Source organism: Tenrec ecaudatus, chromosome 6, assembly GCF_050624435.1.
Source record: "Tenrec ecaudatus isolate mTenEca1 chromosome 6, mTenEca1.hap1, whole genome shotgun sequence".
NCBI lineage: Eukaryota > Metazoa > Chordata > Mammalia > Afrosoricida > Tenrecidae > Tenrec > Tenrec ecaudatus.
In genome coordinates, this window is record NC_134535.1 from 31,055,679 (window position 1) to 31,125,493 (window position 69,815).

The 69,815-nt window shown below is 44.8% G+C and overlaps 2 protein-coding genes across 2 annotated transcripts in view; both read left to right on the forward strand.

Moving 5' to 3' along the window:
* Positions 1–29,179: 29,179 nt before the first annotated feature.
* On the forward strand, positions 29,180–56,164 carry LTA4H (leukotriene A4 hydrolase). The gene is made up of 19 exons (XM_075551148.1): positions 29,180–29,409; positions 33,794–33,924; positions 35,423–35,543; positions 36,456–36,524; positions 36,994–37,098; positions 38,719–38,771; positions 41,799–41,871; positions 44,066–44,206; positions 45,811–45,834; positions 46,613–46,683; positions 47,263–47,374; positions 47,873–48,017; positions 49,182–49,285; positions 49,711–49,781; positions 50,303–50,357; positions 51,632–51,727; positions 54,214–54,296; positions 54,986–55,090; positions 55,851–56,164. Exons 1-19 carry the CDS (start codon positions 29,251–29,253, stop codon positions 55,966–55,968), a joined length of 1,836 nt encoding a protein of 611 aa, XP_075407263.1. The 5' UTR covers positions 29,180–29,250; the 3' UTR covers positions 55,969–56,164.
* Positions 56,165–66,522: 10,358 nt separating this feature from the next.
* The window catches only part of HAL (histidine ammonia-lyase), a 29,047-nt gene continuing 25,754 nt past the window's right edge, over positions 66,523–69,815 (forward strand). The window contains exons 1-8 of the mRNA XM_075552719.1: positions 66,523–66,769; positions 67,379–67,439; positions 67,553–67,580; positions 67,962–68,036; positions 68,128–68,200; positions 68,307–68,373; positions 68,763–68,800; positions 69,599–69,724. Of these exons, the coding sequence (XP_075408834.1) occupies positions 66,523–66,769; positions 67,379–67,439; positions 67,553–67,580; positions 67,962–68,036; positions 68,128–68,200; positions 68,307–68,373; positions 68,763–68,800; positions 69,599–69,724 (715 nt within the window). The remainder of the gene's footprint in view (positions 66,770–67,378; positions 67,440–67,552; positions 67,581–67,961; positions 68,037–68,127; positions 68,201–68,306; positions 68,374–68,762; positions 68,801–69,598; positions 69,725–69,815) is intronic.

The following is a 69,815-nucleotide window of genomic DNA, read 5'->3' on the forward strand; positions in this document are numbered from 1 at the left end:
ACTTGAATAATAGTTGTATTGATTCACTTTTCTTGAATGTGGATAGATATAATTCTATCACAGACAGCACTGTCCTTCAAGATTGATCTTGAAATGTCCATTTTGACAGTGCATGCAATGCCATTCCCCTGAATTGTGTCATTGCCAGCAGAGTAAATCAAGTGATTTTCTGATCCAATGCCAGTCATTTCAGTTCACAAGCACCCAGGATATCGAATCTTTATTTGCTCCATTTCATTTTTAATGCCTTCCAATTTTCCTAGATTCATACTTAGTACATTCCAAATTCTGATTCTTAGTAGACTTTTTGCAGCTGTGTCTTGTTATTTTGAGTCATGCCCCCTTAGCAAATGAAAGTCCCGGTGGCTTTCCTCCATTCCTGTCATGGTAGACTCTTCTTTAAGATGGCAGTCGTTCTCATTCATATTCTTAGTGCCTTCTGATTGTATTCTGAAGAACTCATCTGATGGTACTGTTTCTGAAAATGTGCTTCTATTCATTAGGTCTTCTCTCACCGGGTCATGGAGTCCATGCTGATTCATAATGACCCCCTGTGGGTTTCTGAGACTGTAACCGAATAGGGGAGTAGAAAACCCAGTCCTTCTTCTACAGAGCTGCTGGTGGTTTCGAACTGCCAACCACAAGGATTGTATCCCAACATGTATTCAGGGCCCATGCACCACATGTACACCCAACATGTACCACACCACCAGGGCCCATCTGAAAGTGTTTTGATATTATCCATAATGGTTTCAATGGCTTATTTCTTCTTCATAGTCTGTTTTTAATCTGACAGCTGAAACGTTCACTTGGGTGACCCTGCTGGCATTTGAAATACCGCTGACATAGCTTCCAGCATCATAGAAACACACACGCCAAGAGTGAGCCCTTAAAATCGAATAATTGCCAAGTGATGTCTTCTTCAAAGAGCAGAATAGAGACACAAACAAATACACGCAGGGAGACCGATACCATATCGTATGGGAGACGGTGGATCAGGCACCATGGGAGACGGTGGATCAGGCACCCTAGTGAGCAGCTTCTGAGAGCCAAGGCAGGGCTGTCTCCTCCAGCCACCCCCTTATTCAGACGACTAAAGTATTTTTTGTTTTCTAAAATCACCCATGTGTGGCATTTCTTATAATGGCAGCTCTGGGTAATTAAAAGTAGGACCAGGCAGACACAAGACTTTGAGGTCTACATGTTTCATGATTCCAGCTAGATGCCATCTGGAAACGACAAAACCCCGGGGGGCAAAATGTGTAGAGAAACCCACTCTGCCACGTGTTTGTCTGTAAGGGTCAATCCTGCAACTGGGTCGGTGACCTTGTTCTTCTTAGTTCCGGTGTTACATTCCTGAAGTGTGTCTCTTCAGAGATACAGACCAGATGTTCTCATTCTATTTCATTCTTTCGAAATCCTCCCATTTCGAAAGAACGTGAGTAGCAACCGCTTTAGAACTCGTTGGAGCAAAGGAAATGTATCTCTTTTGCAATGTTTCAAATGGAGGGGGGAGAAAAGGTGGCGGGGTGGAGGGGGAAGGAAGTTTAAAAAACAAAACCAGGTAGTGGGGGTGGAGGGAAAGGAAGTTTCAAAAACAAAACCCTTCCTAGAGGGAAGTGCTTGAAAAAGGTGAAGGCTGGGGTACACTCCCTGGGTTTGAATCCCTGGTCCGCTGGCTCTTAGCTGAGCAACTTGAGTACATTACGTTTACCTGAATCTCAGTTTCCAACTCTATACAATAGGGCTGCGAATTAAAAGACAGTAGGAGTTTTCCACAAACACACATGGGAGCAATTAAACTCAACGGCAGCTAACAACACATGTGCTGGCTGCCATGTCCCCCACTCTAAGATACCAGGGTCTGTTGAATGGATCCTGATTCCTGGTGACCTCATGTGTGTAATAGAACTGTGTTAACTGGGCTCCATAGGGCTTTCAGTGGCTCATTTGGGGGAAGAGGTTCACCAGGCCTTTCTTCTTAGGCACCCACGGGTAGATTTGTTGGATCTCTCGGCTGGGAAATACCTCAGTTCTTGGCTTTGCACAAGAAGGAACTTCACGCAGAAGCCAGGTTTGTGATCCAGGTGGGTTTTTTATAAAGGACAGAAAAGGTTTCAGGTTTTACAGTCACTGAACATGGTATTTCACCCCCACACGTGGCCACCTGAGGCCTGAGAGAGACCGCAGCACGGCCAAGTGGAAGGCCAAAGAGCAGCCGGCAAAAGAGAGTGGGGGTCTCCAGGTTCTGGCTTTTCAAGACCTTCCACTGGGAGGCGTGGTGGATGATACTGGTTAACCCCATTGTTGGCTGAATTAAACCCACCTGGCCTAGATTGGGTCTGTAGACACCTCTGGTCCCTGTGCTGCTACTTAACAAATTCAAACTTCCAATTATTCAGTTAGTAGCTGAAGTCAGTCACGGACACCATTCAGGGACCCCTAGTGGATAGTAAACCTCAGTGAATCCCTATCCTGATTAGCAGGCCAGATGCACTGAAGAGTTCCCTGTGCACATACCCAAAACACCCCACAGCCGTGAGTCAAATCTGATTCCTGGTGGCCCTTTAAGAGTAGGGCTGGTTACTAGAGTTTCCAAGACTAAATCGTTATGGGGGTAACTATTCAAATCTGTCTCCAACCACCGAAACCAACCCAGACTTGCTGCCATCGAGTCATAGCAATTCCAAAGGACAGGGTAGAACTGCCTCTCTCGTTAAGGGAGTAGAAAGCCTCATCTTTCCCCCACGCTCCTGCAAAGCAGCTGGTCTGTTTGAAGCCTGCAATTAGCAGCCCGATGTTTACCCCACTGAAACACCCGTGCTCCTCCTCCTTTGTACGTGTGTCAGACACGATTGAGTCCTTTTCCCCTGGGAGCATACCCGGGACTCAGAGGTGTAAAGTGTTACTGAATTTCCATTTTTCACTTCCATGTCGTTGAAAGGCCGGACTAGGAAGGGACAGGAAGGGGTGAGAGACTGATTTTTGAAGGGGGAGGAAGACAGAGGGTGAGGAGAAAAGCACACGTAAGGAGGGTTTAACAGGATGTTGTTGTTGATTTATTTCCTGTGCTGGGAGGTAGAAATGTACTTTGTATATTTCCTTAAAAGGAGCAGGAGCAAAAAATATGCCATGGCCAGGGAACAACGATTCAAAGTAATGAGGAGGAGGACATAGAGATGCTGATGGTGCTGGAGTAATAGCGATCTAGCTGAGAGGAATTACTAAGAGGCAGAAAAGAGGCAAGCATGATGGTGGGGCAGGAGGAAGGTAGAAGGAAACAGAGGAGAGATTTAGGAATTAAAGCTATGGCTGGAGGTATAAACATAGGTGTGCACTTATGTTAATATATTAATTCATAAAAGTAGAGGTATTGCCCTAGGTACATATATTTACATGGCAATGGACTAAGGAATCAGATGGAGTTTGGGCCTCTGCGCAAGCCCTCCCTCAATGCAAGAACACGTTGCTCTAATAACCTGGCATTCTGCCATGCTCACCCTCCTGGCAGGATCACTGAAGACAAAATGGGCACATAAACCCATGTGAAGAAAGCTGATGGTGTCCACCTATAAAAAAATATAGTGTCTGGGGTCTTAAAGGCTTGAAGGTGAACAAGTGGCCATCTAGCTGAGAAGCAACAAAGCCCACATGGAAGAAGCACACCAGCCTGTGTGAGCACGAGGTGTGCATGGAATCAGGTAACAGGCACCAGAAAACTCTAAATAAAGAACAGCAACAAAAATATATTGTTGATAACAAGGGGGGTCGGAGTAGAGACCCAAAACCTATCTGTAGACAACAGGACACTGACTCACAGAAGGGTCACAAGAAAGGGATGAGTTAACCAGGGTACCTTATAGCACCAATGAAACACACAATATCCCTCTTGTTCTTTGAGGCTTCCCCACCCCCCACTATCATGACCCCAGTCCTGCCTTTCAGTTCTGGCTAGACCAGAGCATGTGCACTGGTACAGATAAGAGCTCACGACACACAGAATCCAGGTCAGATAAACCCCTCAGGAACAGAAATGGGAGTAACGATACCAGGAGCGTAGATGAAAGGTGGGGGGGGGGGAAAGGAGGAAGAGGGAACCGATCACATAATCACACACCCCACGCGGGGGGCGAACCCACAGAAACCTTGGGAGAAGGAAGAAGACAGTGGTCAGTGTAAGATATGAATATAATAATTGATCATTTATCAAGGGGTCACGAGGGTTGGGGGAAGATAGGGAGTGGGAAAAAAAGAGGAGCTGATACCAAGGGCTCACATAGAATGTAAATGATGATGGTAACATATGTACAAATATGCTTGATACTTGTATTGATGTATGGAATGTTTTATGAGCTATAAGAGCCTCCAAGAAAATGATTTTTTAAAAACCAAACCTCCAAATACCTTATCCCTCATACCTAAATAGTCGTCTGAGTGGCTTAAAAAAAAGAAAACGAGAAAGAAAAGTAAAATTGAAATGGACTTGGAGTCTTTAATGACAAACAAATTTGTCTCAAAAACAAAAAAGAGAGCGTCCCTTTCCAATTGCCCATTCGCACACTCTTTCCGAAGGAGTTTCCAAAGTGGACAGTCACTTGCATACACAGACATTTGGGTGCAGGCAGACAATGTTCACTCTGCAATTTTGGTTATGTAAAGGAAATAAGTTCTAGTATAATGAAAGGTGTAAAGACCATAAGTTAGAAAACCAAAAAGGAAGAACATCTCCAGCAGATGAGGGGTACCCCCACCAAAAACAGATTTTTTTTCAAAGCTATGGAGTTAAATTTTTTTTGACAGACCAACCTTATGGCCTTCAAAGTGCTCACCATTACGCTTATTACATTTGTCAAAGCTGTGGTTCCATTCTTGGAAACATTTCTCCAGCATCTGTTTGGATGGTTAACAGCACCTCATTTTGTCATCACCTCGTTTATGTCATCAAATCACTGGCCTTTCATGTCCCTCTTCATTTGTGGAAAGTAAGTAAGGTACGTGGCGCAAGAGAGGCATGTTGTTTTTTGTCAAAAACTGGCTCACTGAGCTGACTGCATGAGCACGTGCATTGTCGTGGTGGCAAAATCAGTCTTCTGTCTGGCACAAATCAGGCCTTTTTTGTCACACACCATTAAGTATCTTTTCAGAACTTCTAAATAGTAAACCTGATTAGCAATCTGACCTGGTAGAACAAACTCCAAATACACTACAAGTCAATATTTTTATCCATATGGGAAGAAGACGGATGCCCAGAAAAAGTTTTGTCATTAATTGACATTTCACCCATTTTGAAATGAGAAAACCACTTGCTGAAAAGACCAGGAATTCCAAAACCCTTAACGGTGCTCATGTAAAACCTGTACATGGGCCGAGAGGTAGTTGTCCAGAGAGGACACGGGAAAACTGTATGGTTTAAGATCAGGAAAGTTGTGTGTCGGGGTTGTAGCCTTTCATTATATTTATTCCATTTCTATGCAGAACAAATATCTAAGAAGCTTGCTTGTATGAAGAAGAACACGGTGGCACGATTGGAGAAAAGCTTACTAACAGCCTGTGAAAAGCAACCTTGCTTAATGAAAGCAGAATGTTTGATGTACTTGCTGCTGAAGATCTCGGACTGCAGCCTTCCGAACAGATTCCAACTCAATGTGTAACGAAATCCCAAATCCTGACAACTGGACCAACAGCAGGCAAGAACGTGCCTCTGAGGTATTAACGAACACTTTAGTGGATAGCAAGCAGCCTGGATACCTGCTTGCCAATGGGAAGTTCATAAACTTATTGGGGAAATGCAGACCCTAAAATGAAACAGCTAAAAACCAGTATGTGAAACTGAATAATTAAGGAGTAGGTAACCGTATAGACCACTCTGCAAATGCTGTAGGATTTCATGGAGAGGCCAAGGGCATCTTCCTGGAAGTAGTGAGGCGTGCAATAAAATATAAAGAAAGCAGAGCATTCTTTTCATCTCTGGCTGCTTGAGCATCCGCCACCATTATAAATGACACAGTAACTATCCAGAGCAGGAAGTTCATGACCAACCAACTACTTCGATGAAAACACGTGGTCATTGATGTCCTTCATCCTGGGGCAGCATGAGACAAGGCCCGAGACAGAAGTTCAAGGAAAACTAGCCAAAATGTTCCAGGCCACACCAGATGTCATATTTGTATTTCACACCCATTTGGGTCGTGGCAAGACTACTGGCTTTGGCGTGCTGGGTGATTCTTTGGATTCTGTGAAGGAAGATGAACCTAAGCACAGCCTTGCAAGACATGGGCCGGATGAGAAGGAAAGGGCCTCAAGAAACAGCACAAGAATGAAGACAGTCAGTGGCTGCAGCAAAAAGTGAACTGGAGAGTGGATCACAGGAAGAATAGTCTGCAGTGACTTGGTCTGCAATGTCTATGTGGGTGTTCCACCAGAGAATTACGATACTCTGAAATCTTTCCCCGAGTCTCTGATATACTTTTTTAAAGCGTGGTTCCCCATCACAAGCTCGGCTATATAGCGCCCCACCCGTGCCCGAAGGGGATGGGTAGTAGCAGTGTGGGTGAAGGGAGACAATGGACAGTCTAAGATATCAGATAGGAATAACAATATATAGTTGATCATGGATTCATGAGGGTGGGAGGGTAGGAAGGTTGGGGTGGGAGGGGAAAGAGGAGCTTTATACCAAGGGCTCAAGTAGAAAATATTTTGGAAATGGTGATGGCAACATATGTACAAATATGCTTGATACAATTGATATATGAAATGTTATAAGAGCTGTGAGAGCCCCCAATAAAATGATTTTTTAAGTGAGGTTCACCATTATCAGAAAAGCATTGGGGGAATTCCTCTAATAAATATTCATAAAATTCTCTGTCTGCAATATGCAGATGGCACCACTTGCTGAAGGTGAGGACGACTGTAACTTGCTAATGAAAACCGTCCCGTCTTCCGTATGGATATCAACTCAATGAAGTAAAGCCCAAGCCCTCCCAACGGCACCAATAGGCAGCATCAGGCCTATTTGTGAGAAAAGAGTGACGCGCTCAAAGATTGGTCTTGGCTTGGATTCACAATCAGTGCGTGTGCAAGCAGCCATCAAGAAGTCAAAGGACGTATTGCACTGGGCAAACCTGCTGCACGAGACCGCTTGGAAGTGTTGAAGAACAAGAATGGCCGTTTGAGAACTCACGTGGACCCGACACAAGCCGTGGTATTTCCAGTTGCCTTCTGTGCATGTGAAAGTTGAGCCACGAGTAAAGAAGACCAAAGAAGAACTGATGTGTTTGAATTCTGTTGTTGGTGAAAGGAGAATGAACTGATAGAAGAACAAACAAACAAAACCAAAAAAGCACAAATAAACATGCCTTGGAAGTAGTACAGCCAGAAGGCTCAAGGATGGTGAGACTTATTTTGATGTACTCACATACACACTTACGAGGAAAGATCAGTCCCTGGGAAAAGATATTAGGCTTCGTAAAGTAGGAAGTGAGTGAAAAAAGAGGAAGGCCCTCAGTGAAATGGATTAACACGGTGTCTGCTACAACAGGCTCAGACCTAACAAGAATTGTGAGGATGATACAGGACTGGCCAGTGTTTCGTTCTGTTGGACTTAGGATCCCTGCCATGACTTGATAGCACCTAGTACCACGGCCTCTTTAACTCTTCTCCTACCCACTGCCACTGAGCAGATTCTGGCTGTAAGGAGTCAAGTTTCTGAGACTGTAAGTGTAGGGAGCAGATAGTCTCCTCTTTTTCCCTTGTGGTGGCTGATGGGTTTGAACTGCAGACCTTGTGGTTTGCAGTCTGCTGAACCTTGACACCAGAGCTCTTTGCCTCACTGTACAGGTTTTTGACTTTTCTAGACACTCGGGTGATTCAAATGTCTCTGGTCACTTTTCACCCATGGTAGCCTAAATCCAGAAGTTAGAATGTTTGACTCTTCAGGAAAATCAATATGTCAATCTCCATTCAAAGGGAGACTTCCTAGCCAGGAAATCTCTCCTGGGGTGTTCTTAACAGGTGGTGGATGGTTCTGAATTCTTCCACCATCCCTAGGGATCCAGCCGTGTTCTTAACTGCTTTCTGCTGAAGTGGATCACCCTATTCAAGTGACCCTACTGCACAAGACTTCCAATAACACTACCTTGACTCCCTCTCATTTTTAATATGCATCTGAACCCTGAAGAAATGTCCACACATCCATTTCCTGAGTAAAATCTGGGCAAGCAGGCCGCCAACAAAATCAGGACTTATTCATTTCAGTTCTCCAAGTTGACTCTTTAAAAACAAAAACCAGGCTAACTGGGATTGGGTCAAATGCAACTCAGAGACTCCAACCACGTGTTTCGTAGCTCAACAGCCACCCACAGGGCTTGCATGGCTGCGACTTTCCAGGAGCAGACAGCCATAGGCAGAGTTTTTTCAGAGACCCCTTTTCAGTTACTAGCCCAGGACTGAGTCCCAGTAGTGTAGTGTGTTACCCATGGGGCTGCTACCTACAAGCTCAGCAGTTTAAAACCACCAGCTGCTTTGCAGAAAGATGAGGCTTTCTACTTCTGTAAAGATGGATGGCTAAGGAACCCCCAGCGCCAGTTCTACTCTGTGCGTAGGTGCCATGTCTAGGTCCTACAGCCTTGGAAACCCCAGGGACAATTCTACTCTGTCTCCTGGGGTCCCTGTGTGTAGGGATTGACTCAATGGCAGTGGCTCCAGTAGTTAATCATCTGGGCTCCCCACGATCTCCTGCTTTAACCTAAAAAATAGTTATTTTAATTATAGGTAGTTATTTCTTACTCATATATTTACACGTTTCATAGGTGATGTATTTTGCAATGTGTATCAAGCATGATTATTATTGTATTTCATGTCAAAGAATTCTAGTATACCTAGAAGTATTTCTTTATTTTTTATACATACAAAGGAACATTATAGATTATATATACTAAGACAAACATTTCACTATCTGAAGTTAGATGTAAACCACACCTAACTGTTCTGACTTACATACAAATGTAACTTTAAGATAGTTTTAGGAACAGAATTCACTTGTAATCTCAGGAGTATATACATATGAACCTTTGGTGGGGTTGAGGGTTAGTGTGGGACTGCGAACTGCAAGGTTGGAAGTTCAGACCCACCAACTGCTCTGAGGAACAAAGATGAGACTGGTTGGTTTTGTGTGAAGACTGACAGTCTGGAAAACCCTCTAAAGCTGTGGTTCTCAACCTTCCTAATGCCGTGACCCTTTAATACATTTCCTCATGTTGTGGTGACGTCCCCCAACCATAAAATTATGTTCATCACTACTTCATAACTGTAATTTTGCTACTGTTATGAATCATAATTGTAAATAATTGATATTCAGGCTGTATTTTCATTGTTACAAATTGAACACAATTAAATATAATTAAAGCAAAGTGATTAATCACAAAACACTATGTAATTATATATTGTGAAGTATGTGTTTTCCGATGGTCTTAGGTGACCCCTGTGAAAGGGTCGTTTGACCCCAAAAGGGGTCATGACCCACAGGTTGAGAACGGCTGTTCTGGCGGGTCTTTATGAGTTGGATTGTACTGGATGGCAGGGAGACATAGATATACACTTGAGGTGAAAGGGCAAACCCATTCTAGCACTCCTCCTTGGGTAAAGAAGTGCTCCCTGCTTAGCTCTCTCCCACGTGCTCCTCCTTACAAACCCTCTTCCCATTGCCATTCCTGCCGTAGAGCTGAAGGGTTCAAAGTCATGTCTGGCGCTGGTTCTTGGCCACCCCTTCATGTGAGTTCTCCAGAGTGAGCAGTCTTACAACCTACTTCACTACATGTGTGATATCCAGTTCAAACTGCCAGCCAGCATCTTACCACCCTACCATTTGTTTGTTTTAAAAACCATTGACTGGGGGCTCTTACAGCTCTTATAATAATCCACACATCAATTGTATTAAGCATAGTTGTACATATGTTGCCATCAATATTTCCTAAACATTTACTTTCTATTTGAGCCCTGGTATCAGCTCCTCTTTTTTCCCTCCCTCCCACCTTCCACCCTCATGACCCCTTGATAAATTAAAAAGTATTATTATTTTCATATCTTACATGACTGTTGTTTTCCTTCCCCCATGGTTTCTAGTGTTCAACCCCCTGGTTGGAGGAATTAATATGTTGATCATTCTGATCGGTTCCTCCTTCCTCCCCAACTATCCCTAACTTCCCCCTACCCTCCTGGTATCGCTACTCCCATTCCTATTCCTGGATTTGCGTGCCAACAGCTCTTATCTCTTATCTGTATGTGAATACATGCTCTGGTCTCGGCAGAACTGACAGGCAGGACTAGGGTCATGATAGTGGGGGGGGTGAGGAGGTCTCATGGGTGCTATACTGCACCCTGGTTGACTCATCCCTCCCTTGTGACCCTTCTGTGAGGGAATGTCCCATTGTTTACAGACGGGTTTGGGGTCTCTGCTCTGACCCTCCCTCGTTCCCAACAATATGGTTCTGTTTGTTTGGGGTCTTCTGATGCCTGTTACCCAATCCCGTTGACACCTCATGATCACACAGGCTGGTGTGCTTCTGCCATGTGGGCTTATTTTTTAAATTTTAAATCATTTATAACATTCCATACATCAATCGTCTCAGGCATATTTGTACATATGTTGCCATCACCCTTTTCTAAGCATTTGCTTTCTATTGGAGCCCTTGGCATATTTATTTTTTTATTCTTAAAACATAGAAATAAATTTGGTTTTAATAATACTGACTAGGCAACTAGCTCTGGTGCCTACCTTGGCCCACAGGTTTGGTGGTCAACTTTAGGATGAGGTTACATGGAGGGAAGAAGGGAGTTTCATAACCCAGAACAGTTGACACTGGTTTTCCCCCCACATTACGACATGGCTTTAATCTAATCTTAACTTCAGGAAGTTTCTGGGTTGCAAATAATATCTGTTCCAAAGTTTGTCTTTAAGTTGAACTTGTTGGTCCAGTAGTAACAAGTTTATACAGTTCTTATTTAATATTTGTTAAATTGGATGTTTGTCTTACTATTAAGTGTATAGTTTATCTTTCTGTGCATACAAAACATGTAGGAAACACTTCCAAACATTTTACACATAATGACATAGTACATAAAATAGTAATAATAAAAGTAACTATATACTGTACTAACAAAATCTATGTAGGTGGGTAGGCATGCAGAACAATAAACAAACACTAAATAAATAGGTCTTAAAATAATTTAGATAGAAAAAAATGAGACTATGATTAGAGGTCAACACTTACTCTTGTAAGGTCTTTGCTGGGTTACCCCCAAGCAATAATCCTAGCTAATTGTCCCGTGTCTTTGCCCGATGGATGCATTGCATCATTGATTTGCTGTCTTTCTTTCTTTCTTTGTTTGTTTTCTTAACTGCTGCTTTCATGAGCACCGATTGTGCATCTAAGCAAAATGAAATCGTTGGTAGCATCAATCTTTTCTCTACTTAGCGTGCTGTTGCCTATTGGAGCAGTTGTGGGGGGTTGGTTTTCTTTAATTGAGTTGCAATCCATACTGCAGATTGCAGTCTCTGTTTTTCTTCAGCAAGTGCTTCAAGTCTTCCCCGTTCTCCAAAATCAAGGAGTCTCATCAGGAAATCACCTGCAGAGAATTTATAAACACACATTTATGGGAAGATGGTCCCCAAATTTAGACTGATATTGGTGAGAAATAAAATTGTTTTAAAGATCAGAGACTGCTTTGGGTTTCAGTGCAAGCCTCCTTGCCACTAGAAGGATGCCCTTGACCTTACCATGAACTCCTACAGCACTCGTAGTGATCCACATAGTCATCTACCCTTTAGTTACTCAGTCTCCCACAGTGGTCTGTAGCTATTTCATTTTAGGACCCCGATTTTCCCACTAAGTTTATGAACTTTCCAGAGACAGGCAGATATCCACGCTGCGTGATACACATGCATGGTGTCTGATGACTCCTGAAAGGTGCGTTCATGCCTGCGTGGGTTATGGTTATGCCTTATGATGGTTCATTTCAGGTATTGACTTGACTAGTCCAGATGTTGCTGGCAGCCCTGGTGGCATAGTGGGTTATGCACTGGACTGCTAACAGGGTCAGCAGTTCAAAACTACCAGCCTCTTTGCAGGAGAAAGGTGAGGCTTTCTACTCCCATACATATTTCATGTTAGAAACCCACAGGGGCAGTTCTCCTCTGTTCTTCAGGAATGTATTTACATAAGATAATCACTCACAATTACTTGCCTTTAAGTGGGTTTAGGGTACCAAAGAGACCCCAATCTCAAATATAGATTAAGCATCGGTTCTCAACCTGTGGGTAGAGACCCCTTTGAGGGGGTCAAATGACCCTTTCACAGGAGTTGCCCGATTCACAACAGTAGCAAAATTACAGTTATGAAGTAGTGATGAAAATAATTTTATGGTTTGGGGGGCGGTCACCACAACATGAGGAACTGTATGAAAGGATCACAGCATTAAGAAGGTTGAGAACCACTGGATTAAGGTAAATATTTATTCCGTTTCAAATAGGGCAGAGACAAGAGGAAACCACGTCATCCAAGGATTCACGCCAGGATGCTCATGAAAGAGGGTCTATGTATCGTCTTAATCACCGTTCTATAATTTATCTCTAGGTCCTTAAATCCATCGTGACAGCTACACAGAAACGCACAGACAAAATTCATGATTAAAAGGGTTTATTAAAGATGTTAACATGTTGTAATACCAGCGAGAAGTGCTTGGGGCAGTTGTTTACCAGGACAACTTACCCAGTTTCAGGTCTGCTAATAAATGCCTTGAGGGACATACCGCTCTTCTGTGAGCCTCAGCCTGAAGGTACTCAGCTCAAGTTCCCTGGGTCAGCAAATCAGCTCCTTGAATTAAGTGCCCACAGGTACCCCACCCCAGCAAGCCTCAGCCCAGACGCACTCAGCCCTATTTCCACGGGTCAGTAAGTCCAACTTTCCCAATTAAATGCCTTGAAGCACCCCTCTCCACAAGCCAGCTTCCTGCACAAAAGCACTCAGCTTGACTTTCCCCCTGGGTTGGGAAGCCCAGCCCTCTGTTCCATGCTTTGGTTCCTGGTTCTGCTGCTGCTCTTCTGATGGTGTAGCTCTCTTCTGGGTCCAGGAGGCTCAGTGTGCAGGGATCTCAGGTCCAGAGGATGCACTCCACTCCTGACTCTTGCTGGTAACGAGATCCCGCCTCCTCTTTCGCCAAGGGCTCATTTTATACACAGCAGGATGACACTCCAGGGACTCACAATTACTCACAGGTGAAACATAGCAGTATCCGCCCGCTGCCACCCCCCCCCCCACACACACCTTACTAGGCAAGTGAAGGTATAGATATTCTGGTAGGAGTTATAGGAGGAAATACCCAAAAAAGGGGGGCTGCTGGGAAGAGCTTTTGTAGTAGGCAACATACTCACTGCCTCCCCCGCACCCCACTCAGCCCTGCCAGGGGACCAAGGACAAGGACACACTATGGGAAAAACTCAAGTATACAAGTGTTTTTCAGAAAAGGTAAATGTCGATTGATGACAAACCTCGTTCTGACATCCATTATCTTCCTGAACAGGCAGACATGTTGACTCATAGTGCATTTGGAGTTTGTTCCACCAGGTCAGGCTGTCAATCAAGCTTTCTATTTAGAGGTTCTGAAAATATACTGTAACAGTGTGTGACCAAAAAAGGCCTGATTTGTGGCAGACAGGGGACTTGTTTTGCCACCTTGCCACCACGACAATGCACCTGCTCATGCAGCCATCTCAGTGCACCAGTTTGTGGCAACAAACCCAGCATGCCTCTCTGGCCGTGTGCCCCCTTACTTCCCTGATCCAACTCCATGCGACTTCTTTTTGTTTCTGAGAATGAAGAGGAACATGAAAAGACAGCGATTTGATGTCATAGAAGAGGTGAAGGAAAAATAATAGAGATGCTGCCAGCTATCCAAACAGATGAATTTGAAAAATGTTTCCAAGAGGATCAGTACCAGGCATCAGAAGACCCGAAACAATCATACCATGTGAACAAGGAGGGTTGGAATAGAGACCCAAAGCCCATCTGTAGACAATTTGACATCCCCTCACAGAAGGGTCACAAGGAAGGGACAAGTCAGCCAGAATGCAGTAGAGCACTGACAAAACACACAATATTCCTCTAGTTCTTTAATGCTTCCCCCAACACACACACACACACACACACACACACACACACTATAATGACCCCAGTTCTACCTTACAAACCCAGCTAGATCAGAGCATATACACTGGTACAGATAAGAGCTCTCGACACCGGCATGTAGGACAGATAAACCCCCCAGGAACAGTAATGGCAGTAGCGATACCATGAGGGTAGGGAGAAGGTGGGGAGAAGGGTAAGAAAGGGGGAACTGATTGCAAGGATGGACATAATTCCCCCACCGTTACCATCCCCAGTGAGGGGGACAAACAACAAAAATGTGGGTGAAGAAATACAGCGGGTGGTGTAAGATATGAAAATAATAATAATTTATTAAGGGTTCTCGAGGGTGGGAGGGAGGGTGAAGGTGGGAAAAAAGGGAAGCTGATACCAATGCCTCAAGTAGAAAGAAAATGTTTTGAATATGATGATGGCAGCCTATGTACAAATGTGCTTGATACAATTGATGTATAGATTGTTATAAGAGTTTTAGGAGCCCCCAATAAAATGATTTATTAAAAAAATAAAGAACACTGTTTTAAAGAATGGAATTACAGATTTGACAAAAGTAAGTGTACTGGAGAGTACTTTGAAGGTGTTTTTTTAAATTAAATACACAGCTTAGACAAAAATAAATCTGGGGAGGGTACCCCCTTGTAGACTTTAGCTAGAAACTCTGCCCCCACCCTAAACAACAAAATGCACAGTCAGCAGGTAAATGCTGACTCCTGATGATCCTGTAAGAGAAGGTTGAACTGCCCCAGTGGGTTTCTGAGACTGCAACTCTTTACAGGAGTAGCAAACCTCATCTTTCTCCCTCAGAGGGGCTGGTGGTTTCAAACTGCTAACCAACGCATTGGCAGCCCAATGCGTACCCAAATAAATAATTCACTGTGGCATGGAGCAAAGAAAACTGTCACAGATTCATGATTGGCAGTAGGTCAATACATCACAGTTACAAATGGAACTACAGAAGTGGGAATAGGACCATGATTGAGATACATACAACATGTTAGATAGAAGATTGGTCCAGGGCCTTCCAACTCAGGGTGCAACTGACAGAGCCCTGTAACCCCGAGGATGGTCCCCAGTAGAGTGATCTCCATCAAGACACACCCAGGCAAAGCCCCCAAGAGAGCCTGTCTCTCCCAGGGTTGGGTGAAAGTAATTCACTTTCCCATGCACTCTGCCTGAGGGCAAGACTGTCTATATATGTCCCTGGTTAATGATTAGTAGGAATTCAACAGAGGTTTAATGCGTTTGGGGACTCTGCAAACTGAATTTGGACGTTCACTGACATCCATAGCCTTTTGCAAACAAACTGCCAGAATTTAAGCTCTAATATAAAGTAAAGGAGATTTCTCCCCATCACGTGGGAGAGCCTCATTCAATCAATCAAAGACCTTAGGAACAAAAAACAAAACAAAACTGGTTTTCCAGAGTATTCTGGCTCCAGATCATAAGTGGATGTCCTATTGAAGTTTCTAGCTTGTTGCCTAATCTATAGACTGTACTTGCCAACCCTCTTAATCACTGGAGGCAGTTCCTTAAAACCAATCCATCTCACACACAACCACATACAAAGATCACGTTCTGAGCCATTATGGGTGAAATGAAAAGGAAAAATATTGGGGGGAGATGCTTGTGAAGAAGAGGAGTGGTAAAGAGGTCGTTTCAAGGAGAACGAAATGGATTGGGAGGGCCTTGTTGGAAGCCCTGAGGTGAGTGAAGGGTGGAGTTAACTGGTTGAGCCCTGTCTGCGAGGAAGGAAATAGAACCAGACTAAAGAGGATTGTGCTGGAGGCCAAGGGGAAGGAGCTTAGGAGGAAGGTCAAGACCAAGTCAAGGAGGTTGTGGAAAAACAGTGGGGAGAGAATTACCGAAAGGGTCCTGGTGGTAGAGTGGTTACTATTTGGACTGTTTGCCACACTATCCCAAACTACCATTGGCTCCTTGGGAGAACAATGAGGCTTTCTACTTCCATAAAGAGTTTCAGTCTTGGAAATCCACAGTGGAGAGTCTATCTTGTTTTATAGGATCACTATGAGTCAACATCAACTCGAGGGCAGTGAACTTTTTAGTATAAGTGAGAGAAGACGAAGAGTAAATCACTTACAAGGATTTGCTCAACCTTAAGTACTCAGACAGGCTGTGGTAGTCACATCATTTGGTGTCAATTTAAGGACTAAGAGTAGAGGTGGAGTCTAGTCTGTCAATCAGGATGTAACCAATGAGGCCTCTGTGTGGGCATGCCCTTCTCCTGAGGATTCTGGGAACTCCTGTATTTCCTCCTTGGAGGTGGGAGAAGACACATTTTCTCTTCTCTTTTCTTCTTCTTTCTCTCTCTCTCTCTCTCTCTCTCTCTCTCTCTCTCTCCTCACTCCTTTGAGATATACCTGAGAAGCCACATAGACCTACCCTGATGCAACCAGAGCCCTGCGAGCGGGAGAAGCCATGTGGAGACCCCTGCCAGTGCTGAGATGCTTACAACTCCACAAGACTTCCCATCCACTAGTCTGTGATCTCCCTGCATTTGGCGTCATTGCATGTGTTTTGTGAGTCTGAAGAGGACTTTATAGATTGGTATTGGATATATGGGCTAATATTGGACTTATGGACTTGATCTGGACTGGGCTGGGCTGTTTTCTCAATATTCAACTGCTCTTGTATATAAAGCTTTTTCTTATACACATATGCGTGTTTATGAATTTGTTTCTCTGGTTTACCCGGACTAGCACACAAGCCTTTTGTAAGAAATGGAATAAGAAGAATTAGTTCCTCAAACATGAATTGCAAATGAGAAGACTATTCAGGGAGAAAGCCCGTTAGGTCGGTCAATGTTCACAAACATAATTCATGAGCATGTGGCAAGTAAGCAAAATGAGAGAAATTGGGTTCAGAGCCAAGAAAGATTTCTTTGGAAAATAAACTGTAGACACATGGAAGCCTCACTCATGCCTTAGGCCTTAAGGGGAAAAAAGTATAATTATCTGCTATGATAAAAATACCGAGGGCTACTTACTAGTACCACCGCTGGTCTGGATTATAAGAAGAATGTAGCAACGAGACTGTTAGGAAAGCGTATTAACAGCTTGCCATATGCAGATAACACAAGTGTGTTTGCTGAAAGTGAGCAGGGCTTGAAACACTTGCTGATGCAGATCAAGGATTACAGCCTTCAATATGAATTACAACTTAATGTAAAGAAGACTGAAACCTGTAGCAACGTCATGACGAATGGAGAGAAGGTTGAGGTTGTCAGGCATTTTGTCTGGCTGGGCTCCACAGCCTATGCTCAAGAAAGCAACAGTCAAGAGTCAAAAGACACGTTGCATCGGTAAATTTGCTGCAGACGACCTCTTCAGAATCTTGTAAAAGCAAAGATGTCACTTTGAGGATGAAGGTACACCTGACTAGAGCCACGGGATTTGCCATTGCCTCATATGCCTGTGAAACGCGGACACTGAATAAGGAAGACTGAAGAATTGAATTGGATCGTGGTGCTGGTGAGAAATATTGAAAAAGACCATGGAGTGCTCCCAGGACAAACCAATCTGGCCGGAGTGCTCCTTAGAGGCAAGGACGGCAAGACTTTGTCCTGGTCCTTTGGACACGTTGCCAGGTGAGACCGGCCAGTCATGAGAGAGGGACATCGTGCGTGATAGAGTGGAGGGACTGGGAAAAAGAACACCCTCCATGAGATGGCTTGACACAGTGGCTGCCCCAGGGCGCGAAAGCACAGGAACAACCGTGAGGATGGCGCCGTCCTCGGACAGTGTTTATTTCTGTTGTGCGTGAGGTTGTTAATGAGTCAGAACTGACTCTGTCACCTAAGAACCACAACTTGCTAGGGAAAACATACCAGAACATTCAAACTTTGCCATGGGAATCACCTAAAAAAAGACACAAGATGTTGCAAGGAGAATAAGGTATAACACGGACACTTAGCTGTTAGAAATTTTGTAACTTGAAAGCATTCTCTGACCCCACTCACCCACATTTTCCCAACCCAAGTAGGGGATGTTCCTGGACTTGTGTCAGTGTCTGTAGGACCTGTAGGGCAGTAGTGAATGATTTGGGCTCGCTGCTAAATGATCCCGAAGGAAATGTCCAAGCATCGGCTAAGCTTTGAAGCAGCACACCCACACATTGCTACAAAGGTCCCTATTCTGCAATGGCCAGAGCAGCACCATTCATAACAGCTCAGAACGGGGAACTACCTAAACGTTCTACCCACAGCAGAGTGGGGAAAGAAAACAGTATACCCATACGTGTAATACCAGGCAGCAAGAGAAATAACTAACCCGAACCACACACCGCAAGATGGAGAAATCTCACAACCATAACATTATGGAGCAAAACAGATGAAACTCAAACACACATACCAAATGCTTTTTCTTATTTAAAACAAAACACTCACTGCCATTCAGTCGATGTTGACTATTGGGACACTATAAGACAGAGCAGAACTGCCCTGGTGGGTTTCTGAGACTGTCACTCTATGGGAGTAGAGAGCCCCATCTTCTCCCACAAAGTGGGCAGGCAGTTTCAAACTGCTGACGCCAAGGAAATAGGAATAAGCACAAACAGATACAAACACGATGCTATCAGCAGTCAGGCGGTAGGGGTAGGGTCAGATTATAGAGACATTTAGGGTAGGAGTGAGGGTACTGTTAATGCTGTTTCTAGTCTGGGTGCAGATTACACTGGCGTGTTCAGTTTGCGACAATTCAGCACTAACACGCACCTTTATGGATGCTTCAATACGAATGTCTTTGAAGGTGCTGTCAATGATCAGAAAGGTGGCAAGTTCTACCAGATTGCCTGGCAGCATCAAAGGAAAGGAAGAAGGCAGAGGGCAGCTCTCTCTTTGTCACAGAGTCAACCCAGAGGAAGGCACCGGCTAAGAGAATGCTGGAACCCAGGTGAAATAGCCTTACTTCATTTACATGCGTGCTCACTTACTTAACAGAGAGGGAAACTATCTAGCCCAGCACTTAAGGACCTTCCAATTAGCAGGGGAGAGTGACAAATAGCTGATATTACACACTTCATTGTAACTGCTAATATTCGGACGTTGAGGGACTATGGATCTTGGGTCCAAATCAGTGAACTCTAAAAGGGGTCTTGGTGTGTGTGGTTAATTCTTGAACTGGATTTCCTTCAGCTAGAAAAAGCATCCTTTGAATCTCTAACTCAACCAAACACACTGCCATCAAGTCGATGCTGACTCGTCACGACCTTATAGGACAAGGTGGAATGGACTGGGTTTCTAAGACTGTAATACTTTATGGGAGTAGAAAGCCCTGTCTTTCGCTCAAGGAATTGGTTTCAAACTGTCAGCCTTGCAGATCACAGCCCATCACTACACCACCAGGGCTCCTTGGAGAATTCGAAGGCAGTAGTTTATTAAATGTGCAGAGAAATTGCCTGGGGGTTTGAGATGGCGATGATCATCCAGTAGGTCTGGGGAAGGGCCTGTGAGTGGGCATTTTTGACACTGCTTCAGAAGATGCGGCGGCCATCCGTCCATGAGCCATGCTTTGTCTCCTGGCTGGACCATGTGACCAGAAGCCATTCTCTTGCACCAACCCTACAGACAGTCCATCTTGCTCAGGCCAGTTCTTCTGGAAGGGACCAGTGGAGAAACACAAGGCAGACTGGTGTGGGAGGAGAGCGGGTGACCGGTGAGGCTTTCCAGAGCCTTCCTGCTGTCAACCAAGGAGGGTGGGGAAGCCAAGAGTAAGGAAACACAGGGCATTTTGCAATTTACAAAACTGGCAGCGCCTTGTCTCATGCTTCTTCCATTTCTGGTCCCCTCAGCTGCCCAGACCTCTTCTTGACATGGAAAAGAAACTAATGATGCAAATGTAATTTTTCTTTTCAACCAACTGCGCAAGCTAAAACGTATTTAAGAGGGAAATGGAGCAATGATTCAGGGCTGCCTCAACCAGTTTGTGAACGAAACTTCCCAAAGATAGTTGAATTTGTTTTCTGTTCTCACACACGGAAAGAGGAAGTGAAGGCTGTCACCCACAAGTTCAGGTTGCTTCACTAGGAAATGAAATTCCTGCCCAGACTGAAGTGAGGGAGGGAGCCTGACCAAGTGCAGTGGGGTGGGGTGGGGTGGAGGCTTCTAGGCTTAAGGAAGAGGCAGAGAAGTCAGAGGGTTTGGACAACTGGCGTTCAGCCAGGCTCAAGCATGCTGTGTGGAGTCCCAAAGGGCAAGGCCGAAGAACCTGAATGTTCCCTGCTGGTCACGCTGGAGGGTTTGAACAGTCCCCCGAAGACGCGAGGAATCACAGAAGGCTGTTCTTGTTTCTGTTAGTGTTGCTTGGTTCTAGCGGTCTTTATTTTTAAAATGTAAACAAATAACTTTGTTTGTATAAGCAATATGTTCACAGACCTCAGAATGCAAAAGACTCACAAAGTTATTCATTTTGAAATATCTACCTCTCAACACTCTTGCCCCCGACTTCCTTAAGTTCTCTTCATCTCACTTACCCATCTATCCGCATCTGTACCTGTAGACACTCTACCTTCTCGCCTTTGGTTCTGGCTGAGGGGCCATGCTCCTGGCTAAGGCAGACTTCTGTGGCCTGAATCCCACCCTCAAACATGAGAAACGTTGGCCCAGCAATTCACCGCCTTTTCTCCTACATCATCAGAGGTTGGGTCGCTCATTCCCAACAGACTGGCTTGTATTTCTCCCATCTTAGGAAAATATCCTTTCCTAATCTGACTTATTTTCTTCAGCTACCACCCCACTTCTCTGATCCACTTCACAGCAACACTCTCCCAAAGAGTACTGTCTAATTCTAATTCCTCTCGGTGCATTCTTTTTTGGACTGACTTCATTGCAGCTTTATTCTCTCCACTGCCCTATCCACCAAAACAGCTTGCCATGGCCACTAATGGCCTCCATGGTCACCAATGGCCTCCCATGTTGCTAAACCCAATGGTCCATTCTCAATTCTCAGCTCACTTGACCGAAGAGAAGCATTTGACACAACTTCCTTTTTAATAGTTCTTCATTTATCTTCTGATTTTGTGGTTTCCTTTGTTCACCGGTAGTCATTGCTTCTCAGGGCTATTGCTGGTTTCTCCTCTTCTCCCTTTGCCTGGGCTGAGCCCTTGAACCTTTTCACTTTCCCAGAGATACTCATGCCCCTAGGTGATACTGTTTTGTAGCTTGAAATATGATCTGGATGCTGAACTCATTTTCTGAATCAAGGCCAGAATTTTCCTCTGAGCTCCATACTCATCCTAACTGCTTACTTAACAGTTCTAATTAGGTGACTAATAGTCACTTCAAATTTAACTTGTAAAGAGCGGAAATCGTGGGGCTACCTTGCACCACTCCAGCCCGTCCCTCCCACAGTCTCCCCATCTCACCTAATCTCTTTTCTTTCCATTTCTTGGGCCCCAAGTCTTGGCATCACCCTTGACTCGTTTCTTTCACAGTTCACATTTAATCTGCTAGGAAATCTTGGTGGCTCTGTTTTAAAGGTTATGCTGATTTTGATCACTTTTTACTAACTCTCCCCTACATTATTGCACAAGCCTCAGCTTGAGTCTGCCATCTTCCACCTTTGTTTTCCCGCAGGCTGTTTTTCCATAACAATCACCACCAGTGCTCCTTGAGGAAAAAGGAGGGTCAAATGTTCACATAGAAGTAGAGAGGCGTGTGATGAGGTAGTGTGTGAAGGAGCAGGTGCACAGTGAGTCCGAGAAGAGAGTGCTTTGGGGGAAGAGTGTTGGATACTTTGGGAAAGGTTAAGCAGGGACTCGATCCATGTGATCATGAAGGGGTAGTCACCATGCTAAGATTCTGGCATGTGGATGGCAGTCAGTGATCATAAACAGGACTGTTGGCCAGTATGTAGAACTAATTTTGATTTAAGTCTGGAGGTTGATTGTTCTTTGGAGTCTCTGTGTGATGCAAATAGTTAACATGCTCAGAAGTTCAAGTCTACCAAGCCTACCCAAAATCAACTTCCAAAACAATCCAGCCATTGGAAACCCTTAGTGAGCTCAGATTGACTCTGATACATATGGGGCCACCACGAATCAGAAGGGACTCATCAGTACCTGAATTACACCGCTTAGGTACTATGTCTGTCGGATGGAACACTAAGTTAAGTGACTTAGATAACTTCGCAAAAATCAAGGTCCGCATTTCTGCAAGAATTTTGGCAAGAGGCAGGGTTTCCTGAGGAGTGAGAATCGAAGGATTACTAGACTACATAAGTGGGCAAAGGCAAGCTGGGGGGCACTTCTGCTCAGTGACACTGTCTTACAGGGAACCCAACTTAAGAGTCCGAAGGCTGCAGTCACAGTTTCCTGTGTCAGAGCTCCACATGTACAGACATCAAATGCAAAGATTAAAATGTGAACTTGAACAATAAATGAAATGTATCTTTCATTATAATAAAAATGTTCGGATTCAAAACATTAAATTTACTAATCTAGGTAATTATATATTATACACACCAAATAGCTTATTTTACATTGTTGGCACAGCTTGCTTTAAGTACACATACCTACACAGCACACGCACAGTTGCCTTGGATTCCTTTGGTTGCACACCAAATATCCTACCATTTGAACATGGCTCAAAACCAAAAGGAGAAAGAAAGGATCTGATGGAAATATTGGTGAAAGATTTTAAGCAAAGAAGGAATGTGACTAAATTAAATCGAAGGCTTGAATAGATACCATAAGTTAGAAGGAAGACAGGCCTAGTTGATTAAAAAACCAAATCAAAATTTTTTTCAAACATTGTGTTAAAATTGTTCAAGTTGGTACTGATTCATAATACACCTGTGTACAACAGATAGCCGGGCCCCGTCCTCCAAACGATGGCTACTTTGAGCCCCTTGTGCAGCCCTTGTGCCAGTCCATCTCTTGAGGGCTTCCCTCGCATTTACTGATGTGATCTCCTTCGACAGAGATTGTGCCTTCTTGCTACCCTTGCTTCCAAGCAGCATCCTTCCTGTACTGCTTCCAAGAAAGATGCGATTGTTCTTTAATATTCTTAATTGCCAAACACCACAATTCAAAATGACATCTTTGCTTCTTATCGCTTCTAAAGAGGTCCTTTGCAGCAGGTTTGCCCAATGTACTACATCATTTTATTTTTTGACTGCTGCTTCCATGAGCACTGAAAGTGGATCCAAAGATGTCGTTTGAGGACTGACGGACCCCTGACTCACGTCATGGTATTTCCCATTGCTTTACAGACGTGGGTTTTCATAGACAACAAATAAGGAAGGCTCAAGAAGCAATGATGAAATATTCTTTTAGATGATAAATTTAATCCATTCCTCTTTAATTTGTAATTCTCGGCAAAGGAGACCATGCGATTGTTCAACTGAATATGGCTAATACCAGTCCCAGTGTTGGACTGCTAACCAAAAGGTCAGCAGTTTGAAACCACTCATTGCTCTGAGGGAACAAGAGACAGCTTTCTACTCCCTGTGTTAGTCTGGGTAGACTAGAGAAACAAATTCATAGAGACACTCATATATGTGTATAAGAAAGAGCTTTATATACAAGAGCAGTTGAATATTGAGAAAACATTCCAGCCCAATCCAGATTAAGTCCATAAGTCTGATATTAGCCCATATGCCCAATACCAATTTATAAAGTCCTCTTCTGACTCATGAAACCCATGCAATGATGCCTAATGCAGGAAGATCACAGGCCAGTGGGTTGGAAGTCTTGTGGATCCAGTGGCATTGGAAGCATCTCAGTGCTGGCAGGGGGCTCCACGTGACTTCTTCAGCAACCAGGTCTGCATCAAGGTAGGTCCATGCGGCATCTCCTCAGGGATGTCTCGCAGGGAGTTGGCCTTGTCAGGGAGTGAGCTGAGAGGGAGGCTGTCTCCTGCCTCCAAGGAGGAAATAAAGCAATTCCCAGGATCCTCAGAGGAAGGCCATGGCCACACAGAAGCCTCATTGGCTATACAATGACTGACAGGCTAGACTCCACCCTTCACTCATAATCCTCTCAAATTGACAACAGATTATATAACTACCACATTCCCATAAAGAGTTAATCTCAAGAAATCACATGGGCAGTTCTAAGAGTAAGAATCCACCCAGTGGCAGTGGGTTTGGCTTTTGGTTTCGAATCCCAAGCGATTTTAGCTTACTAGTACATAGGAAATCCGTCTTGAGACATCCCATTACGTTTTTTATGACTTCCAATTTGCCTAGATTCATACTTCCTATATTCCATGTGCTGAATATGAATGGATGTTTGCAATTGTTGCTTCTCATTTTGAGTGACGCCACATCAGCAAATAGAGGCTTGGATAGCTTTATTCCTTCCATGTCATTAAGGTTCACTCTACTTCGGGGAGGCAGGTCTTCCCCAGCTGTGTTTTGAGTGTCTTCAGACATGACTCATAGTCAGAACTGAGTTGATGGCAGGAAGTTTGGAGTGAATCCCATAGGAGGGGCTTGTCTTTTGGCACACTCACCATGGGGTTTTCAGTGGCTAATCCTTCAGAAATTGACCACTTCTTCCTTCCTCCTAGTCTTTCTTACTTTGGAAACTCTGTTGCAACTTTTCCATCATAGGTGGCCCTCCTAGTATTTGAAATATCATTAGTTTTGCTATGTCTTGTTTTTGTGCATATTGTTATCTCTGCAGGTCTATCTAGATAGGCTGGATAAATAATCTGTAGGAGAAAACAACAGGACTGAAGTTTCCAGGGGAACATGGGTGAGGGGGAGATGGGGGAAAGGAGATGGTGTTAACAAACCCAGGGACAAGGGAACAAAAAGTGAGCCAAAAGCAATGGAAAGGAGGGTGTAAGAGGCCTGATAGGGCTTGATCAAGGGTGATGTAACCAAGAGGAATTACTGAAACCCAAATGACGGCTGAGCATGATAGTGGGACAAGAGGGAAGTAAAAGGAAATAGAGGAAAGAACTAGGAGGCAAAGGGCATTTATAGAGGTCTAAATACAGGCATGTACATATGTAAATATATTTATATTTGATGATGGGAAAATAGATCTATGTGCATATATTTATAGGTTTAGTATTAAGGTAATAGATGGACTTTGGACCTCCACTCAAGTATTCCCTCAATGCAAGAACACTTTGTTCTATTAAACTAGCATTCCATGATGCTCACCTTCCCAACACAATTGCTGAAGACAAAGCAGGTGCATAAGCAAATGTGGTGAAGAAAGCTGATGGTGCCTGGCTGTCAAAAGAGAAAATGTCTCGGGTCTTAAACGCTTAAATAAGCGGCCATCTAGCTCAGAAGTAACAAAGTCCACATGGAAGAAGCACACCAGCCTGTGTGATCACGAGGTGTCGAAGGGATCAGGTATCAGGCATCAAATAACAAAAAAATTATATCATTGTGAATGAGGGGGGCGTGGAGTGGGGACCCAAAGCCCATCTGTAGGCAACTGAACATCCCCTTACAGAAGGGTTGCGGGGAGGAGATGAGCCAGTCAGGGTGCAGTGTAGCAACCATGAAACATGCAACTTTCCTCTAGTTACTTAATGTTTACCTCCCACTCCCACCCCACTACCATGATCCCAATTCTACCTTACAAATCCGGCTAGACCGGAAAATGTACCCTGGTACTGATAGAAACTGGGAATTCGGGACAGATGAACCCGTCAGGTCCAGCGGTGAGAGTGGCAATATGGGGAGGGTGGAGGGAAAGTGGGGTAGAAAGAGAGAACCGATTACAAGGATCTACATATAACCCCCTCCCTGGGAGATGGACAACAGAAAAGTGGGTAAAGGGAGACATTGGACAGTGTAATACATGATAAAATAATAATAATTTATAAATAATTAAGGCTTCGTGAGGGAGGGGAGTAGGGAGGGAAGGGAAAAATGAGGAGCTGATACCCAGGGCTCAAGAAAGAAAATGTTTTGAGAACAATGATGGCAACAAATGTACAAACGTGCTTGACACAGTGGATGTATATATGGATTGTGATAAGAATTGTATGAACCCCTAATAAAATGATTCAAAAAGAGAAATACCATTAGTGTAGCTGCCAGTAACTGGCAGATTCAAGCCACAGCACAGCGTGCTGACAGATGAATGGGGGAAGTGTGCGATCGTCCAAAGCACAGTGGTGGCTAACTGACAGACCGAACAGTATCTGGTTCAAATTTGACAAACGCAGGCACTGGAGACCAGGTAATTTTACAAAGACTGAAATCCACGTGAATACTGGAAAACTCAAAATAGCCGAGTCTTGAATAAAATCGAAAGAACCTGAGTGATATAAGCTATTTGCAGCTGGCTACTAAACAAAAGGTTGATGATTCAAACCCACCCAGTAGGTCTGTGAAAGAAAGAACTGATGAATGGCTTTAGTGAAGATTACAGTCAAGAAAGCCCTGTGGAAGCAGTTGTGCACATAACCTATGGGCCCTTTGGTGTCTTCATGAGTCACGAGCTGACTCCAAAGCAACTAACAACAACAAAGGAGAATTTTTTTTTTCCCTCTGAAGGAAAAGAAATCCAGAGGTAGTCATGTACATAGGGCTCTATGATCCCCAAGACTTGGCTACTTTGAGTTCATGGCTTATTCTATTTTTGCTGCTCTGCCTACCTCACTACATGGTTTGAATCTCACGATGTAACATGGCAGTTAAAACTGACCCCTTTCCACAAGCCCTAATGGACAGTGCCAATTGACATGTCATGGGCCAGAACTTAATCACACGACACTGGCTTCAAGGAATGCTGAGCTGGTATTGAGAGGGCTTCAAACGGCCCACGGCAGTATGAGGATTTGTACACGGGTATTTACCTTTGCTGCAAATCTAGGTATGGATGTGGCGAAGCTTACAGGGGAAGTTATGAAAACGTCTTATACAAACACCTCGAGGGCGGGCTCAGGATCATCGTTGGGGTGGGGTGGGGTGGGAGGCAAGGCCAACACAGTCCATACGAAAAAGAGATATTGTATTGAGGGACATGGCAACTAGCAATCTGTACCATACTACATATATACCATGAAGAAAAAAGGCAGGCTATTAAGGAGTGTTTAAGGTACTGGGTAAATGTGTAGGAGTTTTTATCCCCCACATTGTTCTTTCCCAAACATGCCCCTGCATTTAGCTTCCTGCCTTAATTTCTAGGAGTATAGCCACTCGGAGAACGTCATTCTCTGGACCCAACTTCACAGCACCTACTAGTTGCCTTTTGCAATTCTGCTCATTCTTTAAGTCTCATCTCAAATACTGTGTTGTCCACAGAGCTATTCCTGCCCCTCTAAAGCAGGGGTGTCAAACTGGTGGCTCACGGGCTGCATGTCGCACCCGAGGTCATTTTTTTGTGGCCCACGATGCTCTGAAATAAAATGTAAGGAGGGAATTGTGTGTACGGTATTGCCTCGATGTCCCTTAAGCGCTATTTTCTTCATAACAATTGTTTCTCTTTTCATTTTATTTAAGAGGATCGTGGGCCACAAAAAATTACCTTGGGGGCTGCAGGAGGCCCACGGGACACCAGTTTGACCCCCCCTGCTCTAAAGGATTAGAGCATATCCCAATAAAGGGCTAGAACTTCATTTCAGGTTTTTCTCTTGAGTCTTGAATTTCATCTTACACAATGCTATCTTAGGTCATTCATGGAGCTGTGTAGCAGCATGTAAATTTTCTAACGGGTGGGATGGAGCCTTTCTCTGTTCCAGTCAGCACAATAATTATTTGCAGATTGCACTAATATTTACAGCAGAATGTATGTGAAAGAAGAACCATAATGCCTTCATATGCCTTTAAGGACTGTGCTAATGGGACAATGGCAATTTCCCAAATATAAACTCATTTCAAAGCGTTTGATCATTGATGATACTGCAAATCCAGTGAATAACGCCTTCGTTGATAACAAAAGGTAGGACCCACCAGCCTCCCACAGGAAAAAGACGTGACAGTCTGCTTCTGTAAAGATTTACAGCCTTGAGAACCCCAGGGGGCAGTTCCAGTTGGTTCTCTAGGGTGGCTGGAGTGACATGAACCCTGTGGTTGCAGGCAGTAAATTAATTTGGAGCAGCCTGCTTTGCTGAACAATTCTTGGTCGCTTCTTAAAAGCTTTTGCCAAAATAAATAAATAAAACCATTAAACAATTTTTAAATAAATGAAAAGCTTACAGTAATATCAGCTAACACATAATGAATGCTCTCAGAACAACAAAATGCCAAAAGACGTTGAGGATTTATTTAAGAGATGAGAGTGCTGCTGTGTTCGTTTCAGAGAATTTGACCTAGTATGCTGGAATAATCTGCCTTAAATTGCTAAAATGGGAATATTGCTTTCTTCGGTTTTAGACTTTAATACCTGGAAGTTTACATATTAACCCCGAAATAAATACTTGGTTTAACTGGCAGAACAGCATTTACTTGTATTGAATTGCTAATAGGGCAAGGCAGTAACAAGATGGTTCACAAACATTTTTTAAAAAGTGATATAGTTAAGTTGAACACTTTCAGGATTTTTCAGATTACAATTCTAAAAGTTTGCGTGAGCATTTTTATTTTTTAAAATGCCAAAAGAGATTCTCGTGCCTCCCCGTCGGGGAATCGAACCCCGGTCTCCCGCGTGACAGGCGGGGATACTTACCACTATACTAACGAGGAATTGCACGGAGAAGCTCCTCACAATATGTCTCTTATCTGTTTCCAACCTGTCCAGTTACACATAATATTTATCCCGCTTTCGTTGTCACTGCAGTTTCTACCTAAGTTAAAGAATTAAAAACTAAGAGCGAAACATTCGGCAAGACTTTCCTGTTCCATATCATTCCCTTCAGAGCGTACTCTCACACATGCACACAAAACACACACACAAACACACTCCCTCACTCCCAGAGCGCACAGCGTACGTCTTGTCGCGCTGCACCACGGGATTTGTAGTTCTACCCATGCAATTCCCCCTCGCCTCTGACTTTAAGAAACTTCATTTCCCAGAGGTCCTCGCAACCCACGGTACCTCTTCTTTACCCCTCTCCCTCCGGTCTCTCTCAGTCGAGTAGTCCGGCAGCCAAGTTGGTGCGTGTCCGTGCAGCGGTACTCCCAGAGCCATGCCGGAGGTCGTGGATTCGTGCTCCTTAGCCTCTCCGGCTTCTGTCTGCCGGACCAAGCACCTGCATCTGCGCTGTAGCGTCGACTTTCCTCGCCGGACGCTGACCGGGACCGTCTCGCTCACTGTCGAGGCTCAGGAGGACAATCTGCGCAGCCTGGTAAGGTGGAGACGCACCCCCCGCGCCTCGTCTCCCGGCCGCCCGCCCCTCGCCCCGGTCTCCGAAGGCCCACGCCGCCGGAGCCCTCGAGCCCCGCGCGCTCCTGGGTGCCGCTCCCGCCCGCCGAGTCCGGGTTCTGCGCCCATCTTCAAGCCCCGCTGAGCACCTTCTCCACTCTGGTCTTCTTCACCTCTTCCCGCCTCCGGTGTTTAGACGCCACTCCGCCCCGGCAGCCCGTGCTCAGGCCTTGAGCCCGCCCTGGCCCCTCACCCAAGCCTCGCCCCTCACCAGCCTCCAGGTTCCCAACCTCCGTCACCCTAGAATCCTGTTCCCAGTGCCAGCCTCCCAGTGGCCTCGTTTCCGCGGGCCGCAGCCCACTCCACCCCCTCGGGCTCAGTCCCCTGTGCGCACCTTCTTTTCCGTCAGCAGTTTCATCCGAGCCCCAGACCCTACATCGTGCTCGTCCCCGACGCTCACACCCCTCCCGTGCCCTCCGAGGTCATCCCGCCGAGTCTGCCGACCGCGGGTCTCCCTGTCCTCCACGCTGAGCCAGGCGTCCTCCCCTGGAATACTCAGCCCCAAAGCCCCAGTGCTTCCAGCCGCTGCCTTCTCCAGCCCAGGCTGCAACGCGCTCCTACCTTTTAACCTGGACCATTTATGGGCCAATGGGCCATCCCAGAGGTGCTCTGGGGACGCATCGGTGAAGCACTCGGCTCCTAACTTCAAGGTGGGCCGATCCAACCTCGTGAGAAGATGTGGCAATGTGCTTCCTAAGTATGAACACTCTTGGAGACCTGTGTGGTGACCACCCCGCCCCTCCGCGAGCGCTCTGTATCTGAATAGACTTGAGAGGGAGGTCAAGGATGTTTGGTTGTCTGAGGACCAACACCATTAATTTCTCAACACCATTAATTAGTAACTGGTGCCAAGAAGCAAGTCCTTCGTGTGCTTTTTAGAAAGCAATCAGTCTACAAGCGCCCCAGCCCTGTAAACAATTGAGTATTTGGAATGTGATTCGGTTAGGCTATGTGGGCAACAACATAGGCTGCTTTTTTAGCATACTTTAGCCAAGTCATCTGATGGCATTTGGATTGCACCTCTCAGCTGAAGACCCGAGGGGAAGAAGTGAATGAGGCAGATAACAAGACCAACGCTCTTTGGCCTCCTCCTCCAATCAGGAAGAGGTGATTGCTGTTTTGTCAGTGTAGCATGGTGATAGGCACTGAAGCTCAGCAGTCAGCTATCAGATCAGGTATGTGGTAGCATTGGCCTTGGTAACAAGTGGCGTGAAGTAATTGGACAACATAATAAGTGTAGATAAGAATTAGTGACTCACCCACCTGTTTTCTCATTCCTACAAAGGATCTGGAGGTCAGTAATGTGAGTGATAACACATAATTTTATGACTGTGGCCATTACATTTTATTAGACTAATTCTGATGTGGAAGCTGGACCAACCCCTCTCATAGTCAGCAAAAAAAATACTATCAGAAGGAAATGAAAGTTCCATAAGCAAGAAAGTAAATGTGTCCGCTGGGCAGGTGGATTGTACTTTGGTCCACCTGAAAGGCCGTGCTTTTATTGCAGTGGCTGCTTTGCCTGGGCAGAGCTGAAATAAAGTGCCATCCCAAAGCAAACTTTCCTTAATATTGTCACTGTTTAGGATGACCTGCGCTCCCATCTGTTTGTAAGAATAAAAGCTGTACCTCTTCCGAGAATAAGCAACAAGCAGGATGCTTAATTTTTTTAAAAAGAAATGTCCCTTCAGTGTTCTTTTTACTCCAGAAACCATGCATTGCTTTTATACTCCCCCAAATTATAATTTTCTCATTGTCATGTCTGTTTAATAAATTAGAACCTGGAACTAGGATATTCTGTTTTATATGAGAAATGCTTTTTTGTTAGTACAAAGCAGTGTTGGTTTTAAATTGTTGGCTTTTTTTTTGTATTACGCTAACCCAAGACCAAGAATTTGGTTTTATTTCATTGTTTTTATTTAGCTCGTTTTTTTTTGCACTAGCATGTGGGTTCTTGAATGTAGGGGTTCTTTGTATCTCTTCTTAGTGACATTTTTTGAGCATCTCCCTTCAAATTGCCTTATGCATCATGATGGAGTCCTGGTGGCATAGTAGTTGTGAGTTGCGTTGCTAACCACAAGGTCAATACTTTAAAACCACCGTGTGAGTAAGATGAGACTTTCCATTCCAATCAAGAGGTTCAGCTTTGGAAACTCATTAGGGCAGTTCCGCCCCATCCTATAGGGGTACTAAGAGTCAGAATTAACTCTTAAGGCAGTGGTGTAAAAAATTACATTATGGAAAGTGAGTTCAGTTTATATTGGTCCTTCTGGCCATGTCTTTATGTGACATGTAATAATTCTGGATTCTCTGCCTATGACCATAATCCCATTTTAGAGGGTATTTGCTACTCTACTAATGGACAAGATTAGGATGGGATTAAGGCCTGGATTTGGTAGAGCAAGAAAGATACTTTCTAATCTCATAAAGATTTATAATCTAGGAAAACCACAGAGGGCAGGTCTACTCTATTCCGTGGGGTCACTATGGCCCCTGCCTGACCTTTCGATTTTGGATTGAGTAAACACAACCCCGTGAGACAGTTTCTTAGTTTCATGAGTTTTGTGCGAGACAGTGAAGGAATATACTTAAGGGAGGAGTGAGGGAGAGATGTAGCTTAATAACATCTTGGAGAAGTTGGGCATTGGGGACATCTGTAATCTACTCCTTTAGACTAGTCTGGTATTAATTTCTTATAAAGAAATTTGCACCACAGAAGGTAATTTCCTCCACTCAAGTCTAACTGGTTTTCACACACCACTACGCCGTGAAAGCAGCTGGACTAGTGTTTGGGCAAACAACTGGAAGCCATAGCTTCACGAAGTGAACACAAAAGCCAAGGAAAGGATTTCAGACAGATGGAGCTGTAAGCGCTGTGAGTCAACAGAGGTCAACTTGACTGGACAGAAAAGACCTTTTCAGTAGAACTGCTTTTCAGTAGGAGAGGAACCCAGAGCAGGTAAAGGAAGGGGAGTGCGCAATAAGGAAGTGAACGCAGCAGCCACAGACTGCTCTTAGAGTTTAAGGAAGGAAAAAGAAAAAAAAAAAAACAAACCTAAGAGACCCTATAGAGCCAAGAAGAACTACTCTGGGATTTCCAAGGCTGTAGTCCTTGGTGGGCGCAGGTAGCCTTTTCTCTCCCACAGAGCCGCCCAGGGCTGGTGGTCTTGAACAGATGACCTTGCGGTTTAGCAGCCCCATTTGTAACTCAGTACACAACCAGGGATCCTTGACTTTAAGAAAGAAAGGAGGAAAAATAGGATAATTGTCTAAATGGGCAGGAGAATTGAGTAAAGTTTTAAAGCCCCGTATACTCTCTTGTATAAGCTGAGTTTTTCAGCACATTTTTAATGCAGTGTTTATTCTAAAAGTAGGTGCCTCGGCTGATCCTCAGGTCGGCTTATATTCGAGTATATACGGTAATGTGCCAGCCTTGTTCAGGCGTATTTGGAAACAGCCCTGTGGCACTGGATCAAGAGACGAGTTGAGGGATGATGGAAGAGTTTAGATGAGGATCGTGGGGATGGAGAGCATTCAGACTTGCTGTCACTACTTTGCTGCTTAAAGCAATTGTCCGTAACCAAGTACTCAAGCAAGTAGATAACGGCTTTCCAACCCTTCATAGGTTTGCTTGGACAGTGTTGCCAAATTCGGCTGGCTTTTTCTAGCTGTGTATGTGCTTAATTGCCTCAGAGTGCCAAGGTCTGCCTTACCTTGGACTATGTGGCAGTATGTAATAGCTGGACAATATGAATTCTGGGGGAGAATTTATGGTAAGATATTAAGGGGTAAGGGTGAAAGACATTTAAGTGATAGGTGAGGATTTTAAAACCAGAGAATTTATGCTTTTTAAGAGACAGGCATAAAGAGGTTTAAATTTAGATTTAGGCTTTGTTTCAAGCTCAGCATTGGAGTGACTATCTGGTGCTGCAGACGACAGGTCTGGTAATCTGCTTCCTAGAGATCCCACCTCTGGGAACCCAATGGAGCAGGACTCCCTGTATGCACACCCAGGGCATCCATCAGTTGAAATTAACTTTACAGCCTCTGACAGCAAATAACTTACAATATATGTGTAATATGTAATCTAACAATGTATATTCAAATCTTAAGACTCAATTTTCAGGAAGGTCTGAGAGGAACCTACAGTAACTTTTTGACTCCTTGAATTCCTGGTACTTTGTTCTGTATTTTACTCCATAAGCAACTAGTTCTCTTCTCTAGTCACTGCAGTTAACTAATCTCTCAATTTTCTCTAATAGCTGGAACCATTCTCTCGTCATTTAAAAATCCTCATTTAATTGTAGACTTTGGATACAAAAGACCTTACAATAGAAAAAGTGGTCATCAATGGACAAGAAGTAAAATACACTCTTGGAGAAAGACAGAGTTACAAAGGATCGCCAATGGAAATCTTCCTCCCGGTTCCTCTGAACAAGTATGACTGTTAGCTTTCTCTTTGAGAGTTGAATAATGGGGACAACGTATTTTTAATTATTTAAATCATTTTTCTTGCACGTGTGTGTGAATTGTGAGTGCATGTAGTGATTGGTGTACTGCTCCCACTAAACTTTTGTTCAGGTTAAAACTTAGACAGTGAATAGTGTATGTTCTAAAAGGACGCTTGGTGGAGCAGTGGTTAAATGCTTGGCTGCTAACCCAAAGGTCCGTGGTTTGAACCCAGAAGCTGCTCCATGGGAGGAAGATGTGGCAGTCTGCTTCCAAAGAGATTTACAGCCCTGAACACCCTTTGAGGCAGCTCTGCTCTGTTCTGCAGGGTGGTTCTGTGTTGGGATTGATTTCATGGCAATGTAAGATAGAAAAGTACTAGGCAATGCTCAAGACTCGGACTTTATTTTATGTAGCTGCTACTTTTTACATAACCTTTTTTGTTACGAACAACTACAGTGGTCTTGGTGCATGAATCTTAAGCAGCCTTCTCAGATCACCTGGGAAACTTGTACAAGGCATGCTTCCTTCCCCTTGCCCACTTTTATGAAAGGAATAACAGCAATGACAAAACAGAATCATAGATGTGCCACTCTTGGGATGAGCGCTTTAGATGTAGTCTTCTATCTAAACCTTACAGCAGCTCTGTAGGGTGTGATCCACAAATGAGGAAAGACAGAACAATAGCGCCTCAAGAAACTGGTCGCCAGAATTGTCATGTGGACAGTGTATCGTTCCTCGGGTTTACCGGAGGAGGAGGGGGGATTGGAGAACCCTTGGTCTAGAACAAGGGTGAACTACCCCTACCTTTCAGTGGCCAGTGTTTTCCTGCCGTCTCTCCTCCTCCAGTAAAGGGAGAGGAAATCCCCCCAGCACAGTACAGGAGGTAGGTGAGACTAGGCCCATTGTACAGAGGAGGAAACTGGCTTAGGAAGGTCGGATGATCTGCCCAAGTTCACAGCACCTGTAAGAGCTACTAGGAGGATGGCAGCTCTTCACTATTTCCTCATCGGTGCTTCTCAAACCATCTAGGATGAAGGAACAGTTTTTGTTATTTCCAACCTCAGACTGATATTTTTATAAAAGATAATGGAAATGGAAAATAAGTGATTTTAAAAAAGAGAAACAGTTGGAAGCATTTTATTTTTAGATTGAACAGTCACAAACTTGAAGTTAAAAGTTGCTAACTGGTTACATGCAGTTTTTTAATGTATTGGCGGTGGCGGCTGGGAGCAGAGCAGCTGAGGTCATCAAGGATCTAACTCTATTTCTCTCACTTTTCTACTATCAAAAAGATAAGTCACACAGTGGGGTATTTGACTAATGTTAGTTCCTGTTATGGCTTCGCTAGCATTGGCACGGTAGATGAACTATAGTATTGTTTATATTATGCTTCTGATGTGCTATGCATGCAAATTGTAGGTATCTTTCAGTTGTCCCCAAAGATGGATTTATACCCTAGTGACCTATTTGTTTCTTGCATATAGAAATCAAGAAGTCGTGATAGAAATTAATTTTGAGACATCTCCCAAATCGACTGCTCTTCAGTGGCTCACTCCTGAACAAACTTCTGGGAAGGAACACCCGTATCTCTTCAGTCAGTGCCAGGTAAAAAGGATCCTGGAGTGATTTATTGTACAGAAAATTGATCATACCGTTTCAGGAAGCAAAATGGACAGTGGTCTGAAGGGTCTGTGGGTCTTGCAGAGTTTTAATGTATCCTCTGTTATAAATAAATGTACTTACATATTAGTATTAACACATTAATATATTGCATTGAAAATAAGCTTCTTTCACTTGGGCTATGTAGGTTGGGCCATCTAGGGCATGGTGTATAATTTCATTGTGTTTATAGTACCAGCAGCTGGCACAGAACCTGGCATAGAGTGGGCACTCAAAAAAAATGGTCATAAATTGAAAAGGGGGGAAAAATGCCTAAAACAGAAGTAATAGGATTTTTTAATGAGAAAATGCTAACAGTAAACAAGTGGGAAATACAAGATCCTTTTTCCCTGCCTCTTCTCCCTGACATTTTCCCCAAGGAAACCACCATTGAGGTTCGTGTATTGCTTTTCCAACTATTTCCTTACAGATTTACAAGTGGACACTTTCCATAAACATTAAGTACATCTTTAAAAGGATAGTTTAAACCATTTTCATTTCACCTTAAAAACCACGTGATCAGAGGCCATCAGACTCAACTGGATGGCAGTGGGTTAGGTGTGTAATAAGGGTACTAAGGATCAGACCCTTTTCTGAGGGGAAACACTAATTTTGCTAATAATAAAGTTATTCATCATGAAAGAAGCTCCCTGCATTACACGTTTACTAAATTTCCAAGTGTTATGCCAGCTAACTTGCACATACCAATTCTCCCCATATCCATATTCACGTGTGGTCGCTACTATAGTAGTCTTTAAAAAGAACGTGCCCAAGAATAATATAATGCTACAGTCGTAATGCTTTCTTACTGCTGAGTTTATGACAGCAGAGCTGTTTCTGTTTTTCCTCCCCTTGTAGGCCATCCACTGCAGGGCCATCCTTCCCTGCCAGGATACACCTTCGGTGAAGTTAACCTACAGCGCAGAGGTAACTGCCGCCCAATTACTGACCCTACTAAGGCATGTGGCATCATTGCTAAGCAGAGAAGGTTACATTTTTTCAGCTAGCGGTATTTTACTTAAGTAAACGAGGCTGTGGGCCTCATTTTGGGATGCTGCCTTGAACACAGGAACCCTTGTAGTGTAGTAGTTATGCATTGGGCTGGTAACCACGCAGGTTAGCAGTTCGAATCCACCAGTTGCTCCTGAGGAGAAAGACTAATAAAGAATTAGTCTCGGAAACACACAAGGGCAGGTCCACTTACAGAGTTGCTGTGACCAGTCAGATTTAACTAGAAGGCAGTGGGTTTTGGTTTTGGTTTTGTCTAAAACACTGTAAGGGTAAGAAAAGGAAAATGGATACCATTAAGAACAATGACAAGGTAATTTTAAGTACGTATTTTAAGATTCATAAAACCTTCTGTTTGTAACTGGACATTGCTTTTCTACTCCTTTAGGTGTCTGTTCCTAAAGAACTGGTGGCGCTTATGAGTGCCATTCGTGATGGAGAGGCTCCCCACCCGGATGACCCAAGCCGGAAGATCTTCAGGTTTAGTCAGAAAGTAAGACAGCAGGGCATCGGTTTTTGTTGCAGTTGGTGATAAACTAAAAGCAGTCTGAATTTATCCAAAGAGGAAAGCTGCTCTTAGAGAACTTCAGAGTTTTTGAAAACAGCTTTTAGCTTCGTTTTGTTTAGTTTCTTTTAAAAGTTTTTTTTTTTTTTTTTAAATTTACAGAGGGTGTTTTCTGTCCCAGAAGGGCTGCTGAATCAGTGTTGTAGTGGGGGGAGTACTGACTCCATTTCACCCCTCTTCACTCTAGTCGGTAGCAAGCTTCTGCTTGTCTTAAGTTACCCTGTCACCTGCCCAGACTTGCAGGAATGTCACTGGGCAGAGATAACAAATGGAAGAGACCGGTCTCCTACAATCTTTCCTACGATCCTTTCTGTTAAAGGTTCCATGTAGCTGGTAATTGTACTCGTATCTTTATTTCTGACGTGTGTGTGTGTGTGTGCGTGCATGTGTGCATACGCGTGTTCAGGACTGTATATATCTTTTTTGATTCATCGTAACAGAACACCTACGTGAACCACAGTGGGCAATTCCGCTCCCACTCAGCTTCTTAAAACCCAAGAAAATGAGTTCAAGGCTCCCAGAAGCGCCCGTTGCCAGGGAGATGGTTTCAACTTACAGTGACCCCGAAGAGTTGAATTGCTCCCTAGAGTTTCGGAGACAGTAACTATCTATATGGGAGCAGAAAGCTTTATCTTCTGAGTCATAGCTTGTGGGGTCAAAGTGCTGGCCTTGTGGTTAGCAGCCCAACTTACAGTCCACTACACTAGTCCTGGGCTGCTTTCCCATAACCTCCAAAACTCACTGTCACGAAGTCACTTCTGACTCCCATAGGACAGAATAGAGCTGTCCCTGTGGGTTTCTGAGACTGTAACACTACCGAAGCAGAAAGCCTCATCTTTCTCCCTAGGAGCTCTGGTGTTTTCGAACTGCAAACCTTGCAGTTAGCAGCCCCATGTGTATCCCACCGGGCCTCCTCTTCCATAATTTAGGCACTCGCTGAACATTGCTGAACTTTGTGTATTGCAGGGATATATACCAGTAGAGTATTAATGCGGGGCCCTGGCAGTTTAATGGGTTATGCATTCATGAGGCTGCTAACCTCAAGGTCCGCAGTTCAAACACCACCAGCTGCATTGTGGGAGAAGATGAGGATTTCTACTCTCATTGAAGAGTACAGCCACAGAAACCCACAGGGGCAGTTCTGCCCTCTCTTATAGGGTCACTTGGCTCCAGAATTGACTTGATGGCCGGAAGCTTGGCTTGGACTGGGAAGGTTTTAAAACCTAAGCCAACCACAGTTGCCTCCTCCTGGGCTAATTTGTCAGGAGTGCTTTAAATGAGCCTTGTAATACAGTGTGCACCATATTTCTCACACACTGTGCTTTTCCCTTTCCTGGTCAAATAGAATGGGTACGTGTTTTTAGATGTTTCACTTGAACTAGTTGTGCTCTTACAAATGAGAACTATTTGGGAAGAGCAACAGGAAAGTCATGCATACCAGTGTTTAGAGACTTGGCCGGGCATGGACTGCATTTTAAATTGAACTGTCTTAATCTATAAGCATTTTAAGCACTGATAGAGCATGTGTGTGTTTCTTGGCCCCTCTAGGTTCCCATACCCTGCTACCTGATTGCTTTAGTTGTTGGAGCTTTGGAAAGCAGGTGAGTGTTTGAGCACCTCATCCAGATACTCTATAAGGGATTAATGTAGACAAGATGGACACTTTGCATGACATGCTTGGTCAAGTAGAGAGAACGCCCTCTACGAGATGGATTGACTGGCGGCTGCAACAGTGGCCTCCAACAGAAGTAGGAGGGAACAGGGCTGGACAGCGCTTTGTACGCGGTCACTGTGAGTCGGCGCATTCTCGATGCTGGTACCCACCAGCAACAGCCACAAAGAGATTTTGCTTACTACCAAGATGTTCAATTTTAATTTGAGAAACATTCCAATTTCTAAAACAGAAGCCAAATTAAATGTACAAACATCTCTTAATCACCCCCTACAGTGCTGTGGAAAGAATATAGTTTTTTTACTTTCAGTGAAAGATCTGCGTTCTAACAGCTTAAACAGGTCACTTCTTGGACCTTCTGTTTCCTCATCCTTCAAGTTAACATATTTCTGCCTTTACTCATGGTGGTTAATAAGAAATAAATGAAAGTGTTTAGCTAATGTTCCCTTCCTTTTATAATTTTCATTTGTTCTTCTGTCTAAATTACTGAAATGGAGCAAGGTCTGTAATCGCATTGTTAAGTTGCCAGAGTTGTGGCCGTGGTGGGCACATTGGGAAAACACAGATTCCAATTCCAGCTTCAGCAGTTAACTCAGTACATCCTCGGACAACTCCGTAACCTCTTGGAAAAACAGGAATAATAATACATATGTAAGATGTTGTAAAGGTTAACAGACCTTGCATATTTAAAGCACCAGCAGCTGACAAGCCCAGCCCAGCCCAGTGCATTAGTGCCTTATTGGTTCACTGAAGCCTCTCAACAACTCTGCAGAATATATATTTTTTCTATATTCTACCAATGAAGAGACTGTTGCTCAGTGAATTTTGTTAACTTTCTCAATCACACAGCTAGGGAAGTGGCAGAACCAGTCTTTGGTCCACAGCAATACCGGTCCTCAGCCAGCAGCCATGTCTGTCTCAGCCTCTCGGCCACATGGTCTTGTGGCCTCTGTCTCCGTCATATACTCTTTCATGGTCTTTTTGCCTTGGCTTCTGATCTCTGCATGACATGGCGCCTGTAGTTCAGCCACGTCACTCCTGATTTTGAATGTGTTCTACTGGCTCTTCCTTGATGGTCCTGAGAATTCTGTCTTCTGGGATGCCTCGTTTTTCTAGCCAAGGGAATAGCAACTAAAACTACCAGTTGCCTCTACTAGTGTTTTACACACCCTATTTGCATGGCCCCAACCAATCATTTGGTGGGAGTTAGAGACTTGGCAGAGAAGAGTCATATTACAAAATTTCACTCCGCCACACCATCTGACTTCAGAACCCAGGCAGCGTGGGCATGGGCTATCCAGGGCAGCCGCCAGCCTACCACAGGAAGCTGAGTGCTTGAAGCAGGCTCATCCACATAGGATGGGCTGTGACATGGAAAATGTCCCCTACATTTCTAGAGACTTAGTAGGGGGAGTGAGAAGTGTCAGTAACAATGCTTGTGTTGATGACATGTTGAAGTGATCACGTGTTAGTCAACTCAAATATCTTTTTCACAAGGATTTCCTGTTTTGTTTTTAAATGTGGCACTGGACCATTTAAAATTAGCCTGTGCGGCTCACATTGTGGCTGTCGGTAAGTTCACATGGATGGCACTGAGGAAAGCTGCCACTCAGTGGGTACTCAGTGGCTTTGGCATCACTGGGTGGTGGTTAGAAATGCAAATCTTGGGTCCTCTCCAAGACGTTCTCACTCAAAAAGGGCCTTGTAGCGCGTGCCCCCGGGAAGGGATCCCTGCACTGGACGTCACTGGCTCTCTGGCACCAGGTTCCAATGCAGTCTTCTCATCTGAGGTGTGGAGTCCCTGGTGGCACAGACTGTTAGGCTCTCGCCCATGAGCCAAGCCTACCCAAAGGCACCGTGGAAGACTAGCCTGGCAGTCTGCTCCCAAATGTCACAGCCTTGGGCACCTTGGGCAGGACCACTCTGCATACATCAGCTTGCCATGAGTCAGAATCCACTTGGTGGTATCAGCTAATAGCAGCAGCATATAAAGGACAGATAGTTCTGTTTGCTGCTCTGTGGCTAGGCTTCCAGTTTAAATTGAGGGAAGAAACCAGCGCCCTAGAGGTTGGGCCAGAGCCAGTAAGCTGATTGTGGGAGCACTTTGTTTCAGTTCACCTTTGACCCAGAATGCGCCTTCCTTCAAAACAGCAGGCTAAGAGCATGGAGGCGATTCACCTTCATTCCTTTGCCAGACCCACTGTCTTTGTGTGCAGTCTGGTGGACCAGAGAAACAAGCCCAGTGATACTCAATGCATGTTTAAGAAAGAGTTTCATCTCAAGAAGTAGTTAAACATCAAGAAAGCCCAGTCCAGCTCATGTCCGTAAGTTGTCCACTAGTCCGATAATAGTCCATAAGCCCTTCTTCAGACTTACACAGCCACATGCAATGATGCAGACTGCAGGAAGATCACAGGCTGGTGGGTGCAAAGTCTTGGTGAATCCGCTGATGGTAGGTGCATCCCAGGGCTCTGGCAGCAATCGGGGTCAGCCTGTAGGAAGGTGAAGGCAGAGAGTGTTCCCAGGGCCCTCCTTATAAGGCGGCTCCTTCCACATGGAGGCACCAACTGGCTGTGACCTGATGTGACAGGTTGAATTCCACCCTTACACTTTTATATCTTCAAGTTGACACAGAACTAAATAACTACCATAGTCTTTGAGCGATTCCAACCCAGCAACTCTCTAGGACAGACTAGACCTGCTTCGTGGAGTCTCCAAGAGTGGAAATCTTTATGGCAATACCCAGCTTCATCTTTGTCCCATGAAGTGAGTGAGTGGTGAGTTTGAACCACGGACCACAGGGCCTGCAGGGCTCCCTCCCTTTTACCACAAGCACCTGGTAAATGACACTACTACTGCATGGGTTTGTGCACAGTACTTTAAATCCTTCCTGGAATCAAGTGAGTACGTTGGGTTGAATTTCCATTTTATTAACCAGTTTAATTTTATCTTGCAGGCAAATTGGCCCAAGAACATTGGTATGGTCTGAGAAAGAGCAGATAGAGAAGTCTGCTTATGAGTTTTCTGAGGTTGGTCACATATTTATCGTTTTAAAACAATTGTGGTAGACAGTAAGTGTCAGATTTTCAGTGACTGAAATAATTTTAAATGGTATAGTAAAAGAATAAAATATGTATAGTTACTAGATAACATCATTGTCATTCCAAATATGCATCATCAATTCATAGGAAGTAATATGCACTTCTAGTAAAAACAGACTCTGCTGTCATTTTTTCCTCTTGTGGGGGCCTTTTTGTTGAGATGCTGGAAGCCCTGTAACTAGTATTTCAGATGCGAGCCGGGCCACCTGTAGTGTAGCTTCCAGACTAAGACAGTCTAGGAGGCGATCGCCTGAGGGAAAATTGGCTACTGAGAACCTTCCATGTAGCAGAGGACCATTGTCTGATACAGTGCTGGGATATGAGCCCACATATCCAAAGACACTTAGCATATAGCTGGGAAGGCGCTTCCTCAAAGTAGAGTTTACCTTAATGGCATGGATGAAGTAAAAATTGGGGGATTTTAATATGCTCGTGGGGCATAACGCACAATGAGAAGAAACAAAGGTAATCAGCCATTCATCAGAATGTGTAATGTACAAGATGGGAATCTAGGGAAATTGGAAGTCATCAATAATGAACTGGAACCCATAAAGATCATTATTTGGCTCATATTTAGTCAGTTGAAATGGACCCGCATTGGCCATTTTGAGCCCAGTAATCATGGCTTCTGTGCTAGGAATGACATTTTTAAGAGGAATGGTATCAGACTCATCAAAAAGAACGAACATTTCGAGATCTGCATTGAAATACCCTGCTGCCTGTGGTATAATACCCATTTGCCTTTAATGAAGACTAATTAATACAACTATTCAAATTTCTTCTCCAACCACGGTGCCAGTGATAAAGAAATTGAAGAATTTTACCAACTTATTCAGTCTGAAATGGCTCAAACTTATGATCAAGATGCTTTTGATTATTGTGAGTGAGTGAAGTGCAAGAGTTGAAAGCTAACAGGAAGGATTAATAGTTGGGGGGTCAAAAAGGCCTTGATGATACAAGTGATGCTTGAGATCAAATGGGTGGAATTTTGCAAGACCAAAAATCCATGAGAGCCAAAAATCACATAGATCCTGTTTGCAGTTAGAGAATATCCCACAGGGAGCTGCCAGAAGTTCAAGTTAGATTCAGAAGTGTACTTGGAACGAGGGACATCACTCTTTATCCCAGATACTTGACTGGAAGTAGAGAATGCCAACAGTAATGGATACTGTTGACAACAATGCGAATTCCAAAACACCTAGTTGTACCCATGTGGAAGCTCCTGGTGTGATTAGGCCAAGGGAATACCGAATGGTTTGCAGTTAGCGGACATGTGGGTCAGAGTTGTAGCCATTTGCCGTACTTAACCAGTCTGCTGAGCAAATAATGGGAGAAACTGAACTATATGAGGAAGAACTTGGCATCAGAATTGGAGGAAGGCTCATCATCCTTGCAGTCTGCAGATGAGACAACCTTAAAGAGGACTCGCAGCGCTTATCAGTGAAGATCAAAGACAATAGCTTTCAGTATGGTTTGTGCCTGAATATAAGGAAAACAAAAATATTCACAGTGCCTTGAAAGTAGCAGTCAAGAAATCAAACCATTGGGCAAGTCTTCTGTAGAAGATCTCTTTAAAATGTTCGAGAGCAAAGATGTAACTTAGAGGCTAAGGTACTTTTCACCAATCCATGGTCTTTTTAGTCCCCTCATATGTATTTGAAAGTTGGACAATGAATAAGAAAGACCAGAGAAGAATTAATACATTAGAGTTAGGGTGTTTGTAAAGAATATTGAATAAGCTAAACCCAGACTACAAAAGGAACAAACATCTATCTTGGAGGGAGTACATCCAGAACGTTCTCAGAAGTGCAGTAGGTGACACTTTATTGCAGTTACTTTAGAGAGGTCATCAGGAGGGACCAGTCCCTGGACATCATTCCAGGACGTCCGGGGAAAAGTGGAAGGCCTTCAAAGAGATGGATTTTAACACAGTGGCTGCAACAGTGGAATCAAACATAATGACTGATGGTGTGAGATGGCCAGTGTTTCCCCTTCGTGCTTAGGGTGACCGTAAATGGGAACTAACAATAGCTAATGACAACAGCAATTCATAAACTTGATAGAAAGCAATCTAAACTTAGTGTGGTAATAATTAAGACACTCATATACGTTTATCTTTCAGACTGAATCGATGCTTCAAATTGCAGAAGATCTGGGCGGGCCGTATGTGTGGGGGCAGTATGACCTCCTGGTCCTACCGCCCTCCTTCCCGTACGGCGGCATGGAGAATCCTTGTCTGACTTTTGTAACCCCTACTCTACTGGTAAGTGTGAATATTGCTTCATTGGAAATTAAATTCAAAAATAAGCCTGGACTTGGAGGAGACCCATAGATGCCTAATATTAAGAACAAAACCTGATTGTGATAAGACTTGTATGAGCCCCAAATAAAATGATTTAAAAAAAAAAAAAGAAAACCTTTTCTCTTACTCATAAAATTTTCATTTCCAATTTCACTCTGTATTGTGGTTTCCATCATCTCATCTTTTGAAAGAACCGAGTAGGCCTTTGTGGGGCGGGGATATTATGCTCAAGCCGTTTTGGGATTGGGCGCCGGGGAGAGGCTTTGCAACAGTCAGTCAGTCATTCCTGAAGTCTGTTTCTGGACAAAAACTGGAAGACTTGCACTCAGCCCCGTGACCAGTTGCTCTGGACTCCGTGCTGACTCCTGGCAGGCAGGCCGTGGATGGGCGAGTCAAGCTGTGCTCCGCAGGGATTTTCCTGGCGGATGTTTGACAGTAGAGGTCTAGGTCTGTCTTTCAAAGCACTTCTGGGTGGACTCAAACCTCTAACTTTTGATTAGCAGCCAGGACTCTGGATTATTTGTATCACCCAGGGACTTCACATTTCCATACAAGTCCTGGTAAAACAAAACAAAAATCCTTAGTGTGTCATGTAGAGAAAAGAATTAGGACACAATAAAGTAACCAAAAAACCACCCAACCCCACTGCTCTCAAGTATCGGAGATTGATCTTTACAGGAGCAGATGGCCTCATCTTTTCCCCGGGAAGTGACTGGTGGATTTGAATGAGTAACCTTTCAGTTAGATGCTTAACCCACAACTTAAAAATAAATATATTTTTGGGTACCTCTTAGAAGTCTTTATCACAATCCATACACACATCCATTGTGTCAAGCACATTTGTACATTTGCTGCCATCATTTTCAAAACGTTTTCCTTCTACTTGAGCCCTTAGTATCAGCTTCTCATTTCCCCCCCCTCTTCCTACCCTCCCTCTCTCATGAACCCTTGATAACTTATCTTTTTTTGTTTTTCATGCCTTACACTGACCGATTCCTCCCTTCACCCACTTTTCTGTTGTCCATGCCCCTGGGAGAGGGTTATAGGTAGATTACGGAGATCGGTACCCCCTTTCTCCCCCCCCCTTCCTCTTCCCCCCCTGGTATGGCTATTCTCAGTATTGAGGGGTTTATCTGTCCTGGATTCCCCGTGTTTCCACACGGGTACATGCCTTTGTAAATTATTTTAAGTACTTATTAGAACCAGGTTCACAGCTAAGTAAACAAAATAAACTACAGGAGACATAGGAAACCATAAACTTAAATATATTGTGGGCATTAAGAGAAAGAAATGAAAATTAGAGATAGTGACCCAATGGTAGGAAAATTCCCCAGGGTTAACCAGAGTACTGTGTTGTTTTTTTCAGTCCTGGTTGGTTTGTTATAAATCATATTGGGGGCTCTTTAATAACAATCCACATAACATGTTTGTTATCTCCTTTGATTGCTTGAAACACAGTAGGTCACTGATGCTCAGTTACTAGACTGGACCGAAGTCTACTTTAGGTAAAGTTTAATTGAATTACTGAAATACTAAGCCAATTTTCTTTTGTGTTTTTGTTTAAGGCTGGTGACAAGTCACTCTCCAATGTAAGTTAAGGCTTTTTATTATGGTCTTACTCTCAAGAAGCATTAAATCAACTGATCTTAAAATATTCATTGCATTGTTATGTTGATGATATGGATAAAGAAAATGATGTGGGGTTTCTTGTGAAATATTACTATAGAACATTTTATTGTTGATCTTTCCATGTTTGTGAATTTTTTTTCCAATGGAACTTTACACGTCAGACTGTTAGTCATGTCTGCAGTTCTAAACCACCAGCCACTCTACAGGGGACCAGGGAAACTCTTTCTGTGAGGAGTCACACAGTCTGAGAAACCCGCAGGGGCAGTTCTACCCTATCCTGTTAGGAGTTGGGATTGCCGCAGTGGCAGTGATTTTGGTTTGAGGAAGTAATTTTTTATTATTTTAACTAAGCCGTACGCTTTGGTCTTGACTAAATTATAGTTATATAATCTATATTCAGCTAAGCTGAGTAATTACAGAATATCCTAAAAAACAAAACAAAAAAACAACTTTACTGTCATCGAATCAATTCCAACTCATAGCGACCCTATAGGACCGTGTGTTTCTAAGACTCACTCTTCCAGGAGTAGAAAGCTGGTCTCGCTCCAAGAAGCTCCTGGTGTTAGCAGCCCAACGCAGACCCTGCAAGGCCAGCAGGGCCCCTCTCCTCAGTGTCACAGCTAATGTTTTAAAAAATTGAGTAACCATGGAGTTGAAAGAACAGAATGCGACAGAGTAGATTGTTTGAAGTTATGGTAATAGATGGTCCCAATAGTCACTCTTACTTATTTCCTTGAGGTTATTGCACATGAAATATCTCACAGCTGGACAGGAAATCTAGTGACCAACAAAACATGGGATCACTTTTGGTAAGTTGTTCTTTGCCCCCTAATACCTTTAGTGGTTATTGTTGTTGTTGTTGGTTTTTTTATTTCCATGTCTCCTTTCACTCCTAATTGTGTTTATCTGGCCTGTCTGTGTTATCAGGGTAGACAGCCTTTTTTAAATACTATCACACTTGTAGAGTTATGACCATGGTAAGTGCTCAATTTATTGTTGCTATTTGTTTTTGCTTTGTTGCAGGCACATTTTCACACCATGCAAAAAAAAAGGAAACCAAACCAAAGCCACTTCCATCTAACCAATTCCAGTAGAATTTAGTCACAAAGAACAACTTTGTCTGAGTTTGAACTCTTGTGTTGCACAGTGCCTGACAGTTTGCCTGGCAGTGCTGGAGACACATAAAAACTGAAGCCTGGTTCATTTTCCGTGCTGCCCTCTGCTGGGCTGGGCTTCCCATTGGGGGACCACATGGGCAACCCGCTCGGACTGTAGTGGTCACGCTTTACAAATGCTTTTAATTTTAGGAAAGCCCCTAAGAAAATGCCTGTTGGATAAGATGCCATTTCCCCGTCTGTGTGTCACTGTTGGGGTCTTCCTTCCTCCAGGCTAAATGAAGGACATACGGTGTACTTGGAGCGCCATATTTGCGGACGACTGTTTGGGGAAAAGTTCAGACATTTTCACGCCCTTGGAGGATGGGGAGAACTACAGAACACAGTAAATAAGTCATACATGTTTCTAAGCCTTCATCTCACATGCATATGTTTTTAAAAGTTAATTGGTGCCCCCAATAAAATAATTGGGAAAAAAACACAAACATATCACCTTCAAAGTACTCAAATGTAAAAAAAAATTTTTTTTTAAGTTAATTTGTGAAGCATCTTTGCAAAGGAGCCAACAAGTCATTTTGACTGGTGAAGCAGAAGCAGATGCTGGTAAGATGTCAGTGTCATTCGTATTTCCCAAGTAGGACCATGACCATTTTGCTACTACTAATTGCTGCCTCTTATTAGACAGGAAATGCCGGGGAGCATTGTGATAAGTAGCCGCTCCATTAGTAGACGTCCAGAAACGGCTGCTTGTGGTTTCCAGACTTTGGAGTCCGAGTCAGCCTGGACTCCACAGAAAGTCACTCCAGGAAGTGTCGTCATGCGCTTGTTGCTTGGCGAGGCCAGTCTTCCCATGTGAACATTCTTCCACCTCTGTGTTGTGCAGATAAAGACTTTCGGGGACACGCATCCTTTCACCAAACTTGTGGTTGATCTGAAGGACGTGGACCCTGACGTGGCCTACTCGTCAATTCCCTATGAAAAGGGCTTTGCGTTGCTCTTCCACCTCGAGCAACTTCTCGGGGGGCCAGGCAAGTGGTTGACGTCTTCAGAGCAAGAGAATAAGGGAAAGAATTAAAGCTGCCTTTTGTGTTGTTGCCCCCCCCCCCGCTTAATTTCTTCTGTATGTGGCTGCAAAAGAAATCCATTTTGTTTTCCTGTGCACTTTTCTACATGAAACCTTAAAGTGGAGCCTAAGTGCTAAATTGGTGCTGCTTAGCATAAAAAGAACCTCTTATCCATCTAAAATTAAGCATAAGTGTATAGCAGAGAACTGTATGGGTGACAGGTGACAGTTGAGGGTCAGGGCTCAGCCCTGTTCTGTTCCCCAGGGGAACCACTGTTGACTGGTGTGTGTGGCTCCCGAGCTTTCCCATGTGGAACAGACAAACACATATGCTTGGGTCTTATTTTCATTACAAAACAAAGTCCTGCTATATGTGTTCTGCATTTTGTACTTAGACTCCACAGGTTCTCACATATGTCCGTCCTTGTCAGTCCATCTGCTGTGCTTACTATTTTTAAATCCCATCTAACAATATGATTTGGACTAAAAACCCAACGCCATCCAGTCAGGGAGCCTCATAGCGACTTACTCTGTAGTTTCTAAGACTGTAAACCTTTATGGGAGCAGACAGCCTCATGATTCTCCAGCAGCTGATGGGGTGAATCTCTTTGTGGTTCGTCCAGTTCGTAACTTACAACACCATCAGGGATCCTATTACCCTAGTAAATGGGTCCAACACAAAAAACAAACTCCATGAATTCCAAAATAATAGCAATTCTATTGGACAGGGTAGAACTCCTGTGGATTTCCAGGACTGACTATTTTATGGGAGTAGAAAGTCTCGTCTTTCTCCTGCAGAGTCCCTGGTGGTACTGAACCACTGACCTTGTGTTTAGCAGCCCAGTGTGGCGTAATCTGCCAGTACTGATGGGCCTTTTAAATGTCCTCTTGTTGTTAGATCTTCTGTGAACTGGGCCCATTCCTTCTAGTCAGTGTTTCCAGAATTTCTGCTCTTCATTTTTTTTCTCTCTCTTCATCTCTGTCATCTTCTTTCTATCAAATTGTTTACGTTTTAAACTCACACTTTCCATCTTGTCTCCTGTTTGCACATCGCTTCATGCTTAGTAGCTCACTGCCAGCTACCAAAATGCCTTTCCAGTAAGTGTTTTTTCTTGCTTGATGCTTTTAGAGGTTTTCCTGGGATTCTTAAAGGCGTATGTGAAGACATTTTCTTACCAGAGCATAACCACTGATGACTGGAAGGATTTCCTCTACTCCTACTTCGCAAGCAAGGTGAGATGTTAGAACTTTTTAATTTTTCACGCCCGTACATCTTGATTTATTGACTTACTTGTTTGGCTGGTTTGGAATATTTAAGAGTAGAGTATAATCTTTGCTTTAAGACTCAATCCCATAGTATTTTTTCCTGTATAAAAAGTGACATTAGCATGGTGAACTAACAGGTAGACCATTCTGACTTTGGTTAGGTCCTCAATAGTATGTTGCAGATGCTCAATTTCTTGTATGTATCAAATTTTCCCATTAAAGTGAAGATTACTGACCAATACATGTTTATTTTAGACAGAAACTTAGTATGACATGTCAATGTAGATAAATTTAGAGATTTGAGAACCTGAAAACGCTTCAGGTTATCACCACCACCAGCAGCACCAGGGTTGGTTCTGTGACAAGCTGGGTCTTTGTCTTACTCTTCACAGGTTGATGTTCTCAATCAAGTTGATTGGAATGCCTGGCTGTACTCTCCTGGGCTGCCTCCTGTAAAACCCAAGTAAGCACTCACTTGATAATGCTTTCCGTCTCATTGGAAGTCCTGTTGTTGTTTGTTATTGTAGATTCAAGGCAACCCCACGTGTGCAGAGTAGACCTGCACCCCCTTGGGCTCTTAAGGCCGTGACTTACCAGAAGCAGATCACCAGCTTGCATTCTGAGCTGCACCTGTGTGGGTTTGAACCACCAACCTGCCAGCTAATAGTTGAGCCCCCGAGTGTCTGAAAATACAGAAAAGGATTGTATGCCTTTCTTAATCTGTTAATAGTTAGTGACTAGAGCTCTTAGGTGTTTGGTCCTTAACCTTGAGGCCAGAAAAATAATTTCCGAGATATTATAAATAGAGGTCTGTTCAATTTATTACTTTTAATTGAGTCAAGTAAGATTTTCCTCTTTCCATCACTTGGAATTCTCTGGTTTGAAATATAGGTATAGTCTGTAACCTTAAAATTGCCTTTATGTGAAATGAAAGCATGTGCATTTTTATAACCTTTAATCTTTAACATCTTTTCATCTTTGCAGTTATGATATGACTCTGACAAATGCTTGTGTTGCTTTAAGTCAAAGATGGATCAATGTAAGTGGTAATGTCTGGGGTTTTTATTTTTTTTGCAGAGTACATCAGTGGTTCTCAACCTGTGGGTCACGACTCCTTTGGGGGTCAAATAACCCTTTCAGGGGTTGCCCTATTCATAACAACAGCAAAATTAGTTATGAAGCAGCAACGAAAATAATTTTATGGTTGGGGGGTCCCCACAACATGAACTGTTTAAATGGTCGCTGCATTAGGAAGGTTGAGAACCACTACTTTACATGAAGATTTTGTGGGGTGGGGCGCCTTGTATCTTGCACATGAATAAATAGTTTATTTGGAGCGGCTGTTTATGAGAACTGATAGATAGATACTTCTCCTGTAGAGCCACTGGGTAGATCAAAACTGCACGCCTTTTGGTTAGCAGCCAAGCACTTCCCCATTATACCCCGGGGATCCTTGGTAAGATAGATCCAAAGAACTATTAACATATTAGTTTCCGAGAGCTGGGATTGGAGATGGGACGCAAAACAAAGGAACTTTTAATTCTATCCTATTTTTCTTTTTAAAAAAATCATTTGCATATAGCTTTTAAATTTAAAAAAAATCACTAGCTTAAAAGTTTTGAACTAGATTTAAAAGATCTTAAGAGACTTAATTGACTAAACTCTATGTTTCTAAATCATCTCAGATGTTTGTGGCTGTGACTCCTAGTTTGGAAAAGCACAGCCCTTTTCTGTTTCTAAGGAGCTTTCTAGGCTGAATTGGGGGAAATACCAGTGTAGGCCAGAAAGAAACATGCATCTGTGGCCTTAGCATTATTCGCGTGATCTTATGAAAAATAAGCAGCTCGATCCTTTATCCAAGCTTTTTATTGACCTGTATGAGGGAGCATCAGGAAGTTGGGGGGATGGGGGTGGAGTTCCCTATCTTTGCATCTCATTTTTTCCACAGTTTGAAAGCCCCCTCATATGTTAGCATGCTTTTTGTAATATTTTCTGTACTTTGGAAATTCGATGACCTAAGTGGTAGAAAGGATGTCCAAAGTTTACTTTAGCCTTGCTGTGAGTAGCCTAATACTTCTTCTGTCGTTTTGATTTTAGGAGCCCTAGCCACTTTTAAAAATATCAGTAATTCAATCTCAGGATCATTTAAATAGCTAAGGGTTGCATTAATTTTGTTGTGTATTAATTTGCAGCCTTTTGCAGCCAGGTATTTCTACTGTCACTTCTAAAGTTTACTTACCATTATGTCAGATAAGCCATTAAATACAATGAGGGTGTGCAAGAAGGGGAATGACTGGGTAACATGTCTTTTAGGCCAAAGAAAGCGATTTAAGTTCATTCAGCGCAGCAGACTTGAAGGACCTCTCTTCCCATCAGTTGAGTGAGTTTCTGGCAAAGATGCTTCAAAACGTAAGTACCACCTTGGAGCATCAGAGACCCCACAAACGGGCCAGCACATCGACAGTGCACCCAACTTAAGGACAAACATCCTCAGTGTCCACTGTGCTCACTATTGTTCTGAATACAAAAGTCGATACAAAGGGGTAGCCCTGTCCTCGAGAAGCTTGCAGTTCAGTAGGAAAGCGGAGACCTAGAAAAAATGTAGAGCGCTCCGGTGCCCAGTGGTTAAGCACTGCTAACCCTGTACTCAAGCCCATCAGCCTCTCCCCAGAAGAAGGGCTCGCTGCTTCTGTTTGAAAAATGGATTTTATAGGCTGGCCTTGGAGAAAAAAATAAGCAGCCACCTAAGCAAGGGGCCACCTCAAACCACGTGGGAAAGCACAGCAGCCTGTGATGCAAGGACTGTAAAGATGATGTCCCCGTGAGGTGGCGTCAGGTTACACTGAACACTGCGGGGGCTGTACATGATGACAGTGCCAGCCGGGGTCCGTTTCCAGGTCCCTGCACGGATGGCCTCCGGTGAGTCCTCTGGACACAGTTCCGGGATGTGAATAGACAGAGCATTGCAAAATCAACTGTGGCAGGTGTAATTAGGTTAGGATGTGATACCTTATCATTTGATCTCCCAGTGAGACCCATTTTAAATCCTAACAGTTTTGCTTTCTTTTTGATTGAGGGTTTTCTAACTGTTGTCTGGGTTTTGTTTGTTTGCTTGCTCCCTGTCTATGCTTTGTATGATTTTCTGTATATGAAATCCTGGGTAGGTAAATGTATAACAACAGTAATTAGATTAATAATTACCCAGGAACCCTGGTGGTGTGGTGGTTACTCATTGAGCTGCGATCTGCATGGTCAGCAGTTCAAAACCACCAGCAGGCAGTTCCACTGGAGCAAGACTGGCCTTTCTGCTCCCGTAAACAGTCACAGTTTCAGAAACCCACAGCAGGGTCGCAGTGGCGGGGAGGTGCGATTTTGGTTTTTAGGAGCACGGCGGGGAGTCCATTGTGACTCTCGGCGACCCTGCGTACAACAGAACGAAGCACTGCACCATCCTCACCGTTGCTCGTCCTTTGGAGCTCATCGTTGCAGCCGCTGTGCCACTCCATCTCGTCAAGGACCTTCCTCTTTTTCTCTGCTCCTCTACTTGACCAAACACCACGTCCTCCAGGGACTGGTCTCCCCTGACAGCGAGTCCCACGTGTGTGAGATGGAGTCTCAAGGCCGCCTTTGTCTGCGATGAACGTTCTGGCTGTACTTGTTTTCTTCCAAGACAGATGGGTTGATTCTTCTGGCAGACCTGACAGCCCTGGTGAAGGGACTAAATGAATGAGGGCATTGAGGGGGAATTCATGTCTGCCGCCACGGCTGGGGGTCAACATCGTCCTAAGCGGCATCTTGGAGCCCTGGTGACGCTGCAGGATAAGCTTGGGCCTGTTAACCACAAGTCCAGAGGTTCAAACTCACTATCTGCTCTGCAAGTGAAAGATGAGGCATCTGCTCCCATAGGATTCACAGTCTCAGAATCCCTGCAGTCGTTCCACTGTCTGCTAGGGTCCTTATGAGTCGGAATTGACTTGATGGGACCCGTAGTGGCCGCTCAACCACGAGCACTTCAGACTTGGTTCAAACGGTGTCCATTTTCCATTCTTTCCAACACCCTTGCTTGTTTCCTGTTTAACCTGGGTGAAGATGGGCACAGGATAGTCATGGACCCTCTGATAGTAGATATAAAAGCTTGTGTTTATGTCATAAGTGTATTTTTGCTAAGGGAAAAGAGTCCTTATTAATCACACCAGATTCTCAAACTATAGTGACCTAATTCTCTAAACATTGACTCTCTCTTACTTCAACCGGGCCCCTGTTGCCTTAAAATCGTATTCCGCATTTTGCGTTGATTATGAAAACATAATATAAATTGAGGTGGAATTTGGTTATTACGGGATGATTCCTCATTACAGAAGCCCGAAGTCCTTTCAAGAATGCCTGCCCTATCCCGCCCTTTCTGTAACAAGAGTCTTTAAGACTTAAGAATGTGGATCTTTTAAAGGGGCATTTGAAGGAAACTGACCAAGGACAAGGTGGGGTGAATCCATGAGGCAGCAATTCAGGCAGGATGACTTCATCTGGAGAAGAGGAATCAAGGAAAGTGTCATGAGTATGCAGGTGAAGTGGAATGACTCCAGAGGAGCGTCTGCAAGTGCCTGTAGCTGTGGCCCCGTGTCTGGAGAGGGATGTGCACAGCGTCCTCCTGCCTTCTTCTCAATACCGCGCGAGTTAGACGATCCCTGTGCTCTTAGGAGAACTCTGGTCCACGATACGTTTGTACAGAATGCCCCTTGGCGCGCATTTGTTTGCTCCTTTCATCTTTTTATCTGGCTTATTTCTGTACTGTAAACGATGAAGCCTTTTGACCAGGCTGGCCAAGCCTTTCTCTCCGGCTCTCTCCCAACAAGGGGTGCTGATGAAATGACTGTCACGTGTCTGTTTTTCTCTAGGCACCACTTCCACTGGGGCACATAAAGCGCATGCAGGAAGTGTACAACCTGAGTGCCATCAACAATTCGGAAATACGATTCAGGTACATCGCTCTAACTTGTCTGTGTGGACGAAAGAAAGTAGACAACTCGCCCAAGAGGTGGAGAAAGGGAAGAAAGGGGAGGCGTGTGTGAGTTGGGAAATCCTTGTCAAGTACTCAGTTGCATCTGTAGATAAGAATAGTATCTGTAGATATGAAGAGTATTGTGGCACCAAGGGCAGTTGGGTACGATCTACCCATCCTTTTTGTTAGCTTGTTCCGAATTTCCCTTGCCTGAACAATGAACAGTTGGAATTTGGCATCTAGCGGTAAACAGACTTCCCTACACAACTCACTGAGAAGACTTCTCCGTGCAGATAGAAATCTTTGGCTCTGCTTATGTGTCTATATGATCATTTCAAACTTAAGTTGTGGGGCTTAAACCAAGTGTAATCCAGAAACCCTACTCAGTAGGTACATAAGCAGTTATATAGTACAAACATTTTATAATTTCGATTTTGTTTTCAAGAAAAAATACTTCTTCCCTTCCCTCTACAGTTGTAAAATTGTGTGTGTGTGTGTGTGTGTGTGTGTGTGTGTAAGGATTTGAGGTTTGTGGGATAAGAACATCATAGAAAGCAGTCTACAGAGTAATTCTTAAGGGATTTTTAATCTGTGTGAAAGTCTTTTTTTCAAGCATAACTGTCTCTCTCCCCCGCCCCCACCTCCCACTCCCTAACCACCCCTTTCAGGTGGTTGCGGCTCTGCATTCAGTCCAAGTGGGAAGAAGCTATTCCTCTGGCTCTGAGAATGGCAACCGAACAAGGACGAATGAAGTTTACGCGGCCCTTGTTTAAGTAAGAGCCCAGTCAAGCACTGTGGTTTGAATTTACATAGGGAACAGCATGAGAGACGCATTCTAAACAGATGTTGTTGTTGTTAAAACTTTTGTAAAATATATTTAGTAAGTACTTTTTACGTTTGGTAAACCCTTAGTGATATGCAGAATGGGAGTCAATGTGTCTTAGTATTTACAGTTCAAGGCTATTTGCTTAGCTGTTTTAGAAGCATTATATAAAAAGTTAATGAAGTATGAAGTCAGTCTTGGAGAATTCCCAAGTGAAATCCAACAATGACTTAGGGAAAAAGGCCAGGCTGCCTAATGGATCTGCATATCTGTCTAAAATCCAACAAAATTTTCTTGGTGTGCTGCACTGGCCGCGGAGGGCTGCTGAGCCCTTGGCATGTGGCTAGTGTAACGAAGGGGAGGGCTCGGACTGATTTACTTTTGCATAATATCAACTTAAATAGCTGTATGCGCTAGTGGCTGGTGCACTGGACAGCCCAGGTCTAAGAGCATTTTGTTTCTGTCTTACACTGGATTTGTGGTTTGATTTTTCTTGACCTATCATCCCAGCCCAAAGGCAGAGGTAGGTTTCTAGTCCCGTGCACAGTGACCTCGAAGGAACAGGTCATCCTGGGTTAGGCCGCCGCTTTCTGCACTAGCTTGTATCCCCTCTGAGTTAGTACTGTTGTTACCTGTTGGGCAAATCCCCCTTTGCTCCCTCATCCAGTCATATGACCCGAGATGGTAACTGTTGTTTTTTTCTCTCAAAGGGATCTGGCTGCCTTTGACAAATCCCAAGATTTGGCCGTCAGCACCTACAAGCAGCACAAAGCCAGCATGCATCCCGTGACGGCCATGCTGGTGGGAAAAGACCTGAAAGTAGATTAGGCCTGGCCTCTGGCTAACCCCAAGGAGTCTTTCTTTAAAAGTGAATTCAAAAAAAGAACAGATGCTTTGGCTTGGATGTCATTAAAAATGTCATTTCAGTTTGGGCTTTTTATTGTTTGCTTTTTTTGTCAGTGCTTTTGCTAAAATAAAGCCTTAAGTTGTTTGTAAAATAAATTTTAATCTTTTGATTTCTCAATGGCAGTTTTGAAAGTGGCCTTAAGAGTTTTCTCCTACTTCAAGCCCAACATAGGTCAACGTAGTATTTACCTGATATTTTAAATTGTCTCCTTGAATCTGCTGCCAGCTAAAACTTGACACAGACTGGCTTTTTGCTTTGAAATAACCAGAAGCATGGACCCTGGGTTTAATTTGTTCACCACCTGCCTGGCAGACACTCCAAAATGTATGCGCTCTTAACAGGAACACCCCACTTCCAGAGCCACCCTAGTGGCCCAAGGGCTCATCTGGCCTGTCCACGAAGGCAACCTGAGTGTCATCCTGAGTGCCTCTTCAATGTGCCCAGGCTGCTGCTCAGTGGCCAGCCACGGTCTTCACCCACACACACCATGGAGGGCAGAGCAGGCAAGTACTGGAGGCGTGGTGGCAACTTGACCAAATGGCAAAGGAGAATTACCAGAGCTAGATTATCATGAGGCAGCTCTTTAGTAGAGGAGCTAGAAATCCTTGATAACTGTCACAGAGAATCCCAGATTTTCTTTGTTCCTGGTCCCTCTGCCCACTTAGAGAAGGAACTCTGACAGTGTGATGGGTTACATCCTACCCTGTGGGCTGCTAACCACGACATTGGCAGTTCAAACCCACCAACTTTTTCCACCAGGGAAAAGGAGGCTTTCTGCCGCTGGGACAGTTCACAGCCTTGGAAACCTGCAGGAACAGTTGGACGCTGGGTGGATTGTGGGGAGTTTGCTTTTGGTTTGCACCTATTTCGTTTCTTGGTAAGGTTTTCCACAGCACCCCAGGCTATATACAACCCTAATCATTAAGTTTGAGTTTAATAGTACCTGTGTAGCATCACACAAATGACTGGCTCAACACTTGAAAATATCCCCAAATACAAGTGCTCCCTGGCACATCAACACCCAGTCCAGGAACCACTCGAAACCCACCTCTGCCATCGAGTTGACAGGATCATGGAGACCAGTATGACGAAAGTATGACCGCTCTTTCCGAGGTGGTACCTACAGGAGTAGAAAGCCCCCTTCCCTCCCTTGGGAGCCACTGTTGAGGCAGGATTGCTTTGTTCAGTAACACCACTCACGTGACTGGAAGCATTATCTTAGAGATACACACGGAGGTTCTCCGAACCCGAAGACCTATGTAAATGGACTCAGATCTTGGAAGCATTGATATTCTCACATCTCAAGCTCCAGCCCCAAACGACGGTCTAGCTGCCTCCAGCTTTACTGGGGGAAGAGGCCCTGCCACAGGGAGAGGTGTTCTCAATTCTGGCTGCCCTTCCTAGGGCCCACCAGCCAATCCAGCTGGGTGATGGCAATGGCCTCAGAGCCTACAGGTGAGCCAGGGAGTGTGTCATCTGCTAACCCGGGCCTGCGATCCTAAACCTGCTCGGAGCAGCACGTGGAAGGCACGGGTCTAAGCAGCAAGTTTGGTGCATCCCTAGAACCCTAGCCACCCCTCTAGCCATGGCCTTTTGGACACTTAACCTGTCCCGGCCCGCGGGACATTCAACGTGGCTCCTGGAGGAGAGAGTGGGAATTGGGGGGGTACAAGAGGCACGGAGAATGAAGACAAGACAGTATCCTGATCAAGTCTTGTTTAATGAACAAAGAGTTATAGCTTATATCAGCCAGCAAGGGGGGAAGCATCCGCCCCACATGCAAATTAGGCTACTTTGGTAACAGGCCAATCGGAGTTCAGGGGAGCGCGCCCTGCCCGTGAGTCAGTAAGGGCTTACAGTCTTCAATAAGTTACGCCTAGGAGTGGCATGTTTATGCAAATCAAGCACAGGCGAAGACAATCTTTTACCCAATCAAGGGGATGCAGGACACAGGTGCTTATCCAAAGAGCATCACACCTTGTTTGCTCAAGCTCACAGCTGCAGTGCTCTGTTACGTAGGCTGGGGTAGAAGAATGCCCAGAGCTCAGGCTAATGAATTCCAAGTAATGGCCGGGCCTCATGGCTCTGGGCACTTACCTGCACTATAAGTGGGGGGCTTTCTCGCACTCCTCTGACCTCATTTGTCTTCCTCAGGAGAACTAAGTACCAGAGGTCAGCTCACATACCTGTTACCTAATCCATGTCTCTATAATGCTCAAAGGACGAGCCAAAATGCTCCTTGGCCACAATGAGACTTCATCTCACAAATTTTGGGACTTGTCAGGACAGACCAGTTCCTGGAGAAGGATGATGCTATTGAGTCTTTAGAACATAAAGGGAACTCACATCCACGAAACTAGTGAGACTGTTCTGATTATTGTACAGCTACCAACTCAATGCTGACATGGGCGTGAGTTTCTGAGACTTAACTGTAAGGGAGTAGAAAGCCCAGTCTTTGTCCTGAGGAAATGCTGGCTCTGAACTGTGAACCATGCGGATTGTAGCCCAACTCAAGTAACCACTGTACCACCAGGGCGCCTATTAAATGCTGGCAAGTCTGTTCTGACTCAACAACCCCGTAAACACGACCCAGTCCTGCATCATCCGCACAATTGTGCCGTCTGAACCATTGTTGGAACTGTTGTGTCAGTTCAACTTACGGAGGGCTTTGCTCCTTCTTTGCTGACTTTGCCGAGCATGATGTCCTCCAGGGACGGATCTCTCCTGACATGTCTGAAGCACATGAGACAAACTCTCACCATGCTAAGGAACTTTCTTGCTGTACCTCTTACAAGACAGATCTTTTGGTCCGTTTAGCAGCCCATGGTACTTGCAGTATTCTTTGCCAGCACCAAAAGGCAAATGTATCAATTCTGCAAGTGATGTAAAAATACCATGGCTCGAGTGAAGTACACCTTAGACATCAAAGTGACTCTTCAAAGAGAGCGCTTGATCTCTTGATGGCTGCTTCCATGAGCACTAGATTGTGGATCCAAGCAAGACAAAATCCTTGACAACTTAAGTCTAATCCGTTTCCACAACACCTATTGGTCCAGTTGTAAGGATTTTTGTCCCATTCAGTTGTAATCCACACTGAGACTTCAGTCCTGGATCTTCGCTAGGAAGTGATTAGGGATTGACGTCATTGCTGCTTGCGTTAGCACTTGCTGGTCACTGAAAAGATTGGCAGTTTGAACCCACCTACCACTCGGGGGGAAAATGTGTCACCTGGTTTCATAAAAATTGGAAACCCGTTTCAGCAGTTCTATTTGGTCCTGTAGGGCCACTGTGCATGAGACTGGACCACCACAGTATCGGTAAGACAGCAAGTGAATTGCGGGGGAAAGAATTCTTGCTGAGTGGTATGGAAGAAGGTAGGGGGCGCTAGAGGCAAATGTATCATTGCAGGTTGACCTAGGACTGAGTCAAAGGACTGCATTTTGTCAGCTATGCTAAGGAGCTTGTATATTGTAGGCTTTGTGCCAGGCTAGGAGGGGCGCATAATTACAAGATGAGCAAAGACAAGTAGGCTTTACATAATACTAGAAAGAGAGGCTACAGCAGCCAAAGAAAGGCTACTTCAACTACAGATACAGGGAAGTGTCTGGATAGAGCAATAGGTTAACACACTTAGCTACTACTCTCTGGAAGGTTGCAAGTTCAAATTCATTCAGAGGTACCTCAGGAGAAAAGCCTAATCTAATTCTCAAAAACAAAAAACAGCCATTGAAAACCCCGTGAAGCTCACTTCTACTCCGATACATGGGGTCCCCATGAATTGGAATCGAACGATGGCAACTGGGTTGTCTTTTGATTTAAGAACTGCTAGGGTGGGCCAAAGGAAAAAGAGAGGATGTTTTGTGAAGTAGAAGGGCAGCCCCAAAGAGGGAAGATCCTTGACAGTGTGGATTGACACATCTTGCAATTAATGACCATGGCGCGGGGCCAGGCAATGTTTTTTTTTTTTTTTTTCTGTTCCATGGACCAAAAGGCGCCTAACAAAACATCAACAACAGGTACAGGGAAGGACTAAAGAGCCCTGGTGGTGTAGTTGTTGGGCTGCAAACTGCAAGTTTAGCAGTTCGAAACCCCCAAGAGTCCCCATGAATAAGTATGAGGCTTTCTCCTCTCGTCAAGAGTTAGTCTATAGGGAACAGGGCTTGGCACCTCATCAGACTTGATCGGGAAACAAGGGTCAGCAGACAGACCTGGAACTATCGTTTGTTTGCTTTTCTTGTTTTGTTTTTTTTCTTTCACCCTATGTTTATATAAGATAGGCAGGATGAACAATCCCGAGGAGAAAACGGTACCAGCGGTTCAGGGGCTGGGGGGCCATGGGAGAGGAAGGGGTGGGGAGGGGGAGTAGGGAGCCAACAAACTCAGGAATAAGGGACTGACAGGAGATCTAAAATTGATGGCGAGGAGGGTGTATAATACCTGGTGGGGTTTAATCAAGTGCAATGTATTTGAGAGGAATTACTGGGAGCTGAATGGAGGGTGAGCATGATAGTGAGATCTGAGGAAGGTGAAAGGAAATAGAGGAAAGAAATAGGAGGCAAAAGCTATTTATAGAGGTATAGTTATAGGCATGTATATATGTAAATATATTAATATATAATGAAAGGGATAGGGGCCAATATGTCTATATATGTTAAGTATTAAGGTAGCAGACAGACTTTGAACCTCTACTCAAGGCCTCCCTTAACACAAGAACACTTTGTTCTGATAACCTGGCTCTCTGATACTCACCTTCCCGACACAGTCATTGAAGACAAAATGGGTGCATAAGCAAATGTGAATGGAATGGATGGTGCCCAGCTATTAAAACATATAGTGTCTGGGACTTAAAGGCTTGAAGTTAAACAAGCAGCCATCTAGCAGGGAAGCAAATTAGCCCACATGGAAGAAGCACACCAGCCTTTGTGATCATGAGGTGTCAATAAGATCAGGTATCAGGCTTCAGAAGACCCCAATCGTACCTATGTGAACAAGTGGAGTCAGAGTGGAGACCCAAAGCCCATCTGTAGAGAATTAGACATCCTCTCGCAGAAGGGTCACGAGGAAGGGACGAGCCAGCCAGGGTACAGTGTAGCACAGACGAAGCACACAACATTCCTCTAGTTCTTCAATGCTTTCTCCACCCCCTCCCCCAACTATCATTACCCCAGTTCTACCTTACAAATCTGGCTAGACTGGAACATGTGCACTGGTACAGGTAAGAGCTGTTAACACACGGAATCTAGGGCAGATAAATCCCTCGGGACCAATAATGAGAGTAGCAATACCATGAGGATAGGGGGAAGGTGGGAGGAGAAGGGTGCAGAAGGGGGGAAACAATCACAATGATCAACTTATAACCGCCCCCCCAGGGGGACAAACAACAGAAACATGGGTGAAGGGAGACAGTATAAAATATGAACATAACGATAATTTGTAAATTAAAAATAATAAAAGCGTTTAGGTGGGCATAGTAAATTGCAAAGGGCCAGAGTAAGGTGTAGGTATTCATTCAGAAAAGGCATTCATTCTGTCTTCAACTAAAGCTCCTGGTTGTGCCCGAATGTGAATGATGGAAAAACAAAACAAAAAAAACCTTGAAGGTGCACAATAAGGTGTTTGGAGAGAAGCTGATGAGAAGAGAAATAGTTTGCTGTAACAGAAGGATTACAGTTTAAGAAATAGGAAAGTATGTAAGAATTGATGCTCGCTAACTGCCATAACCTGTCTTTTCTGAAAATTGACCGAGGGGAGTGGAGGACAGGAAATTCACCACCCAGTTTCAGGTGACTCATAAAAAGCCTTGAAGTTGTTCTCTCAGGAACAGAGTGGAGCCATTCCATCTGGACCTTAAAGATGGCATCTAATACGGGAATGTGTTAAACAAACCCACTGGTCAATGAAAAACTACCTTAAAAAACAAAAAGGGGGGGAAATCCCTTCGACCCCTTACCTTGAACTCAACAAGAAGCAGGAGTCACTTGACAATGGAAAATTTTAAACCAACAAGAAGCGCAAGCTTTAAGACCAACCTTACACTGTGCTTGGGAACGTCAATGTACTTGTGGTACTTCCTTACCTTATCGATAATGCAACTTCACACCCTTGATAATGTTTACTTAATTATTTGGAGTTTTTTCTACTAACCTCAGCTCCCAGATCAATCACTTGGAAGCTGCCTTCAAAAAACAACATGTTACTATTCAGCAAGAAACTCAAATTTCTACCCTTAAAATTTTGCAAGATAGTTTTCCATCATTAAATCCTAATACTTGATCTCCTAAAATTCATTTGCAAATGTGGGGAATTGCAATCATTGTAAGATTTGTGTTTTCCCTTGTCGTCTTAATCCTTCGATGTTTAAGAAGACTTACTGTCCGGTTCTGTGAGCGGCAAAAGGTGTTTGATGCATACACTGCTGCAGCAAAACCATTCCCACCTGCTCCACATAATCAAAAGGGGACAATGGTCCTGTTCCCCTTGGGAGGAGTACGTGGGTGCACTGTGTCACTGTTTGCAGGTTCCAGGAACTTGGGGCAAGCGCTGAGTGATACAGAGATTCCTTGTTGGAGTCAAAAAGAGTTCCACCGGTCAAAAGGTGCCCGCAGACCACAGTGTCTGTTCGTCACATGTGAGTACGTGCCAGGGCGTGAATGTGTGTTCATCGTCATTGTGTGTCCGGAGTCATGGCGCCCTACTATGGACCCTGCATTTGAACATGTTAAACTTTTTCCTGTGGAGTCCAAGTAAAAACCGCCAGATGGAGAAGCTCAGGAGGGTCTTCTCTCCTAAGTCCCTCTCCTTTTCCTTCTGGACTCATTCTTGAGTCTTGAGCAGTTCTTCAGCGTGTCTCCATCTCCGGGAGCTCCCACCCAGCTGGTGGAGTGCTACAAAGAAGAGCCCGCGGTGGAGCATACTCCCGATCTCGGTGGAAAGCGGTGGAGGCTGCGGTACAGAGGCCTTGAAACAGAGCAAAGGAGCCAGATGGAGACAAGAGGCGGAGGGCAGGCGACCACAAGACCAAGAAGAGGAATAACACGGCAACTATGAGACTGTGAGGCAGAGCAGTAGGTAGGCTTCGTGGCCCATGGAGACCAGAGGCCAAGACACCATGTGGCCAAGAGGTTGATGATCTTTTAGCAGACTCGGCTGCTGGTGAGGAGAAGTGTCGCTGTAGACAACTGACTGCAGCGCTCATGTCTTTCCATCCTAGCTCATGGTAATCTGTTAACTTCTCTAATAAACCCTGTGCTGGTTCAGGGAGACGAGAGAAACAAATTCATAGACACTCATATGTGTAGAAGAAAGAGCTTTCTATACAACAGCAGTCGAATATTGAGAAAACATCTTAGTCCAGTTCAGATCAAGTCCATAAGTCTGATATTAGTCCATATATCCAGTACTAATCTATAAAGTCCTCTTCAGACTCGCGGAACACATGCACTGACACCAAATGCAGGAAGTTCGAGTACAGGCCAGTGAGTGGGAGGTCTTGTGGATCCAGTGGCGTTGTAAGCATCTCAGTGTTGGCAGGGGTTTTCACGTGGCTTTTCTGGTTCCAGAGGTCTGGCTCCATCAGCCTTTCTCCATGTGTCTTCTCCACAGGGATGTCTCACAGGCAGTGAACAGAGACAGAGAGAGAGAGTATCTCCCACCTCCAAGGAGGAAATACTGGAGTTCTCGGAATCCTCAGGAGAAGACCACGCCCACACAGAGGCATCATTGGCTATGTCCAGATTGGCAGGCTAGACTCCTCCCCTACAGTCTTAATTCTCCAATTGACACCAGATTATGTCACTACTATAATCCCTAAAGCTGAGTTTTACCTGTGAGTTCTGTGTGGCCTTTACAATACCCAACCCAGCAGAAAGGTGCAATGGCATGGGAGGAAGGGTTGGCATCAGAATAGGTGTAGAAAGACCGAGCTTGACAGCGTTCCAGCTCTTTTAGAATCCGTCTAGCAGGTTTGTTTGTTTTCCCCTCAGACTAGAGGCTAAAGTCATGTCTCGCCTTTCTGCCTTGTGGCTATCAGCCTTGGATTTGTGTCGAGTTGGCTTCTCCTTCTCCCTTGTGTAACCCAAGGTCAGACATGGCCCTCACGTCGTCTGTGCGTTTCTCAAGGTGATTCAGTTTCCAGGGACGAAAACTTCCAGGGCAATTTCAGAGTGTGGGCGGCTGACCTACAAGTTCTAATACGGCTCAACTAGATTCTTTATTTGCAGGTCCCTCTACGTGTCACCTGGATCTCAGAGAAAGACTCAGAACACGGCCATGACGATGGGCATTTTCTGTGAGGAATTAGATCTTTCAAAAGGGTTTAGCGGAAACATGTTTCAGAGATTTTATTTTGTCTTCATTTTCTCTTGCAATAATAAACCCTAGACACTGGCTTGCTACCAAAGTGCTGGCTAGTTAAAAGAGTGTCCCATTTCCTTCGGCTTCCCTTCAGAGTTCCCTAATCCTGGCAGTCATGGATTGGAGCGCAGGAGCTATAACGTGCGTATTGAAGCTTGCTTAGACCAGGGATAGCCACGTGCCGAGACGAAAGACTATTTACAAAGCACGTGTGGAGGCCCTGTCTGACCTCCTTCCACCACACAAGGGGAAAGAAGAATCCAAGTCCACACCAGCCCAAGAAGACGCCCTCTAAGGCAGGAATCAGACATGCACCACCTTCCAACTGTCTGACCAATTCCAACAGCACCCGTCCCTCCCGCAGCGTCCCCACGCCTCCACTGGGCTGGGTAATTCACGAGATGCACACACAGAGCATACTCATGGGGTCTATTAGGAAAGTCAAAGGGGCACCGCTGAGGTGAAACATGTTCAGAACACATTGTTCACTTAGGACAGTCTCTACCGCCATACCTACAGGCCAGCTGGATTCTCTCTGGCCCTCAGCCTTTTGGCCTGGCCTCTGTCCTGCTCAGTCTATGTTACAAAGTCCTTTTAGGGCTGCCAATAAATGACCGAAGGGCAAACAACCCCACTAGAAACCTCAACCCAAAGGCCCGAAGTGCCAGCTCAGTGGGTCAGTAAAGCCAACTCCCCCCGATTGAGTGCCCAGAGGCCACCCCCACGCCACAAGCCAGTCTCTGCCCAAAGGCATTCTGCTTTTACTTGCTCTGTGGGCTGGGAAGTCCACCTCTCTGTCTCATGCTCTGGCTCCTGGTTCTGCCATGCCGCTGTCATTCTCCTGCTGCTCCTCTGGTGTCACGCTCTCTCCTGGGTCCAGGAGGTCCAATGAGCAGGAGTCTTGGGATGTACTGTACTTTAAGAGTATTAAAACTCCAAGCGTAGAAATCACAAACGATTGCACTTCTGCTGGACCAGCTGTTCTTCTAAAGACTTTATATGTATGAACTCAGCTAACCCTCTCAACAGCCCTAGGAAATGGATGCATTGTCAACCCCATTTTACAGCGGAGGAAATGGAACCCCAGAACAATTAAGTGACTTTCTCAGTGGTCGCATAGCTAGCAAATATACAGCCAGGGTTTGAACCCAGGTAGGCCTGGTGGTATAGTTGTTATGCATTAGGCTTCCAACTGCAAGTTCAGCACCTGGAAACTACCATTTCGACTCCACAGGAGAAAGACAGGGCTGTGTACTCTCATAAACAGTTACAGTCTGAAACCCAGAGGGGTAGTTCTACCCAGTCCTGTAGGGTTATTCTGAGCTGGAATCAACTGGATGGCAGTGAGTTTGGTTTTTAGGGAGTTTAGATACTGAAAATACTCTCACAAACCACTTAGCCCCTTTCCTTTTGATGAGGAAAGGGAGACTAATAAGTAACTTGCCCAAGGCAGGGTGCTAATCAATAGTGCCCCTGGGTGTCGCCCACCCCCACCCCATGGCTAGCTGAGCTGTTCACCTCCAAGCCTAGGTGGTTCGTTGGTCCAGACAATGACCTTTCGTCGTGAACATGATCTCTGGTCTCTGCAGTCTTCTTCTGTAGAGGACCCTGACCCATGAGAGGGAGCCATTGCCTAACAGGTGTTTGTGGAACAAACAAGTGAATGAAGATTGCCACACTACCTGGTGTCACAATTGGCCAGTTGAGTATATTTTATCGTTGAGTAATTCCAAATAAAGACAGGAACATAGTGTTGTCAGGGACCCTGATGAGAGGGGGGCAAGGGAAGGTATAGCCCAGAGACCCGAGACTTTCTGCTGGCAAGAACCTAGATCACAGGTGGACAGGCCTCTCAGCTACCTGGTCCTCCTCTCCTGCCCCTTCTGGGGAAAAAAAAAAGCTCCTAAAAGATAATTGCCCAACACATGAAGGAATGAAGGCGAGGGAGGGGTGTGATCTGAAAGTCCATCTTTGTCTTCCTGCCTGACCACACCCTGGCAGTCACTGCAGGATAAAACTCTCTGGCCAGGCGACTGTCACTGGCAGAAAAGCAGTCACAGAGTAGCTGGGTGGAGGCAACCTCACTGGGCTACAGAAGTTGCGTTGGTTGCAGTGGTGGGACCATGCCTAGGTACACGGTACATGTGCGTGGGGAGTGGCTGGCTGTCCCCTGCCGGGATGCTCAGCTCACCGTAGGCTGGCTGGGCCGGGAGGCCATACGGCGCTACGTCAAGAACAAGCCTGATAATGGCGGCTTCGACTCGGTGGACTCCGTGAACTTCCTCGTACGCAGGTGCAAGGGCCTGGGCCTGCTAGACCCCGAGGACACTCTGGAGTTGGCCCTGGAAGACAATGAGTTCATAGAAGTGGGTATGTGGCAGGAGGCGGGGAAGTGGGCTGTCGCTGGAAGGAGGGTCTAGTCTGCCCATGTTAGGGCCCAGGATGGGAAGGGAAGGGGTGGCCGATGTTGAAAGCTTACCTGTGCCAGGCACCCCACTACCTAGTGCTCTGAGCCACTGAGATGTCCACACAACTCACCACGAGAAGTCGGATTCTCAGCCACCTCTTACAATGAGGCAACAGATTCAGAAAGGCGGTGACTTATCCAGGCTAGGGCAGCGAGCGGGGAGCGATGACTACATTTGAATAATCCAAAGCTGCAGACCCCGAGTCCCTTTGCTGTTACTGAGCTATTTGAACGACCCTTTTGCTCTTGAAAAAGAACCAGAGGGGAGGCCAGGAGACACAGAATAAAGCCTGGAGGGGCTGCGGTATGGATCTACTGTGCTATTTAAACCTGGTTTCCAGCTCGATCTGGGCCCTGTGTGGCTCTCTTCCTATGTGAAGATGCTAAGACCCACACCTGAAAGCACCACACTGGTCTTGCACCAGCTAGTAGGAGCCCTTGCTTGCTTCGACAGCCACATCCACAGTGGCCCCAGGCTGTGACCTGTAACAGTCTCTCTCGCATTGTTTCAGTCATAGAAGGCGATGCCATGTCTCCAGACTTCATCCCCTCTCAACCCGAAGGGGTTTACCTGTATCCTTTCCTGCCGGCTCCTTGGTCTGCCCTGTGGGTCACCCGGGCCAGATGCTGGGGCTTCCTGGGGCTTTACCATTGCATCCAGTATTTTCCTTTATCTGGGTCTTCAGATACAGCAAATACAGGGAACCTACAAAGGTAAGCTCCGCACCCCTTTCTCTTGGCGAAGGCAACTAAACCAGGGCTTTGCAGCCCTCACTGAGGGAGAGGACCAGCAAAATGGAGGGGTCCAGCCCAGGAATTGGGACAGGGTCTGATCCAGCTTCGGGCTGGAGGGGAAGAGAGCTGATGAAGGCATTACACTCATGTCTCTTGCCCTGCCTTCTCTGGAGCCAGGTGTCATTTGCATGAGCATCCGGATGTTTCACCCACACAAACCAAAATAAGCCCATGGCTCCCCGGCTGATTGCAATTGCTGTCGACCAGGGACGACATCTCTGTGGTGTCAAAGCTGGGGTCCGCTTGGGGCGACAATAGCTAAAATGCTCAAATTCACTGAGATGTCTTTCTTCTGGGCAGTACATCGACATAGATGGGGACAATCTGACCCCAGAGGACCTGGTCAACTTGGGAAAGGGCCACTACAAGATAAAGGTACCGGGTGGGGAGGAGGAGCTTCTGCGGTCCCTCGGGCCACCCACAGGGAGGTCCTCCACGTGCTCAGCTCTGAACATTATTTCCGTAGCTCACCCAGACTGCTGAGAAGAAGGTGCAGAAATCCCGGGAGGTCATCGACAGCATCATCAGAGAAAAGACAGGTACCTTTCTCTCTCTGTGTGACAGCGTTCTCTTCGCGGACTGTGAAAAAGACACTTGCATCTAATTTTCCGACCTCTTGTGTGTTTTTCTCTCTCTTTCTTTCAGTTGTTTATGGCATCACGACAGGCTTTGGGAAATTTGCCAGGACTGTCATTCCTATCAACAAGCTGGAGTAAGTTTGATTTGCACTTCTGCCCACCAGCTCTTAAAGGGTGGTGTGCATGTGCACGCGCGCGCATGTGTGTGTGTCTTCCAACAAGGGAAGCGATTAACATGAATTTCAGCGAAGGCCCATTTTACTCAATCTCTGCAGCTCTGGAATTGGGCGTCATCCCAAGTGTACGGATGAGGAAGAGGAGGTTTGGGTGAAGGCACACACAAAAGTGTGATGTTGAAAACACTCACTTCATAGTTCCTTCCACGGCGTCACACTGCCTCTTTCTAGCCTGCTACAGCTCCAACTATTTCTCCTTTATAGACCCAGTTGCATGAGCATTTTCACTAAGATTTGATTGGTGTTTAAAAAATTTTTTTTTTCACTTTTTACCATTTCTCTTCCAGGGAGCTCCAGTTCAACTTAGTGCGTTCACATTCCTCAGGTAATAAGTTCACATTGTGGGCATGCCTTCTGGTGCCAGAGCTATCTCAGATCTTGTTTGATTGCATGACTCAACCTTGACACCGTAAGATCCCTCGGAGGATCTAGTACATTCCCAGGACTAGCTTCTAAACTCTACTCTTAGCGTGGAAGGAAAATGTTAGACAAGCCCACCTTTTAGCTGACTTTCAGTTGGATAGACAGATTAGGGTGGGTTCGGGGCTGGAGTGCATACCACATCATGGTGAGAGGCTAGTCAAGTCAGGCTAAACTCCTGGCTCGAACACAGGCTGTGAGTGAGGAGGTGCCAGATGAGAGGAGAAAGCCGTTTACAAAACCATCTCCATCAAATTGCGAAGGAGCTTGTGCTGAGGCGTCAGGGCATTTTAGGACAGTGGGGCCTCACTGGTGTGCTCGCCCCTATCATCAAGTCGATGGCGACGCCCAGTGAGTCTAACGGACAGGGTAGAAGTACCCCTGTGAGTTTCCGAGACTTTCACTGTTAATGGGAGTAGACAGCCCTGTTTTTCTCCCTCAGAGAAGCTGCTGGTTTTGAACTGCTGACCTTGTGCATCGCAGCTCAGAGCTACACCACTACACCACCAGAGCCCCTCCAAAGTGTTTTGGGAAGGAGAATTGAGAAGATGGAACGAGAAGGTTTTCCATCTGTCAGGGAGAGAGAGGGGACCTTGAGAAGAGAGGAGGGCTGGCAGGAGAACAGTCTGCGTGGGCAAGAGGAAGAAGGGGTTGGGAAATAGATGGAAGTGGATATCAATGTGAGATCCATTCTGTTTTCTAGGTGTTGGGAAACCACTAACCCCTGAGAGATGCCGGATGCTCTTGGCCTTAAGGATTAATGTCTTAGCCAAAGGATACAGCGGCATTTCCTTGGAGACCCTCCAACAAGTTATCGAAGCATTTAATGGTAATGTAATGGATCCCGGGGTGAGGGGACCCTCCAGGGAGCCTGGACATGTATCCCAAGGTAGAATCAGTTGACCAGGTTGGTTAGCAAG

What these genes read in the sequence shown, in the direction of transcription:
- LTA4H (XM_075551148.1), top strand. Translation starts at nt 29,251, where the DNA reads ATGCCGGAGGTCGTGGATTCGTGCTCCTTAGCCTCTCCGGCTTCTGTC. An exon ending in GGGGAGAACTACAGAACACA is followed by an intron (nt 47,375 to 47,872) that starts GTAAATAAGTCA and finishes TGTGTTGTGCAG; the next exon opens with ATAAAGACTTTCGGGGACAC. An exon ending in TGGCAAAGATGCTTCAAAAC is followed by an intron (nt 51,728 to 54,213) that starts GTAAGTACCACC and finishes GTTTTTCTCTAG; the next exon opens with GCACCACTTCCACTGGGGCA.